At 46.4% G+C, this 72,089-nt stretch overlaps 1 long non-coding RNA gene across 1 annotated transcript; it reads right to left on the bottom strand.

The window, feature by feature from the left end:
- Positions 1-42,079: 42,079 nt before the first annotated feature.
- LOC141172847 (uncharacterized) lies at positions 42,080-53,446 on the bottom strand. Its single transcript, XR_012252543.1, has 3 exons — positions 53,325-53,446; positions 51,932-52,077; positions 42,080-42,596 (listed from the first exon to the last, which is right to left on the bottom strand). It is a non-coding gene; the product is annotated as an uncharacterized lncRNA (long non-coding RNA).
- Between the last annotated feature and the right edge of the window lie 18,643 nt (positions 53,447-72,089).

Here is a 72,089-nt window from a genome sequence, read left to right as displayed (position 1 = left end):
CTTACATCTCTACAGAAGTCGTTGGGCCTGCCACTTCACCGGCTAAAATGCGATGTGCCTACCCGGTGGAATTCAACTCTGCACATGTTGCAGCGACTGTGGCAGCACTGACAAGCCCTGGTGCAATACGTTCTGACGTATAGCCTGGGCCAACGAGATCCAGAGGTGGGGCAAATCACGCTGGAGGAGTGGTCTCAGATCAGGGACCTATGCACCCTTCTGCACAGTTTTGAAATGGCGACGAAGATGTTTAGTGCTGACGATGCCATTATCAGCATGACTATTCCGGTGATTTACATGCTGGAGCACATGTTAAACAGAATTCGGAGTCAGGTGGTGGCACAAGAGGAGGTGGAGGAAGTAGAGGAGGAGGAGTTGTATGCGGAAGGGCTAACATCTGCAAGGTCCAGACGGTCGGCAGCACCAAGGCGGCAGGCATGTGAGGGTGGGGGAGATGGTTTTACCAGGGCGCATGGTAGCAGCCAAACTAGTGAGGAAGGTGCAGGAGCCCAGGAAGAAGTGGAGGACGAACTGATGGAAGACTCATCAGATGAGGGAGACCTTGATCACATTTCTGTTGTGCGAGGTTGGGGGGAGAGGACAGAGGAAGGAAGCATGATTGTTACCTCGCCACCAACACAACAGGGACTTGGTGCTCCTGGATGCGCAACACACATGAGTGCCTTCTTGCTGCACTACCTGCAACATGACCCTCGAATTGTGAGAATTAGAAATAATCCTGACTACTGGGTTGCCACACTGTTAGATCCCCGGTACAAAAGTAAATTTGCAGGAATTATTCCTGCCATAGAAAGGGATGCACGCATGCAGGAGTATCAGCAGAGACTGTTGCAGAATCTTACATGTGCTTTTCCACAAAACACCAGTGGTGCACGTAGTGAATCTCACAGTTCCAACTTGCCAACCGTGGGACCGTCAAGTGTTCAGCACTCAAACCGTAACAGAACCACAGTATCTGCTGGTAACATCAATTTTGCAGAATCATTTCACCACTTTTTTAGCCCATCCTTTGCAAGGCCACAGGAGACAAGAAGTCTGACACATAGTCAACGCCTAGAGACGATGGTACAGGAGTATCTCCAAGTAAACATTGAAGCCATGACTGTGTCACTGGACCCTTGCTCTTTTTGGGCTTCCAATCTGGATAAATGGCCGGAGCTAGCCACTTACGCCTTGGAGATCTTGTCATGCCCCGCAGCCAGCGTTCTGTCTGAACGTGTGTTCAGCGCTGCTGGTGGTGTGCTGACAGATAAGCGCACGCGGCTCTCCACTGATAATGTAGACAGACTCACGTTCATAAAGATGAACAAATCATTGATCCGAAACGACTTTTCTACCCCTGTGTCATCCTGGGGAGAGTAAAAGCTTGATGATTGGTTAAAATCACCCTACCAACCGTTTTAAGCTTTCAAATTACTAATCATGTTTATCTGTATCTTGGCTGGAAAATAATTTGGGCTTTGTAGCAGTGTGCAGCACTGATTCTATTAGGCCATCTATAATAAACTCCACAAGATTTAAAATTACTAATCATGTTTATCTGTATCTTGACTGGAAAATAATTTGGGCTTTGTAGCAGTGTGCAGCACTGATCCTATTAGGCCATCTATACTAAGCTCCACCAGATTTAAAATTAATAATAATTTTTAGCTGCATCTAGCCCGGAAAATAATTTTGGGGCTCCGAGATGCGCAAGACACATAAGTGCCTTCTTGCTGCACTACCTGCAACCCTCATATTGTCAGAATTCGAAGTAATCATGACTACTGGGTTGCCACACTCTTAGATCCCCCAAACTTTTCGATCAACCTTTTCATTTTAATAAAGACCAAAAAAATGGTCATTTTTGAAATTATAAGCATTAGCAGGTTATTAGAAACTGAAATCAAACAGTTTTCAACTCAAAACTTTATTCTAGGTGATGTTACATTTTCACATAGGACCTCTTGTTCGAAAGGAGCTTCTGAACTCTCTCGTCCATTGAATTTGTCAGGTTTTGGATGGTTTCTGCTTCAATTGTTTTGCATGAGGTCAGAATACCCTCCCAGAGCTGTTGCTTAGATGTGCACTGCCTCCCGCCATCATAGACACTCCTTTTGATGATGCTCCAGAGGTTCTGAATGGGGTAGAGGTCAGGGGAGCATGGGGGTCACACCATAAGTTTGTCCCCTTTTATGCCCATATCAGCCAGAGATGCAGATGTTTTATGTGCAGCATGAGATGGTGCATTATCATGCAAAAAAATGATCTTGCTGTGAAATACACGGTTCTTCTTCTTGAACCATGGCAGGAAGTGCTGTTTGAGAAAATCCACATACATTATGGAGTTCATCTTTAGCGCCTTCAGGGATCCAAAAGGGGCCGACAATCTCTCTCCCCATGATTCCAGCCCAAAACATTACTCCACCTCCTCCTTGTTGGCGCTGTAGCCGTGTTTGCGTGGGGTGTCCATCAACCAGCCATCCTCCACTCCATCCATCTGGACCATCGAGCGCTGCACGGCACTCATCCATGAACACAACAGTTTTGAAATCAGTCTTCATGTAATGTTTGGCCCACTGGAGCCGTTTCTGCTTGTGTGTAGTGGATAGAGGAGGTCGACAGGATGGCGTATGCACAGCTGCAAACCTCTGAAGGACCCTGCATCTTGTTGTTCGGGGGACGTTGGAGGCACCAGCAGCTTCAAAAACTTGTCTGCTGCTATGACAAGGCTTTTTTGACGCTGCTCTTTTAACCTGACGTAATTGCCTGTAGGAAAGTCCTCAATTTGCCCTTATCAGCACGCACACGTGTGTACTGTGAATCAGCTACATACTTCTTGATTGCCAAGACACTTCATCCTGATCATCGCACAATGTTGATTGTAGTCATGCCTTGACCTAAACACTCCACAATTTGTTGCTTCTCAGCAGCCGACACATCCTTTTTCTTTCCCATTTTGGCAGAAAATGTAGGCTGCTTAATAATGTGAGACAGCCTTCTTAAGTAGTCTTGCCTTTCATTGGACACACCTGCCAAACTAATTAGCACAGGTGTCTGCAATTGCTTACAGTGATATAAAGAGCCCTGACACACATCACCATCAATGAGTTTAACTGACAAACAAACAAATTCTTCCCTTATCACTCCTAAACACTTTTTGCATAATAATTTGGAACACAGTGTACATGTGCTTTTCCACAAAACACCAGTGGTTCACGTAGTGAATCTTACAGTTCTAACTTGCCAACCGTGGTCTGTATGGAGTTGTTCAATAAAGGGCCCAAAATTAAGATAACATAGATGGGAGAGGTCTCTATGAATAGGAATTCCTAAGTATTTGATACCCTGTGAGGGCCAGGCAAAGGGAAAGTTGGACTGGATGGAATCCTATATGGATTTGGGGAGGGAGACATCGAGGGCCTCAGACTTCGCTGCATTGATTTTAAAATTTGACCATGTAACAAAGTGATCTATTTCAGCCATAACAGCATGGATGGATATATGTGATTGAGTGATATATACTAGGACATCATCAGCAAATAGAGAGCACTTGTACTCGGTGCCTCCCACCTCAATCCACCTAATATTGGGGTTATGGCGAATTGATGAGAGCAGGTGCTCCGTCACTAGGATGTATAAGAGAGGGGACAGAGAACATCCCTGCCTTGTCCCATTGGTGATTGTGAAAGGTGATGAAAATGTTCTGATGCACCCCCTGGGCCTTGGGACACCCGGAGCCGGACCCTTTTTGGTGGATGCTGGTGGTTGTAGTCTTCGTGGCGGCGACCCGGTTCCGTGGCTCAGGGTGGTCAAACCAGTGGCGGAACTATTTATGTGGTTTTGATGTTTAAATGTCCGACTACGCCACCCGTGGATTGCGGTCAGAGTGAACCGCCGCTGCAGGGCAGACCGCTGAGGCTGGTGTTGTGGGTGCAGCAGAGCGTAGCATAACTCCCCACGGGAGGAGTATAGCCTCAGGGCAGTGTATGCGGAGGATGGGGGTGATGGTGCAGGGCAGCAGCAGTAACGACACGGAGTCAGTGATGCAGTCCAGGGCCTTTACTCACAGTTCTTATTATCCAGACCACGTCTGCAGGTAACGGCTGCCCACGTCGTACTGTGCTCACCAGGTGAGGGGCTCAGACAACTCCCAGATAACTTTGGAGCGCTTCACAGGACCCCCTTTGTGCGTCCTTTGTCTGGCCTTTCTTACCAACCCTTCTGTCCGGCTGCCTCGGGCCTCCTCTTGGTAAACTTGGCGCCAGTTTCCCTGACCCTATGTGGTGCCTTCCTAGCGGGTGTAGCGAGGGGCTGCGCCACATAAAATGTCACAGCCTCCGGTTTCTAGCTGAGGGTCGTTTCCTGCCTCCACTAGTTTCGGTGACCGGTCTCCCCCTTTGGCCTGACCCCTCCACGCAGGTGGATTCGGGCGTGCGGTGGCGACTCGCCCGTCCGCACCCCTGGGATCCCTTCGTTCCTCGTTCCTGGAGCCTTCTCCGCTCCTCTTCCTTCCTTCTCCCTCTTCCAGGCCTGGGCCTCTGTTACTAGGCCCGCCTCCGGAGCAGAGCTCATGCAGAGCCCCTGCCCCCTGCCACTTCTGCTCAGACTTCTCTGGACTGAACTGAGATGGTGCCCACCTTTTATACTCCCTTCTCAATGCACCCAGGAACTGCTTCCTCCCTGCTCCTGCACTACAGGGTTCCCCTTCCTCAGTGTTCCCTCCCCCCACTCCAGCCAGGGACAGGGACTGTCGTGCCCATCTCAGAGGCATATTGGTCGCCCTGCCCCACGGCAATGTGGTGTAATGCATGCAGGTGTCGGGTCCTGATCCACACTCCATCCTTACCTGAGAGTGAGATATCACACCTCTGGGTGAGGTGCAATACCTCTGTAGCAACCGAGCCCTCAGGGTGCTACAGTTCCATTTATCTTCAGCCTAGGTGACGTATTGTGATACAGGGCCGTGATTTTGGCTATAAAAGGGTCCCCTAGACCCCTACCCCAAGCTTTTTAAGAGAATCATATATGGCGTGCCAGGAGACTCTATGGAATGCTTTCTCAGCATCCAACGAGAGTATCTAATTACAAATTTTAAACTGCATCTAGCCCAGGAAATACTTTGTGCCTAGTAGCAGTGTCTGCTAGTCAGCGGATTATCCCGGCTGTTAAGCAAGCTACACCACCTGTAGTTTGGACACTTAATTTTTTCAAAGGAAATGCTTCGGGACCACGGGATACTCAGTGAAGAGCATCAGGAGGCACCCCAAGGCATAGGGGCTGGGACTGGCAGTAGGATGCCTTGCGGTGGACAGCCGAGCTCGATCCTTATAAAAGCTTTTTAACTGCAGCAGCTTTAGTGGACGCTACTGGAGCTGGAATTACGCGGCTGCTGGCATGAGACTTGCCCTCCAATAGATCCTTGTAAATGGATTTAAAGTGTATTCATTCAAATTAGAGAGACAATTTAAATTAAAAAGCTTAGAGCTGCTTCCACCACAGGGGGGCTCGCTCGACCCACCAGCGGACAGGCACCAGTATTGGGAGAGGGGGGCTGGCCGTCAGGGTTCACCGCGGCTCTGGCACAAACCCGGCGACACGGAGGTGGCACGGGCAGGAGCGGACTGAACGTGTCGGCTTCTCACTTTTTGGATTTTAGAAGGGCATGACATGCCTATATCTGTGTCTCCCCCTCCTTTTACTCCTCCACCTCTTTTCTTTTCGCATGACTATATGTACTTGTCACTTTTCCATGTGTTAGTTGTGTCTTCTGAGCAGTTTGTCAGCTTTTGGACACCTTTGAAGGTGTTTTCTATGTGTTTCTATGTGTTTTTGTTTGCCTGCCATTGGTTTTAACGGTGTTCGAAGGTGTTCGACGAACAGTTCGACGAACAGTTCGGCGAACACACGGGTGTTCGTTGAACCGAACCGAACTCGAACACTACGGGGGTGGCTCAACACTATTAGCCAGTCCTGTTGGAACACAGGCTGGATAGCATCCAGTTCACCGGCTCAGTCAGGAGAACACAACACACATGAGACCTTCTCCCTCCAAACACACAGACCATGTGCCAAACAACGGCTTCCATTTTATATCTTAACCACACCGAGAGGTGAGGTATGTGGGTAGCTAGAACCACCCATCTTTCCAGCAACCCGTAACTCAGCCCCAGGTGCATCAAACAGTCCTCTTAGAGCAACATTCCGGGTTACATCACAGAGGACAGCCATCTCTGGGATACATACCTCCCATCAACTATGTGTCCATTAGCCACCTTACAGTATGTACAATGTTTATAGTATTTTTCTTATTTATCCTGTAGATTTTTTCTTTTAGTTTCTAGAATTTTACAAGTATAAACCTCTCTCACCCACCAGATGGGGCTGTGAATTCATTTTGAAGGAGATTAAAGCTATAGGACTTGGTAAAGTAACTGTTCATAGACAGATACTGGCTGATGACTGGATCATTCAGCTTATTTGAAAACCCCTATTTATTATAATGATGGCTGGATAATACATAACAAACACATTTTACTTATTGTGTCCCCCTATTTCTTCATAGATCGTGAGCAGGGCTTTCACTCCTCCTGTAACTGTTGAACTATGTTTTACTTTGTGATGTCTTTATTGTCTGTACATGTTGCCACTTAATTGTAAAGTTCTGTGCAATATGTTGGTGCTATATGAATACAATTATTATTATTATATAGGCAGATGGGAACTAAATTCATGAACATTCCTCGAAAACTATGTTCAATGTCCACAGTAAAATCTCAGCCTAAAACATGTAGTAGTCAATGCCAGGTTTCTCAGGTTACCCGGTAAACTCCTCTGACATCATCAACCTTAGGCCCTTTAAGGCCGGCTCTGGCAAAGGTCAGATGCTTTGTTATTCTGTAGCATTTCAAGTTTGTCAGGAGTTTGCTGCTGCTTCATTTGGTCCAGCTCCAGACAGATGTCTGTTATCTTCACAGCTTCTACTGACTTCTAAGCTGCAACAACAGATCTATCCAAGCTCAGTTCAATTTGCTTAGGTATTGTCCACAACTAACTCTCAGCAAGTTATGAATTGTTCACACCAAGCCTCTGCAATCAAGTTAACATATCTCTGCAAGTAAATCTCCAGTTTTCTTATACTTCACTGAATTCTTTAGAATAATCATTCCATTGCTGGAAGATACCAGAATGCATTTACTTCTCAGTTTTTTTTACTGTTATTAACCATTGGCTTGCTGGAAGATACCAGACTGCTTTTACTTCCCTATTACATTGCTGCTGTTAACCATTGTAATTGCTGAAAAATCCCAGACTGCATTTACTTTTCTTTCTCATTGCTACTATTAACTGTTGCCTTGCTTTAAAGAGACCAGCCTCTATTGCTGTGATTAACTGCTTCCCTGCCGTAAGATATCAGTTTCCTATACAGATAAATTCCTGAGTTTATCCACGCTCCTGGCTCTTTGTCACTTGTGCTAACTGCTACTCTTGTTTGTCTGCTGTCCTGCGTACCCTGCTCTTCAGGTCTTTATTGATCCACATGTCGTCTTTCAAGACACGCTATGCTATTCTGTCATCTCTGGTCTGAGCTGTTCACACTGGCTTACAACTTAGAGAGTCCACCTCACTGGGTGAAACCATAACACATGTTTTTTCTAACTATTTTTTAGATAGATGAGAATAACTCCAAGCACCATGCGCGTGTATTCTGACAAAGCCTTTACAGCTCTGTATAAAATCTCTTTGTAATAATTATAATAATAATTAGTCACCAGATCATCATGTAATAATATTAGATATTTTCTATGATGATTGCATGTTTAGGCTGACTATTTCTTAGATAATTGCTGAACACTGGAAAATTACCCTAGAAACTCTACTGCCCTGTGTGCAGCAGCATCTCTCTGTGCCAATGCCACATTGGGCAGGATGATAAAAGGAATATGTGAGGAAACGGCACCAGGGGGCGCCCGCAGAATCCTGCTATTGCCGCTTCTTGCGGTGGATCCACACCCCGCCACCTGCCTAACGTCACACTACGCCAGACGGAGCACATGATATGGATCTACCCTTTGGACCAATGTGACGTTCCGCACCCCCTTTGAGGATGCGTAAGGGCAGATTGGTACAGTTCTACACCGTCACCTCCTGTCCGCATGGGTACAGAGAGACACCAGCGAGTGAGAAAAGGTGGTCCACTCAGTCACTGATGTGGACCCACGCTCACTCACACCCATGACAGGCTGAGAGGCTCTTTCACTACTCCAATGAAGCAGAGCCTTGTCGGCCTGGATAGAGCTGCCACCAGTTCCTATTTGATATATTTGGGCTAGAAACAAGCTCGGCAGCGTGTTTGTTGGACCAAACAAAAGACATAAGGTTTGGGGGTCGAGATAAAAGAACAGCCCAAGATTAAATTATATATTTAATCGCCATAAGGGCTCACTAAACAATCTACTATATACATCAGAGTTATACATATATGGTCAGAGTTACAAATACAAAAGCATGGTACATAAAGCTAAGCAGATCTTAAAGTTAGTTACCAGTTTAGATGGACAGTCTGGCTTGTGGTGGGGGAGGGTGGCCACATGGGGAGAGCGTAGGCCCTCACTCGGCTGCTGGACTTGTCCAACACGTCTTGATGGCACGGGCTCCCCCAGGAACAAAGGCAGGTGGGAGGAGACCTGCAGGAGCTTTTAAACTCTCTGGGTTACTCCCCCCTACTGCCCCCTGCTCAAGCCCAGTCTCCACCTCTGTTCCCTCTAAGCTAAGAGACTCTAAAAACTAAAATGGGCTATACCTCCTTACTGGATGGTCCCACGGAACCGGTTCAGGTTCAACAGACCCAGCCGGGCCCCTGCTACGCGAGGAGACTAAACACACTGGTCCTAGGAGGTTCCAAAAGGCTGGGACGTGTATATCCTTGTCCCTACACGCTAGATTGGGCTGGGATGCAGTCTGGCATTCACTATCTCCCCCTGAGCTAGAAAATCCATTTTGTGAAGAGCTTGGACATATAGTTCTTCCACAACTCGGTATTGAAATATAGTACCTTAACAAAAAAGCACATGTTAGTGATCAAACAAAGGGACATCCTGTCAGCAGCTGCAGCTGCTGGGGGGGATTTCTCACCCCCTTTGCTTGCTGCAAATGTATTCAAAGGGGTCGGATTACACCATGCATGGAGATCTCACTAAGACCGGCCAAACAGGTCACAGTGATTGACATGGGTGATCTTGCATTTTCTTCACACTTCCCCCCTTTAGAGGGTGCTAGGGGGAAGCACCACTCGATGCTCCCCCACTCACCCATCCCCAACCTCCCCTTGTCAGGATAAGCCATCGGCATTGCCATGCTCGTGGCCCTTTTTGTGGTGAATGGCAAAGTGGTACTGCTGGAGCATGAGGCTCCAGTGTAGCAGCATCCCATTCGTTCCGGATACGGTGTGTAACCAGCTGGGGGGTTGTGGTCTGTTTCCACGGTGAATTGGGGTCTGTACAAGTATGGCTGCAGATGCTGCAGGGCCCATACAATTGCCAGACATTCCTTCTCCATCGTGGAATAGGCCGGTCTGCACTACAAATGGCCACGTAAAGTTGGCTGCCTGTAGTACAGGAGAGCTAGAAAGGGCGGTCTTCACCGCCCGGAAGGCCGTCTCACAGTCGTTTGTCCAATTGACTGCGGAGGGCAGCTTCTTCTTGGTGAGGTCCGTTAGGGGTTTCACCAGGCTACTATAGTGAGGGACGAACCTCTGATAGGACCCAGCGGTGCCCAGGAAGGACATCACCTGTTTAATGGTCAAGTATGCCCGTTGGATCCGCCCGATGCTCTAGGTGATCCTCCCAGATGTGACTCAAGATGGCAATGTCATCCAGGTATTTGGCTGCGTACCCTTTGAGTCCCTTGAGCAGCGTGTTGACCATCCGCTGAAAAGTGGCAGGGGCATTTTTCATGCCGAAGGGCATCACCGTGGACTCATACAGTCCGAATGGAGTGATAAAGGCAGAGCTTTCCCGTGCCTCGGGGGTCAGGGGAATCTGCGAAAATCCCCGGATCAAATCCATGATGGTCATGTACTTAGCCCAGGCCAACTGATCGAGCAGGTCATCGATGCGTGGAAATGGGTATGCATCAGTGATAGTGACAGCGTTGAGCCCCCCTGTAGTCCATGCAGAACCGGGCTGTCCGATGCTTCTTTGGCGACCACAGGCGAGGCCCATGCACTGCTGGAGGATTGGATGACCCCCAGCTTCAGCATCTCATCAATCTCCTGGCGCATGTGCTGCTGTACTTCCAGGGAGACCTGATATGATGAACGCTGGACTGGGGGGTGGTCCCCAATGTCTACATGATGGACGGCCGACTCTGTCCTTCCGGGCTTGATGATGAACAAATCCCGGAAAGGGGGCAGGGTTGCCCACAACTGGGACCGTTGGTCCAACAACAGCTGGTGGCAAACCTCCACGTCCTTGATGGTCCCACCCACCCTGGCCTGGGCGAGCATGTCCGGGAAGGTCTCCGCCTCTCCCTCCTTTGGAAGGTTGCACACGGGAAGGGCGCACGCTTCCAGTTCATGATGTGCCTTCATCTTGCTCACGTGGAAGGCCTTCTGCCTTTCCCGGGCGTGGTCCAGGGTGACCAGGTACGTCACGGCATTGACCTGCTGGTGCACGAGGTATGGGCCTTCCCAGGCTGTCTGAAGCTTTTCCTGGGGTACGGGGACCAGTACCCACACCTTTTGACCAACCTGGTAGATCCTCTCACAAGCATTTTGGTCGTACCATAGCTTCTGGTTGGCATGGGCTTTTGTCATATTGTCATGCACCAGCTGCGCCAAGGCCTGCATTTTGTCAAGGAAGTGCATGGCATATTCAATGACTGACACTCCAGGGGTGGCTAAGTCCCCTTCCCAGACCTACTTCACCAGAGCCAGAGGGCCCCGCGCTGCGACATGAACTGGGTCCCCCGGTCGGTGAGCTTTTCCTGGGGAAAACCCACTTCGGAGAAAATCTCCAGTAAGGCGGTGGCCACCTTGTCGACCCGAATGGATGACAAGGCTACCGCTTCCGGGTACCAGGTGGCATAGTCTACTACCGTCAGTATGAATTGTTTCCCGGAGCCGCTGGGAGTGGCCATCTGGCCTACCAAATCCACAGCTACTCTCCTGAAAGGCTTTTCAATGATGGGCAGAGTTACCAGTGGGGCTTTGGGGCACCGCCCCGTCTTCCCCACCCTCTGACAGGCGTCACACGAATGGCAGTAGGCAGTTACCTCGGCCCCCATTCCTAGCCAGTAGAAATGCTGGGCTAGCCTGGGCTTGGTCTTTTGGACCCCTAGATGTCCAGCCATCGGAATCTCATGTGCCATCCGCAACAACTCTGCCCAGAACGGATAGGGTACCACTAACTGTCGGTCCCTGGGCTGCACCTCCAGTGAACCTCAATGGACCGTTACTTGGTATAGCCATCCTTGGTCCCAGAAAACCCGCTAGAGGTCTGAGTCTGAGGGAGGCTGCGCCGCCTGCTCCTTAAGAGCTTTCAGGCTGACATCAGTCTATAACGCTGCCTGAAACCCCTGTCTGGATGTGGCCAGAATAGACAAAACTGCCACGACTTCTGTCAGTACCCCGGGACCTGTCTCCTGGCCTCCGTCTGAAACGGCAGCCACTTGGTCAGAAGGGGAGAAGCCGTCGGACTCCTGAGGGGCCCCTGGGGCCTGGGTGCCACCACTGTGTATCACAGTGACCATGCCTCCGGTCCAAACGGACAAATCTGTTCCTCTAACAACTCGGTTCCGGGGGAACTCTACCATGCGACATTACCTGGGAGCCCTACCTCTCCTGGGACTGCCCCGCCCTCCATGGCATGCTCCTCCTCCGCTGTTTGCCCTCTGTCTGTCAACTCTGTGACACCCCAACAGGACGAACTGTTCCAGCCGGCAGGCTTGCTGCACTCTAAGGCTTTATCACAGCCAACTTGATCAATCTCCTCCCTCCCTAGGGGAGAAGGACACAGTACATCATCTACGCCCGCATCCACATCAGGCATGTTCATAGCATTGGAATCAATAAGGGTGGACATCATGTTGTCCGTGGAGTCAGGCCTTGGGGGTTCAGTGGCCACAGTGGGACACTAGCCGCCCCAAGTTCCTCCCAACTAAAACACCCGCAGGAATGTTCGGAGTTACCCCCACCTCCCGCACTCCCCTCCCGGCGCCCCAGTCCAAATACACCTTGGCGACGGGCAGCACTGACTCGACACCTCCAATCCTGGAGACGGCGAGAGTTTTTCCAGTTATCAGATCCTGGGACACCAGTTCAGGCCGCACCAGAGTCATCTCAGCACCTGTGTCACGTAGTCACACGGCCCTGGCGTATGGTGCCAGTTTTCAGGTTGTCAAGGGACTTCCTACCACCCCTACCCACACACAAAACAGTGGCCGGTCTCTGGGACGGGCTCTTCTGGCGCTGGAGATACATAGCTTTGAAGTGGCCCGGCTGTCGGCAAAGGTGACACAGTCGGGGTTCCCCCTACCGGCGTGGAGAGGGAAGCATGGGTAGGTGCCCCCTTGTGCTTGGGAGCAGGCACTGTGTTCGACTTACTCCCTCTTCAACCGGCAAGTTTCTTGGCCTCTGGAGTCCTTTTGTTGGAGTACTAGTCTGCAAGTGTCGCTTTTGCAGAGTCCCCCTTTGGCTTCCAGTCACGGAAGTACTGTTGGAGGTCCTCTCGGCAGTTCCACAGAAACTGCTCAGTTGCGATGAGCTCCTTCAGCTGCTGGACGGTGGTGAGCTCCAGTCCTGTGGTCCATTGGTCAACGGCTCTCAGTAGGGCCTTTATGTGATCGACCCAGCTGTCTGCAAGACCCCGCTGTAGACTCTGGAGCTTCTTCCGGTACGACTCAGGGGTCAGGTTGTACTGCCGGACCAGAGCCTGCTTGATCTTCTCATAGCTCAGGGTGGTCTCACTGGGCAAGTACCCAAAGATTTCCAGGGCCTTACCCTGAGGCGAGGGTTTAAGAACCGGACCCACTGGTCCTCAGGCAGATGGTACTGGCAACAGGTTTTTTCAAATGCCAGCAAGAAAGTGTCCAAGTCCCCTCCTTTGTCCAGCAGGGGGAAGTATTCCGCCCGTAGCTTCGGGACGAGGAGCTCAGGGGACTGGGGACTGCCTGGGACCGGCCGCTGGAGCTGGAGCCAAAGCATCTTTTCCTGGTGCTCACGCTCCCGCTGGCATTCTGCTGCGGCTGCTGCCTCGAGACGTTCCTGGTGCTTGCGCGCCTCGCGACGTTCCACCATGAGGGTCTCTAAGATGGTCCTGTCCCCAGCCTGTAGACTTGCAAGGGCAACTTGCATGAGGGGGTCAGAGCCTGCCTGGCTGGGGGGATGGGCAAGTGGTGGGCGGTCCTCCCCTCCTTCTGGAGTGACATCGACTTTCACCTCCTCCCTACCATCTGGTCATTGGACATCTCATTGGTTCTGCTCCTGGTGCCACTGGCCATCCTTGCACACTACGGTTACTGACACCGGACTGCAACCTGATGCACCCACACACCTTACAGTATTTGCACTCTGACTGTCTAGTGCTGAGCTCATCTTAGGACCCCAGCAGCAAAAGCTACTACTGGCAGTCCTTAGTGTCTGTGAGTATGCGTTAAACACTCACACACACTATTATCTCGATCCCACACCACTTGCCACCAATGTGAAGAAACGGCACCAGGGGGCCCCGCAGAATCCCACTGTTGCCGCTTCGTGCGGTGGATCCACACCCCGCCATCCGCCTGTCATCACACTACGCCAGACGGAGTATGTGATATGGATCTAACCTTTGCACCAACGTGAAGTTTCGCACCCCCCTTAAGGACGTGTATGGTCAAATTGGTACAGTTCTACAATGGCACCTCCTGTCCGCATGGGTACAGAGAGGCACCAGGGAGTGAGAAAAGGTGGTCCACTCAGACACTGACGTGGCCCTCACACTCACTCACACCCCAGACAGGCTGAGAGGCTCTTTCACTACTCCAGTGAAGCAGAGCCTTGTCGGCCCGATATAGCTACCACCAGTCTCTATTTGATATAACAGACTTATATCGGACGAGAAACCAGTCCAGTAGCATGTTCGTTGGACCGAACAACAGACCTAAGGTTAAGGGGTTGAGATAAAAGAACAGCCCAAGATTAAATTATATATTTAATCGCCATAAGGGCTAACACGTCTTGAAGGCAAGAGCTCCCCCAGGAAAAGACAGGTGGGAGGAGACCTGTAATCAAGTGAGGGCCCACAACCTCCCCCATATGGCCGCCCATCCCCCAAGCCAGGCTTTCCATCTAAACTGGTGACTGCCTTTAAGATCTGCTTATACTTGTTGTCCCTGGTACCGTTTCTTCACAGAATAGACAGCTGCTTTAAGGTTATCATCTTTGATTTTAATGGTCACCCATCTATTGGATTTACCAACAGTCCCATATGCCTATGTTCTCTGTAGCTCAGGTACCGGAATCCTCAAATTTATATGCTTTGTATACCTATAACTGTGAAACTACAGGGTACAAAAAAATGCAGAACTCCTACATTAAAGTGAGAACTTTTAGCCTGTATCTACATTTAAAACTTTAGCGAACTCCACCCTCTTTGCTGCACCCAGTTCTCTAAACTGATCCGTGAAGAATGCCGCCAAGCAGTTTCATCTGGCTGAGCTGTAACATATTGGGGCTGAGCTGTAACAGATTGGTGCTGAGCTGGGCATTTAGGGACCTACCAGGACCAATGATGACAGTTTGGGGACAGCAGACCAGTACCTGAAAACTCAGACAATACTGCTGATGTGATTGCAAAAAGTCAATAAGTTGCATTGATAGTCTGCTGAAGACCCCATGGCTGTCATGTTATTTCCCCTGTGACATCCAGTCGTAGGCTGGGCATCATAAGAGACGGCGATTTTAACTATATGGAGTAAAGTTTAATATTTACTACAAGCAGTCAAGCAATTGCAAGTTCAAGTTCCCTAAATGACCTAAAAAATATAGTGAAACGTAAAAAACTGTTTTAAAAAATATATAGAAAACATAATTTGAATCACCCACCTTATTGCCCAGTTAAAATATTTTAATGTAAAAAAATAAAAACATGCATATTTGGTATCACAGCATCCATAAAAGTCTAATCTATCAAAATATAAAACTAATTAACCTGACTGGTAAATGCAAATAAAAAAAATCAATACGTCAGAATGTTGGCTTTTTTGCTTGTTTCAACACCTTAAAAAATGTAATAAGCGATTAAAACATAATATGTTCCCCAAAATGATATAAATTTAAATTCCAGACTGACACTAAAAAAAAAGCACTCACTCAGTTCTAGTGTTGATCGAGCACTAAAATGCTCGGGTGCTCGAAGCTCGGGCCGAGCTCACTGTGATACTCATTTTTGCGGTGGCTCCCCCGGCAGTCTGTAGACAGCCTAAAAAGTGCCCAAAACGATAGTGACAGTGCTCAAATGACATGGGGACAGCATGGGGATTGCCCCTGGAAGCATTTCTGACCCCCAGGTTACTGCTGTCAACAACGTGGTCAGAGGTATTAAGCCACTTTTACAGGCTCACAATAAAACGTTCAAAAACGAAAGTGAAAGTGCTTTCCTGTGAAATATGTTAACCCCTTAACGACCATGGGTCTTTCTGTTTTTGTGTTTTCCTTTATTGCTCCCCTTCTTCCCAGAGCCAGAACTTTTTAAATTTTCGTTCAATATGGCCATGTGAGGGCTTATTTTTTGCGGGACGAGTTGTACTTTTAAACATCATCACTGGTTTTACCATATCGTGTGCTGGAAAATTGGAAAAAAATTCCAAGTGCAGTGAAACTGCAAAAAAAATGCAATTCCACAGTTGTTTTTTGGGTCCTTTTTTTACCACGTTCACAGATTGCTAAAACTGACCTGCCATCATTATTTTCCAGGTCGTTACGAGTTCATAGACACCAAACATGTATAGGTTCTTTTTTATTTAAGTGGTGAAAAAAAAATCCAAAGCTTGCTAAAAAAACACAAAAAAATTACGCCATTTTCCGAGACCCTTAGCTTCTCCACTTTTCGGGATCTGGGGCCAGGTGAGGGCTTATTTTTTGCGTGCCGGGCTGACGTTTTTATTGATACCATTTTGGGGTAGATCCGATGTTTTGATCACCCGTTATTGCATTTTATTGCAAAGTTGTAGCGACCAAAAAAACTTAATTCTGGCGTTTAAAATTTTTTTCTCGTTACGCCGTTTACTGATTGTATTAATTCTTGTTTTATATTGATAGATCGGGCGATTCTGAATGCGGCGATACCAAATATGTGTATGTGTTGTTTTTTTTATATATATATATATTTTATTTTGAATGGGGTGAAAGGGGGGTGACTTAAACTTTTAAATATTTTTTATTTTTTTTATTTTTTTAAAAACTTTTTTTTACACTTTCTGCTTGCTTCTATAGTCTCCAGAGGAGACTAGAAGCAGCAGTTGTCTGATTGCTTCTACTGCATACAAGCGATGAGCAGATCGCTTGTATGCAGGAGAAATGCTCACTTGCTATGAGCGCTGACCACTAGGTGGCGCTCATAGCAATTGAGACATGACAACCACAGGCGTCTGCTGCAGACCCTGAGTTGTCATGCCCACCCATTGGTGACCCGCGATCACGTGACGGGGTCACTGATGGGCGGGGCTTAGGACTCCCGGAAGCGCGAGTTAAATGCCACTGTCAGAGATTTAACATATTAACAGCCGCGGGTGGATTGCGATTCCAATAATCAGCTGACATGTGCTCGCTTCAGTGCGGCCTCACCGCCGGAGCCCCCGCTGAACCGGCCTTCCCGACCTGGTGCGTACTATTACTGACCAGGTCGGAAAGGGGTTAAGGAACATCCTTTCCAGGGTAAAGACTTGTGTATAAGGTAAAATAAATAACCAAAAACAAAAATACTCCTCCACACCTTGGGCTATGTTCACAAGTAGCATTTTTTATGCGTTTTTGCACGTTTGTATTGCTTTCAACCGTGACAAATGCATTCACCGGGAAATGTCATTTTAACATTTTACCACCTTATCTGGCCATGTGCTGTGTGACACATGCATACAGTGCTAAAAAGACATGGGAACAGCATGGGGAAGACCCCTGGAAGCATCTCTGACACCCAGGTCACTGCCTAAAAGTGTGCCCATCAGAAGTGATGCTTGCCGCATCAGAAGATGCAGACTTGCAACTATCCCCGTGCAAGTCCTTGTCCCAGGGCAGTGTTCAATTGTACCTCCCCCATAACTTGCAATACAAGCGCAAGTATGCAGCCTGCCACCCACCCACCCCCCAGGCTGCAATACCATACTGCTAGCTTGCTTGCACTTGAAATTGGGCCTTTTAGGCATGTGGAGTTGGAATCTGGCCACCACGTCACGGCTGCGTCGGTAGCCTGGTATTCATACTCAGTCCCCAGCCGCCCGGCGGCCGGGTGTCCACGCTTGGTCCCCAGCCGCCAGGGGGCGGAAGGGTGTCCATACTCAGTCCCCAGCCGCCCCGCGGCCGGGTGCCCACACACAGTCCCCAGCCGCGTGGGGGTGGCCGGGTGTCCATAAACGGTCCTCAGCCGCCCCGATTTGTCCCGGTGCGCCTTATACACAAGCGCGCATACCAAAACATTACCTGTGCCCTCCCCAGTGCATTTAGTGGGAAGGACAGCCTAACCACAAACACGTGGACAAGTGAATGTGGCCAGGAATGGTCCATCTCACTGACGCCTTCACACTGGGTTAATATTGTGGAAGCCGGGACACAGTTGGACACTGGGATGCAACACGTCCTCCAGACATAGAGGATTGCGGGTCCTGGGTCAATCAGGCTTCAACACAAAGTTCAGAAAGTAGACAGCAGCAGTGGTCGGCCTCCTACACAATGAGTAAATTATTCATGATCATGAGGCCATCCACCTCCTTAGCTTTCTGTTCCTTGGAATGCAAGCGCATGTATGTAGTAGCAGCTAGGCCTGAGGTGGTCAGCGTTTTGGCGCATATTCTACCTCCTTCGAGGATTGCTGGATGTTTTCCTGCTACTATCCCAGTTCTATGACTCCCGTTAAAACAAAGCTTCAGGTGATGAATGATGGATGAGGTGGTGGCAAAGGAGAAAGAGCAGGAGGAACAGGGACCATTCACATCAATATCAGGCCAGCCAACCACACATGTCTTGTAGGATATGTTTCCGTACCAAAAGGAGCAGTTCAGCTACACAGTTATAAGGCATACAGTGAATGCAATGCCTACCAAAAATTTCGAGGCACTCCAATGCCCCTTGGAAGTGACATGGAGGTCAGAGGGCCTTAACTAAACCGTTTTTTCCATTTATAGCAACTGGGTCTCCTGTACACTGTTGGCCTAAGCAGGGAATGGAAGGCTTTCCAAAAATTATTAGGCACTCCAATGCCCCTTGAAACAGACGTGGATTACAGCGTATTAAAAACCTTCTACCCATTATTGGGGAGTGGGTCTCCCTTAGTGTTCGCCTATGCATTGAAAAGCAAAAGCTGACAAAAATTAGGAGGAAATGCAATGCCCGTTGCAATAGTCGTGGAGGTTAGAGGTAATTAAAAACAACATGTCAATGCCCCTTGGAAGAGCTGTGGAGTTCAGAGTGGTTTAACAAGACGGTTTTAATGCCCCTTAGAAGAGACGTGGAGTTCAGAGTGGTTTAACAAGACAGTTTTAATGCCCCTTGGAAGAGATGTGGAGGTCACAGTAGCTTAACAAGATGGTTTTATTGCCCCTTGGAAGAGACATGGAGTTCAGAGTGGTTTAACAAGACAGTTTTAATGCCCCTTGGAAGAGTGGTGGAGGTTACAGTGGAATAAAAAGACAATATCAATGCCCCGTGGAAGAGACGTGGAGGTTACAGTAGCTTAACAAGACGGTTTTAATGCCCCTTGGAAGAGTGGTAGAGGTCGCAGTGGAATAAAAAGACAATATCAATGCCCCTTGGAAGAGTGGTGGAGGTTACAATGGAATAAAAAGACAATATCAACGCCCTGTGGAAGAGACGTGGAGGTCACAGTAGCTTAACAAGACGCTTTTAATGCCCCTTGGAAGAGTGGTGGATGTCGCAGTCGAATAAAAACACAATATTAACGACCCTTGGAAGAGACGTGGAGGTCACAGTAACTTAACAAGACGATTTTAATGCCCCTTACAAGAGACATGCAGTACAGCATATTAAAAACATTATTCCCAATTATTGGAGAGTGGGTCTCCCTTAGTCGTTGCCTATGCCTTCCAAGCAAAAGCTGCCAAAAATTAGGAAGGGGGAACTTGCAATGTCCCTTACAAGAGCCATGCAGTACAGCATATTAAAAACATTATTCCCATTATTGGGGAGTGGGTCTCCCATAGTCTTTGCCTATGCCTTCCAAGCAAAAGCTGCCAAAAATTAGGACAGAGGAACTTGCAATGCTGGCAACATGGACCACGGTCACCCTGGTGGTATAGTGGTCGTGGAGGCTGAGGATAAGGAGAAGAGCAAAAAACAGCCGAAATGAGGAAGCGTATACCCATGTGTGGGTGTGAAGCGATGCATGGGAATACACCTCCCGAAATAACACAGTGGATTTGACTTTATGTTACTCTGCTATCATTTGGTGGTGATGAGAAGTCTGGCCCAATCCAGCCCTTGTTTATTTTGATAAGGGTCAGCTTGTCAGCATTGTCAGTTGACAGGCGAGTGCGCTTATCAGTTATAATTCCCCCAGCGGCACTAAAAACACGCTCCGATAACACGCTAGCGGCAGGGCAGGCCAGGACCTCCAAGGCATACAGAGTGAGTCCATTCCAAGTGTCCAGCTTGGATACCCAATAATTAAAAGGCACAGAGGAATCACGGAGGACGCTGGTACTCCCTCACCATCTTTTGAAACTTTCCACTCCTTGTGAGAGTACCCTGTGCCTCAGGGCCTGTAAGCTGGGCAGGTCTCAGAAAACTGTCCTAGAACATTGACAGTGTTCCCCTGCCTCTGCTGGATTGGAGTTGCGTCTCTCTCGCCTGTATGCCTTAATTGGGCAGCGAACTGTGACCTCTGCCGCTACCGTGTTCAGATGGGAATTTTTTTAATAGTTCTGCAGCAAGGGCCTTCTGGTACTGCCCCATTTTTGTAGACCTCTCCAACTCAGGAGGAATAAGAGAGTGAAAGTTCTCCTTGTAGAGGGGGTCTAAAAGTGTCATCAACCAGTAATGACTGTCACCCAACATTTTGACAATGCGAGGGTCACGGTTAAGGCAGCGTAACATAAAGTCAGCCATGGGTGCCAGACTGGTAACGGGCAAGATTTCCGTGTCCTCACCAAGATGACGACTGACCATGCTCTCCTCCTCCTCTTCCGCCTCCCCCCTGTCCTCAAGCCACCCACGCTGAACCGACGGTATGACACTTGTACAGGTACTACCGTCTACAACGCATGATAGCAGCTCCTCTTCTTCCTCCTCCTCCTCCTCTCCCTCATTGTCCCCCAATGCACGTTGGGATGAGATGAGGCTGGGCTGTGTGTAATCGCCCGCTACGGCTTCTTGATCCGTCTCATCATACTCTGGCTGCAATGCCTCCTCTTTAATTCTCTGCAGAGAGCGTTGCAAAAGACAGACAAGTGGGATGCTGACACTAATGATGGCGTCATCGCCACTCACCATCTTGGTGGCCTCCTCAAAGTTTGTCAGGATGGTACATATGTCAGACATCCAGGTCCACTCCTGAGTTCTTATGTGTGGAGTCTGACCTGAATATCGACGGCCTTGTTGCAGCTGGTACTCCACAACTGCTCTCTTCTGCTCACAAATCCTTTGCAACATGTGGAGGGTAGAGTTCCAACGTGTGGGGACATCACACACCAGTCGGTGTGCCGGAAGCTGCAAACGCTGCTGCAACACAGCAAGGGCGGCGGAAGCTGTAGCCGACTTGCGAAAATGAGCTGACAGGCGGCGTACTTTCACTAGCAGATATGGCAACTCGGGGTACGATTTAAGAAACCACTGAACCACGAGGTTAAGCACATGAGCCAGGCATGATATGTGTGTGATCTCACCTCGCCTCAGAGCCGCCACCAGGTTACGGCCATTGTCACACACGACCATGCCGGGATGTAGGTTCAGCGGTCTCAGCCACAGATCTGCTTGCTCTTTCACAGCTGTCCACAACTCACAAGCAGTGTGAGGTTTATCACCTAAGCTTATGAGTTTCTGCACAGCCTGTTGCCGCTTGGCGGAGGCAGTACTGCAATGTTTCCAGCTTGTAACTGATGTGGTGATATCTGAGATGGAGGCTGAACATGAGGAGGAGGAGGAGGAGGAGGATGCGCAGGAGCTGTACACTGTGGGGGCAACTCTGACTGACATAGGGCCCGCAATCCTCGGTGTGGGGAGGATGTGTTCCGTCCCAAGGTCCGACTGGGTCCCGGCTTCCACTATGTTTACCCAGTGTGCTGTCAGAGAGATGTACCGTCCCTGGCCACAAGCACTTGTCCACGTGTCTGTTGTCAGGTGGACTCTCCCAGTAACTGCGTTGTTGAGGGCACGGCAGATGCTTTGGGACACGTGCTTGTGTAGTGCGGGGATGGCACACCGGGCAAAATAGTGTCGGCTGGGGACCGAGTACCAAGGGACGGCCACCGCCATAAGATTGCGGAAGGATTCCTTCTCCACCAGCCTAAAAGGCAGCATTTCTAATGCAAGCAGTCGTGAAATGTGCAAATTTAGGACTGTGGCCTGTGGGGCGTTAGCTGCGAATTTCCGCTTTCGTTCAAAGGTCTGGGATATGGACAATTGAACACTGCGGTGGGACGTGGACGTGGACGTTGATGCTGTTTCTTGAGAAACTGCCATAACAAGTGAAGACTGAGAGGAGGGGGCATCTTTACATGCAGTATGGACAGGGGATTGCCTTGCACACACAACAGGGGGTTCTATTGCACGCACAACAGTGGAAGAAGCAGTGGTGACACCCACTGACACTGGTCGTGGACCCTGGGTTTCGCCCCACAAAGTCGGGTGCTTTGCTGCCATGTGCCTGATCATGCTGGTGGTGGTCAGGCTGGTAGTTTTGTCACCCCTGCTGATGCTGGCAGGGCAGGTGGAACATATGGCCTTTTTGGGGTTATCAGCAGAGTCTTTAAAAAAATTCCAGACTCTGGAAGACCTACCGCTTGTACTGGCAACGTCCCTCGTGTTGGTGTTACGGGGAACGGTTGCCTGCCTTCTGTCTGCGGCCACCACACTGCTTCTTCCTGCCTGTTGGGGTACTCTGCCTCCCTCCCCCTGTGTGCTGCTGGCCTCACTCTGCATGTCCTCCTTCCACGTTCGGTCAGTTACTAGATCATCCACCACCTCCTCCTCTTCCACTTGCGCACCAAGATCCTCCTCCTCACTTCCTGGCAATTGTGTCTCGTCATCGTCCACCTCTTGTGACAGATTGCCAACGTCGACTTCCTGTGGCCATGGCTGTTCAAATATTTGGGCATCGCAACATGGGATCTCCTCTTCCACCACTTCAAGCGTATCAGGCGAGAAGCCCAAATATGGAAATGGACCAGTGAACAGCTCTTCAGAGTGTCCAAGTGTGGGATCACTTGCTGTCTGACGACACTCAGCATGGTGGGAGGAAGGAGCATCAGGGTGAGGAGGAGTATGCGGTCGAGACTCACGGCTACTAAGAGTTGACCGTGTGGAAGACAGACCGGAGGTGGTGGTGCCCAGGTAACTGGAAGTATTGTCTGCTATCCAATTAATAACCTGTTCACACTGATCAGTTCTCAATACTGGTGTTGTTCTGTGCTTCCCTAGTAATTCGGTCAAGAAGTCGGAGCGAGAAGATGTGGCTGTTGGTTGTGGCACATTTTCACCTTGGCCACGGCCCCGTCCTCTGCACGAACCATCACCAAAACGTCCACTTCCACGTCCCTTGCCACGCGCCTTGCCCATTGTAAATGAAGTAAAATAGCTTACACTTGCACTATCAATGGAAAAAGGGTAATAAAGAGTAGATTAGAACCGTGGAAGAGGAAAACCACAGTTATTGTTTACTGGGGTATACCACACTTTTTTAAATAGAGATATTTGCGGCTGAACAGTGAGTGACACACTCAAACTGCTTTTTTTTTAGATACCAAAGGCCCAAAACTGGATAGTACAGCGATTTGACCCGTGGAACTGCGAAACCACACTGGGATGTCGGGCCTACACAAGACTATTTTCAACAGATATATTTTTGTGTCACAACAGTCAGGAGACACTACTGTTTTTCTTTACGGAAAAAACTACCAAAACCTGAATAATAGAGATTTTTTATCGTGGAACAGCAAAACCACAGTTATAATTTACTGGTGTATACCAGGCTTTTAAAATATATATATATTTGCGGCTGAACAGTGAGCGACACACTCAAACTGTTTTTTTTAGATACAAATGGCCCAAAAGTGGATAATACAGAGGTTTGTACCGTGGAACTGCAAAACCACACTTGTATTTCTCGGGCCTACACCAGACTATTTTCAACAGATATATTTGTGTCTGAAAAATCAGGGAGACACTATTTTTATTTTTTTTTACAGCAAAAAATGCAAAAAGCAGGATAATAGAGATTTTTTACCGTGGAACAGCAAAAGCACACTTCTGTCTCTCTTGCCTACACCAGACTATTTTCAACATATATATTTGTGTCTGAAAAATCAGGGAGACACTATTATTATTTTTATACAGCAAAAACTGCCAAAAACAGGATAACAGAGATGTTTTACCGTGGAACATCAAAACCACAGTAATAATTTACTGGTGTATACCAGGCTTTTTAAAATATATATATATTTGCGGCTGAACAGTGAGCGACACACTCAAACTGTTTTTTTTAGATACAAATGGCCCAAAAGTGGAAAATACAGAGGTTTGTTCCGCGGAACTGCAAAACCACACTTGTATTTCTCGGGCCTACACCAGACTATTTTCAACAGATATATTTGTGTCTGAAAAATCAGGGAGACACTATTTTTTTTTTTTTTTTACAGCAAAAAATGCAAAAAGCAGGATAATAGAGATTTTTTACCGTGGAACAGCAAAAGCACACTTCTGTCTCTCTGGCCTACACCAGACTATTTTCAACAGATATATTTGTGTCTGAAAAATCAGGGAGACACTATTATTATTTTTATACAGCAAAAAATGCCAAAAACAGGATAATAGAGATGTTTTACCGTGGAACATCAAAACCACAGTAATAATTTACTGGTGTATACCAGGCTTTTTAAAATATATATATATTTGCGGCTGAACAGTGAGCGACACACTCAAACTGTTTTTTTTAGATACAAATGGCCCAAAAGTGGATAATACAGAGGTTTGTACCGTGGAACTGCAAAACCACACTTGTATTTCTCGGGCCTACACCAGACTATTTTCAACAGACATATTTGTGTCTGAAAAATCAGGGAGACACTATTATTTTTTTTTTTACAGCAAAAAATGCAAAAAGCAGGATAATAGAGATTTTTTACTGTGGAACAGCAAAAGCACACTTCTGTCTCTCTGGCCTACACCAGACTATTTTCAACAGATATATTTGTGTCTGAAAAATCAGGGAGATACTATTATTATTTTTATACAGCAAAAAATGCCAAAAACAGGATAATAGAGATGTTTTACCGTGGAGCATCAAAACAACAGTAATAATTTACTGGTGTATACCAGGCTTTTTAAAATATATATATATCTGCGGCTGAACAGTGAGCGACACACTCAAACTGTTTTTTTTAGATACAAATGGCCCATAGAACTGCAAAACCACACTTCTATTTCTCTGGCCCACACCAGACTATTTTCAACAGATATATTTGTGTCTGAAAAATCAGAGGCACACTTTTTTTTGGGGGGGGGGGGCACCAAAAGGTTAATAAGATGGGTATTTGTACATTATGAAGGAGGAAAAAAAAAAGAGGATTTAGATAAAAAAAAAGGATTTTTCCTGGCCCCCGGGACCTGGAGCTAAGTCCAGCAATTTCAGCAACAGGAGCAGCACACAGGACTGTAATGCAGCGTTTGCTGGTATAACCACTGCGTCTCCTATACAGCCTGCCTGCCTGATATACCTGGGATGGATATTAGTCCTGAGAAGGACTGTTTGTTTGATCTGGCAGCCTTTACAGACCCTACACTAACTATTTTGCAGGATATATCTGACTCGCCCCCTGGGCCGTGGGGCACGCGGAACCGGGCAATAGGGAGACGCTGGGAGTAGTAGTGGCAGCCCGGTCCCGCGGCTCAGGGTGGTCAGACCAATGGTAGTCTGCTACTGTACTTTAGATAATGTCCGACTACGCCACCCGTGGATTGCGGTTGTTAGGAACCGCCGCTGCAGGGCAGACCGCTGGGGCTGATGATGTTTGCAGCTGGGATGATGTGACTCCCCACGGGAAGAGTGCGGCCCCAGGGCAGTGTAGTGGATGGTGGGAGTGATGGTGGTGAGAGTCCCAGTACCGGTAATGCCGGAGGAGCGAAAAAGCACACAGACAACGTACTGCAGTCCAGGGTCTTTACTCACGGTTAATATCCAAGTCACTTCTGCAGGGAATGACTGCCCGAGCCGTGCTGCGTCCACCAGGTGAGGGGCTCGGTCAACTCCCAGGCAGTTCAGGAGCATGGCACAGGACCCCCTTTAATCCTTTCTCTGGCCTGCCTCACCAGTGACCCACTTTTGTCCAGCTGCCGCGGACTTGTGCGGGTAAATGTGGGCCCCGTCCTCCGCTGTCCTATATGGTGCCTTCCTAGCAGGTTTGATGAGGTGTCGCACCAATAAATGATCACGACAACCGGTCTTTGGCTGAGGGTAGTTTCTCCTCCACCAACTTGGGATCCGGTACCCTTAATCTGCCTGACCCTTCATCCTGGATTCTCGTGGGTTCTTAGGGTCCCTTCCACCTTCTTGTTCCTGAGCCCTTCTGTTTCTCTCTCTCTTCTTCTTTCCTGTTCTGTCTTCTCCTCCTTCCCTTGGCCTCTTCTCCAGGCCCACTTCTCCTTCTCCTCTCAGGCTCCGGCCTCTTCTCTAGGCCTGCCTCTGGAGCAGCACTCAGCCTGAGCTGCTGCTCCCTGTCAGCTCTTCTCTCCTCACAGACTGAGCACTGTTCTAAGATGGTGCCCACCTTTTATACCTCCCTCTGACCATGAGCCCAGGTGACCAGCAACCAATGAGCTCCTATCTACGCTCAGGAACCAACCCCTATCTGCCCCTACAGCACTGGGTGTTCCACCCCCTCCCCACTCCAGACAAGGACATAGTCGGTCGTGCCTGCACTTCTGTCTAGTGGGAGCACCGTTGAGCTGTCCCTCGGAAATGGGGTGTGTGTGCTGTATGCAGCTAACTGAGCCCTGGTCCATACTCCATCCTTACCCGGGAGTGGAATATCACACCTCTGGACTGAGGTGCAATACCCCTGTAGCGGCCGAACCCTCAGGGCGCTACATATCTCTCCCTAAATCAGCAGCGCTGTCCCTACACTGTCTGATCCAGAGCGACTGTGTCCAAGATGGCGGCGCCCGGTTTTAAATACTCGAGGTGACGCTGTGTGGCCAGCCAATCACTGTAATGCCCACAAACAACATGGCTGCGGCATTACAGTGACTGGCTGGCAATCCCTGCATGTTCATTGGCTCTGTAAAGAGCGCCAAACATGCAGGGCGGAGACCCGAGCTCCCGCCCGAGTAACCCGGAAATGCTCGGTGCTCGCCGAACATCCCGAGTAGCGTGATGCTCGGGTGAGTACCGAGCAGTGTCAAGCATGTACGCTCAACACTACTCAGCTCTATTGATGGAAAAAAAATAAAGTTATGGGTCTAGGCGACACAAACCAATTTTTTTCTTTAAGAAAGTCCGGAATTTTTTTAAGCCACTAAAATAGTGAAAAAAAATGAAATTTGATATCAGTGCAATTGTACTGACCTGGAGAATAATAGAGAATAATATTGTCAGGTCATTTTTACTGTATTTTAACTCTGTAAAAATAAAATAAAAATAACCCATGGCTTACTTCCGATTTTTTTTAAACATTTCTGTCTGGAATTTCTTTTGCTATTTTCACTTACTATGTATGGTAAAATGAATGGTGTCATTCAAAACTAGAACTTGTCCTGATACGACTAAGTTGGCGGAAAAATAAAAAAAAGTTATGGCTATCTGCAAAAGAAGAGGATGAAAATGAAGATGCAAAAATGAAAATTGGCAGCTTCCCTATTGAGATAAAGCCTCTAAGATGGTCACCTGAAAGGTCCTTCAGGGGAGATATGTATCATCGAGGTTGGTAGCTTTGGTGATGTAAGCCCGGGAAAGTGCTGAGTAAGTTAATAGGGCGGATCAGGGCTGGGTTTTATGAGCAGTCAAAAAGATGGGTGGGAGTGGCTGTTCACATATCCCTACCCCGGGGCCTGGTTTGGCAGCTAAAACGGAGACCAAGTGTTTCATTCAGTGTCTGTGACTGGAGGTGTAGAGACCTCCAGGGCATTTTGTTAAAGGACACTGACCTGAGCGGGGCGAACCCGCTATACTATACGGACTGTTTATTTTCTGTTTTTCCACTCTGTGCCAGAAAAGGCTGTCGTTTTGTTTACTTCTGATCTGCGGTTTTTGCAATCTTAGTAAACTTGCATGGACATTTTAATGAAACCGTTTTCCTGTGCCTATCTTAACGACAGCTGAGTGAGTAAAAATCCCTACAATCCTCACAACCCTCAGTGTGTCCGTATAGTTATTCCATACATTGAGAGGCTTGTACAGACCTGTAATATGGCCACGTGTATGAGCCCTGACGGTGACCTTTGCTCCTCGAGAACAGAAGCATTACTATCTCAATTCTGTAATGACATGAGCCGTTAATAATTTATAAAGGAGTGGAGTTACAGCTTTTATAGTTTTAATTCTGATATTCATTCTATTTGCTGATGATCAAAGAGAAACCTGGTTCTTTCTCTGGACAGTAATTCATTAACGTGGAATAAACAGTTGATGGCACACAGTTTTGTCTGCAGTCTGAAAAGGCACGGGGTTCATTAAATCTTCTAGTCATTTGCTGAAATGACTCTCCAAGTCAGTTACATATAACAGAAACATTTAGAGCTGGGACCATTGACTTCTGATCTTTGAAGTAAAAACAAATCCTCAGCTATGAGCAGAAAGTTGTGGATTTGCTTTATTTTCTGGTCTTTGCTTATGAAAAACTTATCAGGTTTAAAAAGGTTGGCCTGGCTGCTACTTTCTATGTCCTTCTCGTGCGCTAACTGCCACAGATAAGCATCTCACTAAATACTTTTCTGTGCCAAATTCTGTTGTGACCTGAGCTGTAACCTGAGCTGTGGCCTGAGCTGTAACCTTAGCTGTGACCTGAGCTGTGACCTGAGCTGTAACCTTAGCTGTGACCTGAGCTGTGACCTGAGCTGTGACCTGAGCTGTGACCTGAGCTGTAACCTGAGCTGTGACCTGAGCTGTAACCTTAGCTGTGACCTGAGCTGTGACCTGAGCTGTAACCTTAGCTGTGACCTGAGCTGTGACCTGAGCTGTGACCTGAGCTGTGACCTGAGCTGTAACCTTAGCTGTGACCTAAGCTGTGACCTGAGCTGTAACCTGAGCTGTAACCTGAGCTCTAACCTGAGCTGTGACCTGAGCTGTAACCTTAGCTGTGACCTGAGTTGTGACCTGAGCTGTAACCTGTGCTGTGACCTGAGCTCTAACCTGAGCTGTGACCTGAGCTGTAACCTTAGCTGTGACCTGAGCTGTGACCTGAGCTGTAACCTGTGCTGTGACCTGAGCTGTGCCAAATCCTGCTGTGACCTGAGCTGTGACCTGAACTGTAACCTGAGCTGTGACCTGAGCTGTAACCTTACCTGTGACCTTAGCTGTGCCAAATCCTGCTGGGACCTGAGCTGTGACCTGAGCTGTGACCTGAGCTGTAACCTGTGCTGTGACCTGAGCTGTGACCTGAGCTGTGCCAAATCCTGCTGTGACCTGAACTGTAACCTGAGCTGTGACCTGAGCTGTAACCTTACCTGTGACCTGAGCTGTGCCAAATCCTGCTGGGACCTGAGCTGTGACCTGAGCAGTAACCTGAGCAGTAACCCGAGCTGTCATTAGTCCTGCTAGGACCTGAGCTGTAACCTGAGCTGTAACCTGAGCTGTGAACTGAACTGTATCCTGAGCTGTAACCTGAGCAGTAATCTGAGCGGTGCCAAATCCTGATGGAACCTGAGCTGTGACTGGAGCTGTGACCGGAGCTGTAGCCTGAGCTGTGACCTGAGCTGTAACCTGAGCTGGGACCTGAGGTGGAACCTGAGATGGGATCTGAGATGTAACCTGAGATGTGACATGAGCTGTAACCTGAGTTGTAACCTGAGCTGTGACCTGAGATGTGACCTGAGATGTGACCTGAGCTGTAACCTGAGCTGTGAGCTGAGCTGTGACCTGAATTGTGACCTGAGCTGTGACCTGAGCTATAACCTGAGCTGTAACCTGAGCTATGAGCTGAGCTGTGACCTGAATTGTGACCTGAGCTGTGACCTGAGCTGTGACCTGAATTGTGACCTGAGCTGTGACCTGAGCTATAACCTGAGCTGTAACCTGAGCTGTGAGCTGAGCTGTGACCTGAATTGTGACCTGAGCTGTGACCTGAATTGTGACCTGAGCTGTGACCTAAGCTATAACCTGAGCTGTAACCTGAGCTGTGAGCTGAGCTGTGACCTGAATTGTGACCTGAGCTGTGACCTGAGATATAACCTGAGCTGGGACCTGAGCTGTGACCTGAGTTGTAACATGAGCTGTAACCTGAGCTGCTCCCCTGGTAACATGACCTCTGGCTGAATCTCCTGCTTTCTATGAAGTCACGTAAGATTCTCCCTCACTTCTGGGCTCTGAAAGTTGACGGGTGGAGGTGCAAGAGGGTGGGACTTAACGAGTGGGTTAAGCTTATATCATATGTGGGTGTGTCTTAGCAAAGGGGTGGATAGGTCTTAGCGAGAGTGTGGGCGGAGCTGCACTCAGCAGAACAAACTGTTTCGGTGAATGCTGCACAACACAGACACCCGCTTAAAGGCAATGTCACACAGCACAAATGCCTGCCTCGAGGCAATGTTATACAGCAAACATACCCACTTAAAGGCAATGTCGTACACTAAAGATGCCCTCTTAAAGGCAATGTCGTACACCAGATATACCCACTTAAGGGCAATGTCACAGACCACAGCCACCTGCCTAAGGCAATGTCACACACCACAGGCACCCACTTAAAGGCAATGTCATACAGCAAAGACACCCAATTAAAGGCAATGTTGTACATTACAGGCGCCCAACTAAAGGCAATGCCATACAGTAAACACACCTACTTAAAGCAATGCCATTTTCCACAGACACCTGCTTAAAGGCAATCTCTTACAGCATAGATACTCGCTTAAAGGCAAAGCCATACACCAGACACCCGCCTTAAGGCATTGTTACATACCACACACACCCCCTTAAAGGCAATGTTGTACACCACAGACACCCACTTAAAGGCAATGTCGCACAGCACAGACACCCACTTAAATGCAATGCCATACACCAAAGACCTGCCTTAAGGCAATGTAGTACAGCATAGAAACTCGCTTAAAGGAAATGTCATACAACACAGGCTCCCACTTAAGCATGGCATTTTTATTATTTAATCTGTGATACAGCCATCATTTTCCTATAAGGGCCTTTTTTACATTTTCAGTTAATGGTAGGAATTTCATCAGGTTGCTGCTTTTAAGCAATTGTCTTTGGTGTATGGCTTTGCCTGTTTAAGCAGTTTTCTTAGGTGTGTGGCATTGCTGGTTAAGCAGTGGTCTTTGGTGTGTGGCACTGCCTGCTAAAGGGAACCTGTCAGCAGGATTTTGCTAAGTAAACTACAGGCAGTGTCATGTTGGGGCTGTTACACTGATTAAAATGATACCTAAGGTGAAGAAATCCATCTTGTGGTTCTTGTGTTCTAGGTTCTCTAGGCCAGACCACCAAGAAAAGACCTGCCCACAGGCCCGCCCTGAAGCACGAACATTTTCCTCATTATAGAGACAGACAGAGACAGCTAGATAACCAGCCAGTGAGATAGCCAGAGAGGGAGAGAGACAGCCAGAATCGGAGAGACAGCCAGAGACAGAGAGACAGCCAGAGACAGAATTAGAGTTTCAAAGGTGTACTCCTGCATGGAGCACTAAATGAGCACAACAGAGTTCTATGCTGAAATTTGCCTGGTATCTCTGTCTGCACCACACTATTATCAAAAACTATTGATCTGCTGGAAGGTCGATTTCCTAGCCACACATCTAAACTATGTGAATTACAAGCAAGCACCTAGCTAACTATCTCACTCTCTCAGTATTCAGGAGTAGCCGCAGGAGCATCCTTTCTGTGCTGTTACACTGTCAAAATGGCGCCAAAATAACATTTCCACTCTTTATATGGAGAGGGACATGTGACTTCGGCAGCCAATGACACAAGCCCTTATGTCTGGACGTTGTGGATGGTTTCTGCACCCTGATTGCCTTGCCGGAATTTCCATACATTAAGTTAAGAAAAAAAAATATGAATAACAGTCCGGTGCTCCTCTGACCTCTCCCCTCCCCCTGCCCTCATCAAATATGTCCCCCCAGCTCATCGTACATCACCACTATCTTAGCCAAAGTCTTAAAAAATATACTAGTGAAAACACAATCATTTACTGCACTTTGGCCAAACTTTGCCGATTTTGAGTAAAAACACTCGGGTGTCCAATCACGAATCCAAATGTGCAATGTTCATGCCAAATTTGAAACTACCGAATGTTTTCCAAACATGTTAATCTCTAGTCCCCATCTATTCCCAACCTACACAAACGACTCATCCTGCTGTGTGGCACAATAACTGCGCTCCTCTTAGTGCCCCACATAATAATGCTCCCCACTGTGCCCCTTACAAAACACAATGCCTCCTTTTGTGTATTTTAGATGGCAGAATAGACTGCTAAAATATTAATGCCCTCTGTAAGTGTCCTAGAAATTAATAATGCACATATTTTGTCTTTTTGTCAAAAAAATAAAGAAAATAAACATTCTTTGTGAATTTGCAATATGGTGCCCATATCTATCTGTTGGACCTTGAGCTATATCTACCATGTAATATTTGTGTACAATATTTTCCCATATCCCTTCTAAGGTGGATGTTAGACACCTAGTAGTTGGAAGATAAACTTGAAGTAATGCTTTAGTGCATATAGGACTAAAAGGGGTTAATCAGCCATGACAGGTTGATTAGGAGCAGTTGAACGGCTGCTCACCATATATCCACCCCTAGGTGGGATTTAATGGGTAAATTAAAGCTGTTTGTTTTACACATGCTGGAGGTATGGAGGTGTGCAGATCTCCTGGATTAAGTGCCTTTGCTAAAGGAAATGGAAGATGGACTCTAAGCCAGGTGGGCTAACTAACACTATTATATGGACTTGTTACTTTATATTTTACCTTGTGCCTGACAAAGGTTGTATTTAAGTTTTCTGGTGACGTGGTTTATGAGGATTGCAATAAACCCGTCGGACTTTAAATAGAAACAGTTCCTGTGTCTACCTCTTTAAGAAGCCGAGTGAGTCGACATACCACACACTCTATGGGCGTTGTATTGCGGCTCTGTAAAGCTCTGTAACAGAGAAGAGCAATGTAGCTGCTTAATCGTATATTTTATACAATTGCACAGTAAATGAACCATTAGACTATTTTGTGCAGGTACTTTTACATTATTCAATCTTTAAATCTAATTAAAGCAGTCTATAATCTATGTAATTAACCTTTCTCTCCATTAGCTACACAACCGCACCTATAACAGTCATTAAATTTATAAAGCCCAAACCACCTTAGATGATTTTTATTACAGATGTTCAGCGCAACAGAAGTTTTACTTGAACAGCAGATTTCACAAGGGCCTCATGTGTCTGTTAATGAGTTTGTTTTACGGCAGCATCATTTTGGTATAATGTGAATAGCTGAACCTTGCACTTTATGTACTAGTCACTTTTACATTTATAGCTGCTTGATCTGCAGTCATTCAACAGTATAGTGTAGATCTCCATTCTCAACAGCACCTCCAGTCAACAAAACCTTCCTATTTGTACAATTCCGTTGTAACATACCTGGCGGCGTCCTTGCATGGTGGTCCATCTCCCACTGTGCAAGAGGGCGCACTTGATCTCCTGTCCAGAATGTCTCTCTGGCTTCCCTCCATGCTGTCTGTTTGTGTCTGTTTCTGCTGCTTAAGGGCGGCGCCCGATCACTTCCTGCCTTTTGTACCTGCTGTGGGTCACACCCCTTGTGCGTCCTCAGCCTATTGCTGTCTGTCACTTGGTATATAGCTCAGCAGCTCCCTTCTATCCCTGCCTGAGCATAGTGTTTCCTTCAGTGTGTGCTTGCACTCTGAAGGTGCCAGGTCCCGTCTCTTGTCTCCTGCTTTTTGTATCAGTTCCCGTGTCTGAACTGAGTCCTGTATGTCTCCTGCTTTGCGGTATCAGCTCCCGTGTCTGAACTGAGTCCTGTATGTCTCCTGCTTTGCGGTATCAGCTCCCGTGTCTGAACTGAGTCCTGTATGTCTCCTGCTTTGCGGTATCAGCTCCCGTGTCTGAACTGACTCCTTTCTGTGTTCTCTTGTCTGTCCTGTCTGAACACGCTCCTAGCCTGTTCCTCTCGCCTTCTAGTGGCCGATTTCCTAGACCCGCTCCTGTGTCTGGTCTGTCCTGTCTGAACACGCTCCTTGCCTGTTCGTTCCGCCTCTCTGGGGGCCGTATTCCCAGACCCGCTCCTGTATCCCTCTGCAGTGTCGGTCTCCTCCGTACACTCAGTTCCAGTCTGAACTCTCTCCTGTCCTTTACCTGTTTTGCCTCTATGTCCGTTCCCTTCCTTTTTCTGCAGAGTCTGAACTCGTACCTAACTCCTGCTTGTTGTCTCTGCAAGTACTGTGTGAGTATCTGGCTCTGTCTTTCCCTTCCTGTCTGTTCCGTGTGAACAGAGCCCTGTCCTCCCTGCTCAGCCTTGTCTGCACTCTAGCTGTGCTTGCCTGTAACCCTCTGCCTGTATTGTTCCTGAGTCCCGGTGTGTACTGGGTCCTATCCCGCCTGTGTTCCTACCTGCTAGTGCCTCCCTGTCTGCACTCTAGCTGTGCTTGCCTTTACCCCCCTGCCTGCATACCCGCCTGCCTGCATACCAGTCGTGCCTGCCTATACCCTCCAGTCTGTGTGCCAGCCTACCAGCCTGTTCCTGTATTTCCCTGTGTGGGTCAACAGCCGTGTCCGGGGTCTGTCCTGGAGTAGCACCTGGTCCCTCTGCTCGGTTCCTCCTTGGTGCACTGGCGTCGTATGCCGTCGTGCGACCCTGGTCGGATCGGGTGAATACTTAGTCACGCCCCTCCAGGCATTCACTCTCCGGCACGGTCCAGTGGAATCACTACCAATCACACGCACACACCGCTTAGCCCGGGCGTGTGCATAACAGCATGCTCAGGCCATGGTTCCCGTTGAGCCCCACGGCCTTCGCTCTTTGAGAAGTTTTTCCAGCGAATACATGCATTAAAATAAAATAAATAATTTTTTTTTTCCCCCTTTAGCTGAGTTCCAGGCGAATTACGCACCCGTCCAGATGGATCTATCAGCCCTCGTTCCTGCGGATCCGCCACGTTACTATGGGGATCCAAGACAGTGTCGTGCATTTGTGGAGCAATGCATGCTACACTTTAAGGCCTACCCTCTCTATTTTCCTTCCGATTGGGCTAAAGTGGCCTTTATGATTGACTACCTAGCGGGTGATGCCTTGAAATGGGTCACCCCCCTATGGGAAGCATGGGATCCTGTCATCCTTGACCTGCAGGCCTTCCTGGTGGCCTTTCGTATGGTCTTCGAGGACCCTAACTCTGAAGCCCCTGCTGAAGCTTCACTTCCCAATATCCCGGAGCAGCCCCGACGGGTAATGTGTGTGGGTAGCGCAATAGTCCTCCAGCCCAATGAGACTACTGCCCACCCAGAATCCTCACAGGGTGACTACGCTTTCCGGAATACTTCTCTCAACCTCAAGAGGCAGTCCAGACGTGCTAGACTTAGAGGCAAGCCGTCACGCCAGGGTCTGTCCTCCCTGAGACCTCCTGACCCCAGCCTTGGAGTCCCTACTGAAGCTTCATCTCCCTGTATCCCGGAGAAACCCCAATGGGTAATGTGCGTGGGTAGTGCACCAGTTCTCCTGGCCGAAGAGACTTCTGCCCATCCAGACTCCACACAGGAGAACTTCCTGCACCCGGCATCAGATGCTTCTTTCTCTTTAACCGGTGTGCATGTCCAAGGATGCTCCAAAGCTGTGGTTACCTCAGAGTCTGTGCACCTCTACTACCTGGCGGAGGATCCCCTGTTGCCTCCTGAACCCTCCGGGATACCACTCGATGACAAATGGAGAGAGACTTCTCTACACCCGGTACTCAATACTTTGTCCGCTTCGTCCTGTGAGCCTGACAATGGGTACCCCAAAGTGGTAGTTACCTCCGAGTCTCTACACCCCTCCGACCAGGCGGAGGATCTCCAGTTGTCTCCTGAACCCTTCGGGGTGCTACCTGGTAGCGAAAGGACAGAGACTCTCCTATACTCTGTACCTGATACCTCGCTCGCTTCGTCCAGTGAGTCCAACTTAGTGTACTCCGAAGCAGAGGTTACTCCTGAGTCTCTACACCCCTCCGACCAGGCGGAGGACCTCCAGTTGTGTTCAGAATCCTTCGGGGTGCCACCTGGTGGTGAATGGACAGAGACTTTCCTATATCCTGGATCTTATACCTCGCCTGCTTCCTCCAGTGAGTCCGACCTAGTGTACTCTGAAGCAGAGGTTACCCGTGAGTCTCTTCACCCCTCTGACCAGGCGGAGGACCGCTAGCTGTCTCCAGAACCCTTCGGGGTGCCACCTGGTGGTGAATGGACAGAGACTTTCCTATACTCGGTACCCGATACCTCGCCTGCTTCCTCCAGTGAGTCCGACCTAGTGTACTCTGAAGCAGTTGTTTTCTCTGAGCCTCTGCACTCTTCTGACCCGGCGGAGGACCTCCAGTTGTTTCCTGAATCCTCCGGGATACCACCAGATAACAAAGAGACAGTGACTTTTCCTCATTATGTACGTGATAACCCGTCTATTTCTTCCTGTGAGCTTGACAAGATGTACCTCGAAGCAGAGATTACCCTTAAGTCTCTGTCCCCCTCCAACCCAGTGAACGACTGGCCCTCGAATTCCCTGCGGAAGATTCTGGCAGGCCTGAAGAAGAGGGGGCGTAAGGGGGGAGGTACTGTAACATACCTGGCGGCGTCCTTGCATGGTGGTCCATCTCCCACTGTGCAAGAGGGCGCACTTGATCTCCTGTCCAGAATGTCTCTCTGGCTTCCCTCCATGCTGTCTGTTTGTGTCTGTTTCTGCTGCTTAAGGGCGGCGCCCGATCACTTCCTGCCTTTTGTACCTGCTGTGGGTCACACCCCTTGTGCGTCCTCAGCCTATTGCTGTCTGTCACTTGGTATATAGCTCAGCAGCTCCCTTCTATCCCTGCCTGAGCATAGTGTTTCCTTCAGTGTGTGCTTGCACTCTGAAGGTGCCAGGTCCCGTCTCTTGTCTCCTGCTTTTTGTATCAGTTCCCGTGTCTGAACTGAGTCCTGTATGTCTCCTGCTTTGCGGTATCAGCTCCCGTGTCTGAACTGAGTCCTGTATGTCTCCTGCTTTGCGGTATCAGCTCCCGTGTCTGAACTGAGTCCTGTATGTCTCCTGCTTTGCGGTATCAGCTCCCGTGTCTGAACTGACTCCTTTCTGTGTTCTCTTGTCTGTCCTGTCTGAACACGCTCCTAGCCTGTTCCTCTCGCCTTCTAGTGGCCGATTTCCTAGACCCGCTCCTGTGTCTGGTCTGTCCTGTCTGAACACGCTCCTTGCCTGTTCGTTCCGCCTCTCTGGGGGCCGTATTCCCAGACCCGCTCCTGTATCCCTCTGCAGTGTCGGTCTCCTCCGTACACTCAGTTCCAGTCTGAACTCTCTCCTGTCCTTTACCTGTTTTGCCTCTATGTCCGTTCCCTTCCTTTTTCTGCAGAGTCTGAACTCGTACCTAACTCCTGCTTGTTGTCTCTGCAAGTACTGTGTGAGTATCTGGCTCTGTCTTTCCCTTCCTGTCTGTTCCGTGTGAACAGAGCCCTGTCCTCCCTGCTCAGCCTTGTCTGCACTCTAGCTGTGCTTGCCTGTAACCCTCTGCCTGTATTGTTCCTGAGTCCCGGTGTGTACTGGGTCCTATCCCGCCTGTGTTCCTACCTGCTAGTGCCTCCCTGTCTGCACTCTAGCTGTGCTTGCCTTTACCCCCCTGCCTGCATACCCGCCTGCCTGCATACCAGTCGTGCCTGCCTATACCCTCCAGTCTGTGTGCCAGCCTACCAGCCTGTTCCTGTATTTCCCTGTGTGGGTCAACAGCCGTGTCCGGGGTCTGTCCTGGAGTAGCACCTGGTCCCTCTGCTCGGTTCCTCCTTGGTGCACTGGCGTCGTATGCCGTCGTGCGACCCTGGTCGGATCGGGTGAATACTTAGTCACGCCCCTCCAGGCATTCACTCTCCGGCACGGTCCAGTGGAATCACTACCAATCACACGCACACGCCGCTTAGCCCGGGCGTGTGCATAACATCCGTGCTTCAAAACAAAACATCAGTAAAATAAAGTGCCGTTATATCACATTACTTAAACTTCTAGATACCCAGATAAGTTGAAACATACCTGAGGCTTTTAGTTTGGCATTACGTGAAGACTGGCATCTACATTGCAGCCTCTTGTCAAGCAGGCCACAATGGCCACAATGGCAATAACTCACCTGTAACTGGCATAGAAAATTACTTTCTGACTAAGCTCCAAGTTCCTAGCAATTTCCCAGTCACCCTGTCTTCTCAGAAGTATTCTGACTCCATAGGTAGGCAGCAAGTGTGAGGCTCTTGAGACAGCATGTCTGTATTGAACCAGTGCAGAAACCAAGAAACTTCATCAGATAGCTTGACTCGATTGCATCTTCTTGATTCCAGAAGAAGTTTTATTCTCAGGCTGAATTCTTGTATTATGTACAATATAAAAGTAAAAAACATCTACTGCGCTGGTAAACTTACTCTAAAATGACACAAGAGGGTTAATGATAAAACGAAGAATTTATTTATACAAAGAATTGTTTAAAATATATAGTTAAAATGCAGGGTTAAAATTCACAGAAGAAGTAGGGGTTCCTTGGAGAAATATGATCGGGATACCAGGTTTTCCTAGTTGGTTATTCTCGGTAGATCCGGGACGTACGAGTACCTGTGAGGGGTATATATATACTATGGTAAGCTTAGGATAAGTTGGCGGATTACCTTTTTAGTATATGAAGGTTCTAATTACCTGGAGGGCAGTTAGGTGGTGGAAGAGTAATCACAGGAGTATGGACGCCTCTGGTTAGCTCTGCTGAAACGGTCAGCTGTGAGTAAAGAAGGGACTAATTATTAAGAGACAGGATGTTACCACGTTTAGAGATTAATTGGGTATATACCTGTTATAGTTCGGATCTTAGATAGGTGGTAAAGCCTGTTTACATCTGTTTTGGACTGGAGAGTCCCTGTCCTGGGTTTGCTTGGAGGACTATAGGGTATTATAAACTGGGAGCTCAAGAAGATAAAACGTGTATAGATATATAGTACACACTTTTACACAGTTGAGTATCTTACCCGTAAGGAGGTAGTTGTGTGGTAGTTGTATCCAATGGTGGTGGATGTAGTCACAATTTAGTCATCCAGGTCATCAAGATTATTTTTTCAACCTAGGAAAGCTATGTGTCAATAATAGTTAGTATAAAAACGACTACTTAACGATACCCGTACATATGAACTTTTAAAAGAGGATCCCACTAGAGAGCATCTAAGAGAAATGAAAGTTCTCCTTGAGAAAGACCTCAACGAAGGTTTCCTAAACAAAAATGAGTTTGAATATATACAGACCCTTCACCCCAAAACATCAATCTTTTACCACCTCTCAAAAATTCATAAATCCCTAGTGGACCCCCCGGGTAGACCCATTATATCAGGGATCCAAAGCCTCACCTCTAACCTTTCCAGATATGTGGACCGTCATATCCAATCCCTAGTACCACAATTACCTGCTCATTTAAAGGATACAAAACACGCTCTTCAACTGCTTAGCCAAATTCAATGGCAACCACATTATATTCTAGGGACACTGGATATTACATCCCTTTATACAGTGATTCAGCACCACAAAGGCTGTGAAGCCACTACGTTCTTTTTAAAGAAAGCTAAGTAACACACCAGACACACAAATCGACTTCATAAAGGAGTGTATGTACTTCATCTTGAACCATAACTCCTTTAAATATGGAAAGAACTACTATACCCAGAGGTGGGGCACCGCCATGGGCACGAGATTCGCGCCCAGCTATGCAAATTTATATGTGGGCATGTGGGAACACTTTAACATTTACCCAGAAGGACATCTACGTACCAACCTAGTCTTATGGCGTCGCTTTATAGACGACATCCTCTTCATCTGGTCAGGCAGTCAATCAGCCCTAGATGAATTCTTAGAGGATGTTAACCAAAATGAGTACTTCTTGAAATTCACCGCCTGCACTAGCCAAGAATGAGTTAACTTTTTGGATCTAAATATCTTTATTGACAATGACCAACTGTGTACCAACACCTTTTTTAAACCTACGGACACAAATGGATATATCCATCTAGACAGTTGCCATCTACCCAGATGGCTCCTAAACGTACCAAAGAGTCAATACCTAAGACTATGTAGGAATTGCTCCAAAATGTCAGATTTTAACAAAGAGGCAAATCTCCTCACAGATAAATTTATTGTCAAAGGGTACCAGCAAGATTCTCTCCAAGCTACCAAAAATCAAATTAAAGCAATTCCATGATGCCAATTACTAACAACCAATAACTCCAGTGATACGAACCTTCCCATATTTGCTAAACCCACACTTGAAGTGCCCATCATTACGACCTATAACTCCAATTCTAATATACTCAAAACTATTATCCAGAAACACTGGGACATTTTAAAGGATGATAAGATAATTGGGGATCTGATACCTCCACACCCCAAATTCATCTTTAGGAAAGCAAAAAATATTGGCATGAAGGTAGCACCTACAATCAAAAATCCACAGCCCCCCCACCCCTCAGATACCGTGGGCTTTTTTCCGTGTAGAGACTGTAAAATGTGTAAGACTTTACATACTAAAAAAAAAAGCCACATTTCTCATGGACATACAGAATTCCCCATAAAAGACCATATTACGTGCACCACTAAAGGAGTGATATATGGGTTAAAATGTCCATGCAAAAAATTATATGTTGGTCGGACTATACGGGCCTTTAATAAAAGGATAAGTGAACACGTTAGAAATATCAAAAATAAATATGAGGGACATCCCTTATCCAAGCATTTCAAAGATAAGCAGAAAGGAGCCATAAAAGGCATAGAAATCACAGGGATACAGACTGTCCAAAGAAACTGGAGGAATGGCAACTACATCAAACAGATGTCCAAGACAGAAACGGAATGGATATTCAAGATGGACTCATTAAGGCCAAGAGGCCTTAACAACGGAATTGAACTTTTTGCTTTCAATGATAATTAATTACAAACACCTCCCACCAGCTATGACAGGTATATAATGAGAGCAGTGAGAATCATGACCATCTCTGACGAAGGATACCGCAGTATCCGAAATGCGTAGTAAGTTTGGCCTCTCCTGCTCTCCGTCTCTAAGTCACGTGACTACCAGGACCTTACGCTACGCAGGTCCTAGTGTGATAAACGTCTTCTATCTCCGGGCGCTGTACGCAGGTGCTGGAGTCTCCGGCCGGGACTCCGACATCCCTCAGCCCCGACACCCACCCGGCCCGTCTCCACGAAGCAAGTCTTCTATCACAGGACGCCGACCAAGGTAAATACCTCAGCAGCACGCAACTCCCGGGACTACAAGGCTTTTGCACGATCTACTCTCTCTTTCCAAAGAAGCTGGGCTACTTACAGCAACATATGCTTGCTACCATCACTGCCTAAAGAAACAGCCACAAAGCGCTATAAGCGCTTTTAACTCCTGTTACAGATAAGGATATTTACCAATAACCTGACCTTCCCTACAGCAGAACTTTATCCATCATACAGAGCCAACAGTGGTAAGACCTCTCACCCTACTGTAGTACTACGAAACTTTACCATATAATAATAGAAAATCTTACCCTCCTTTTTTACCCTATGTATACCGATTTTTTATACTAACTATTATTGACACATAGCTTCCCTAGGTTGAAAAAATAATCTTGATGACCTGGATGACTAAATTGTGACTACATCCACCACCATTGGATACAACTACCATACAACTACCTCCTTACGGGTAAGATACTCAACTGTGTAAAAGTGTGTACTATATATCTATACACGTTTTATCTTCTTGAGCTCCCACTTTATAATACCCTATAGTCCTCCAAGCAAACCCAGGACAGGGACTCTCCAGTCCAAAACAGATGTAAACAGGCTTTACCACCTATCTAAGATCCGAACTATAACAGGTATATACCCAACTTAATCTCTAAACGTGGTAACATCCTGTCTCTTAATAATTAGTCCCTTCTTTACTCACAGCTGACCGTTTCAGCAGAGCTAACCAGAGGCGTCCATACTCCTGTGATTACTCTTCCACCACCTAACTGCCCTCCAGGTAATTAGAACCTTCATATACTAAAAAGGTAATCCGTCAACTTATCCTAAGCTTACCATAGTATATATATACCCCTCACAGGTACTCGTACGTCCCGGATCTACCGAGAATAACCAACTAGGAAAACCTGGTATCCCAATCATATTTCTCCAAGGAACCCCTACTTCTTCTGTGAATTTTAACCCTGCATTTTAACTATATATTTTAAACAATTCTTTGTATAAATAAATTCTTCGTTTTATCATTAACCCTCTCGTGTCATTTTAGAGTAAGTTTACCAGCGCAGTAGATGTTTTTTACATTTAGGTTTTATTCTTATGTGGTATATGGTGCCCCTTACTACTTGCTGCAGGTAAACTAAACTATACCCACCAGCGCCCTTAATAACCCCCATGTACTATTATGTACAATAGTAACAACAACAGCCGCAGCCGCAGCAGCTCAACGACTGCAGTAGGTAAAAAGACAATTCTGAACCAGAGATGTAAAAGAGATGAACATCAGATGAAGATGGATGACAAATACTTACCCAGGAGGAAGAATGGAAGGGTTACTTACATCAGAGCTGGGCTACAGGGAAATAGACAAGACAAACCTCTAAAAGGCGCAAACCTGATTGCATAGCAGTATAACAACAACAATACAGTACAATACTGTACGATTCCAAAGTCGTGGGACATGACCCTCCCCATCTGAAATCTTTAGATTTCACAATAATCCAATCTTGATGTGATATCCTCCAAAGATGTCCATCGCCGATCTTGAAACCTGAAAGACAAAAAAGAAAAAACAAACATGCAACAATAAAACTAAAACAGCTGTAAAGTCCAAATTTGTGTTTGGTGGCCTGTAGTCCACAATAATAGGATCATTGGAAACTCATCTTTGGATTTTCAACTTGCAAACACTTCCACCAACCCAATAATCCAAATGGTCAATGTTACAAGTTCTAACACAGCTGGTAGAATGTGGAGGTATGCTCCCCGCCGTGAGCGGTGTCCAGCAGCAGTGTCCTTCTTTGTGTTGGCTTCCCTCATGAAGCACTGAGCAATGTGAATCAGATGAGCAACAGCCTGCACGACAGAAGAGATGTTCTACAAACTTCAGAGACTTCTTTCATGTCTCCCACCTTTGTTGTTTCTGGGATGGTAATGGAATGTGCCAATCTGTGCTCGCAGTGGTAAACTGTCTCAGCATTTTACCACTGAGAACACAGTGTCCATAGAATGGTGAAGGGTTGCTATACACCCAAGAGGATCATAAATGCTGTTCATTAGAGAAGGTTTGGACTGTGAACATGTCCAATTTAATCTCCCACAGCAAACCAAAGCTGCATTGCATAGGAGGGACATCAGAAAACAAATAGAGATCCTTTAAGCTCATTGCATGGTCCTCAGAGGGAAATGCTATCATTATCTTCTGGCTGTGGGAGATAATCTTATGAAGTCTGAGCTTTGATGCAGACAGGACATGTCATGGGTGTGTCAGGTATAATAGACAGTCGCTCTGGATCTGGCTGTAGAAGGTCACTGCGCTTGGCAATTCAGACACCTTCTTAATCCTTCTTCCTCTAAAACCCAGCGGCGGCCTCCCTCCTGCTGCTGATTGACACACTTGCATGGGAGTTAAAAACCCTCAGTTTACTCCATACTTCTATGTACCTTTGTGCATGCTTGGAGCACTAGCTGTTGGCTGGCTTCTTCTCTGGTGCCCTTGGAAGCCTGTTGACGTTACTCCTCTGGTGTCTGCTCAAGCTAAGTTAATCCCCTTTGTTTGTCTACCTTGTTGTCTTTAGTTCATACTGGGGAATGACCAGTGGTCACCCCTCCCCCTCCCTATCTAGGGCCAAGCTGTAGGGACATACAGGGTTTAGGATCCTGCTCGGCAATAGGTGTGGAACATATATAGGGACGGTAGGGTGCTATTAGATCTGCCTAGGGGTCTCCACTCCCCCTTTCCCTAGTGTTTGGGCTTCCTTCCCCTTTCCCTTCGTGTTGCAATTAGTCTTTCCCACACCTTGCATGACAGGATTTCCTTTGTTTTAGGGAGCAGATCAATTGCATCTTCAATTGTGGGCAAAGACTTAAGTCCATCATAAAAACATCACAGAAAAAGAAACAGCCTAATGAACACCAGTTTAGATTACCAATGCACTAGCAAGATGGAGTAGACCGCCATGACGAAGGAGGGGAGCAACCACTCACAAACCTACCAATTCTTGGGGAGGTGTTGCCTAGTTTTAAAAATGCACACAGATGAATCTTGCATAGGGTAAGAGTCACACAGGTACATGTGGTGCATAGTGTCTGGCTTACTGCCTATTGATGGCACCCATATTGTTAGATCAGGTGGGCTGCTCAGCATTATGTAAGTGCACTTCACAAGGACAGACATCCCATCATGTACGTAGAAGTTCTTCACAAATGATGATGAACTTACAAATTTACCTACAGAGACACGGCCTTTGCCCATTGATGACCCTTCACTTGAGTATCCCAGCATGCACTGGGATTCTTAAATGAAGGATCATCAAAAAGGAAGTTGTAACAAAAATAAATTGAATAGCATTTAGATAATGTAATTAGGGAAGGATAGGGAACTTTTAATTACAATATATTAGAAAATAGCTTAGATTATGGAATTAAATAGATAGAGATTCAGAAGGAACATTTTTATTTTGAAACACCCCTTTAACCCCTTCCCGACCCGTGTCACACCGTTTGTGACATGGAAAACAGTTCCTTCCCGACCCATGTCACAGCGTCTGTGACATGGAGGGAAAGAGCCCCTGCAGCGCCTGCGAGCGGGGTCGCTCAGGTTTCACAGTTGCTACTGCAACTGGACATCCTGAAGTCGACCCCCCGGGGGGTGGATTAACACCCCCGTGCCTGGGACCCCTCCGATTGGCTGTTTCATTTTCACTTTTAATGAAACTGCCAATCGGTATGAATTAAATATTTCACCAATGAAAATTGGTGTAATATTTAAATCTGGGCATGGCCTGATGCTTACAGTATCAGCCATTGGCTGGGGGGAGTGTCACCTCTGCCCCCCCCCTCCCCCCAGATCTGATTGGGGGGCTAGCGTCACATGGATACTAGCCCCAATCAGATGTGGAGGGAGTTTTTAATGATGCCGGCCATTGTGGACCCTCTGCTGCTGCCCCCTGTGGACCCTCTGCTGCTGCCCCCCCGTGGACCCTCTGCAGCTGCTCCCCCCATGGACCCTCTGCAGCTGCCCCCCCGTGGACCCTCTGCTGCTGAGCTCGTGGATCGCTTCTGCCGCCGCTGATCTGCATCAGGTAGTATTGCCCCCGCTCCCCCTTGACCCCCCCTCCACTCCACCCTGCCCCCCCCTCCACCCCCGACCCCCCTCCACCCCCCCTTTACTTTCATACCTGCACCCCGACCTCCGCCTCTGCTCCCTCTCCCACGTCTTCATCCACCGGCTGCTGCTCTCCTTCTGACAGCCGGTGGACTGTAATCACAGCAGCAGCAGGCTCAGTGTAAATGCCCTGCTCCTGTGATCAAGCCCACCATCCCCCAGTCCCAGTGATATCACCCCCCATCTCCCAATAATCACCCCTCCCCCAGTGTTCACCCCCCCTGTCCCCAGTGTTCACCCCCCCAGTGTTCACCCCCCTGTCCCCAATGTTCACCCCCCCTGTACCCAGTGTTCACCCCCCCTTGTCCCCAGTGTTCACCCCCCCCGTCCCCAGTGTTCACCCCCCCTGTCCCCAGTGTTCACCCCCCCTGTCCCCAGTGTTCACCCCCACCTGTCTCCAGTGTTCACTCCCCATCCCCAGTGTGCACCCCCCCATCCCAGTGATCACCCCCCTGCTGCTGGCTCCTGCTCCGCTTTCTGCCCCAGTAATCACCCCCCTGATGCTGCCGGCCTCCTACCCCCCTTGCTGCTGCCGGCTCCTGCCCCAGTGATCACCCCCCTTGCTGCTGCCGGCTCCTGCCCCAGTGATCACCCCCCTTGCTGCTGCCGGCTCCTGCCCCAGTGATCACCCCCCTTGCTGCAGCTGCTGGCTCCTCCATCTCTTCAGCCCTCCCCCTACGCCTGACAGCCCCCTACGCCTGACAGCCCCCACACGTGACTGCAGAAGGTTACACCAAGCACACACACACACGTACACTCACACTATAATAAAGTTTCGATTTTTTTTTTTTTTTTTTTTTACACACGCACACAGCACACAAAATGTCCCGCCCGTCCCACTCATCCCAGTCTAGGGCGTACTCAGCTTAGGAGGCTATGTCAGGTTGGTGTGTGTGTTGTAGTGTGTGTGTGTGTGTGTGTGGTGTATACACTACAATATACCACACCGCACACCAACCTGACATACACTACACAATGGTGTCCACTAACAAATTGGAACCATGTTGCGTTTGGAGAGTCCCTGTGTGCCCAAACATTGGAGCTCCCCAACAAGTGACCCCATTTTGGAAACTAGACCCCCCAAGGCACCTATCTAGATGCATAGTGAGCACTTGAAACCCCCAGGTGCTTCACAAATTGATTCATAAAAATGAAAAAGTGGAAAAAAAAAACACTTTTTTATTTTTACGGATTAATTTGTGAAGGACCTGGGGGTTCCAAGTGCTCACTATGCATCTAGATAGGTGCCTTGGGGGGTCTAGTTTCCAAAATGGGGTCACTTGTGGGGGAGCTCCAATGTTTGGGCACACAGCGGCTCTCCAAACGCAACATGGTGTCTTCTAACAATTTGAGCCGACAATTTGTTAGCGGACACCATGTTGCGTTTGGAGAGCCGCTGTGTGGCCAAACATTGGAGCTCCCCCACAAGTGACCCCATTTTGGAAACTAGAACCCCCAAGGCACCTATCTAGATGCACAGTGAGCACTTGGAACCCCCAGGTGCTTCACAAATTGATTCATAAAAATGAAAAAGTGGAAAAAAAAAACACTTTTTTATTTTTACGGATTAATTTGTGAAGGACCTGGGGGTTCCAAGTGCTCACTATGCATCTAGATAGGTGTCTTGGGGGGTCTAGTTTCCAAAATGGGGTCACTTGTGGGGGAGCTCCAATGTTTGGCCACACAGCGGCTCTCCAAACGCGACATGGTGTCCGCTAACAAATTGAATGGAAAATCGGCTCAAATTGTTAGCGGACACCATGTTGCGTTTGGAGAGCCCCTAATGTGCCTAAACAGTGGAGCTCCCCCACAAGTGACCCCATTTTGGAAACTAGACCCCCCAAGGCACCTATCTAGATGCATAGTGAGCACTTGGAACCCCCAGGTGCTTCACAAAATGATCTGTGAAAACAAAAAAGTACTTTTTTTTTCACAAAAATTTTCTTTTAGCCTAATTTTTTTAATTTTCACATGGGTAACAGGATAAAATGCATCCTAAAATGTATTGGTCAATTTCTCCTGAGTACACTGATACCTCATATGTGGTCATAAACCACTGTTTGGGCGCATGGCAGGGCTCAGAAGAGAAGGAGCGCAATTTGACTTTTGGAGCTAATTTTCCATTCAAAAAGTAAAATGGCGCTCCTTCCCTTCTGAGCCCTGCCGTGTGCCCAAACAGTGGTTTATGACCACATATGAGGTATCAGTGTACTAAGGAGAAATTGACCAACACATTTTAGGATGCATTTTATCCTGTTACCCATGTGAAAATTAAAAAATTTAGGCTAAAAGAAAATTTTTGTTAGAAAAATAAAAATGTTCATTTTTTTCTTCCATGTGGCTTTAGTTCCTGTGATGCACCTGAAGGGTTAATAATCTTCTTGAATGTAGTTTTGAGTAGCTTGAGGGGTGCAGTTTTTGGAATGGTGTCACTTTTGGGTATTTTCTGTCATAAAGACCCCTCAAAGGGACTTCAAATGTGATGTGGTCACTAAAAAAATGGTTTTGTACATTTTGCTGGAAAAAAGATAAATTGCTGATGAACTTTGAACCCTTCAAACTTCCTACCATAATTTTTTTTTTTTCCAAAATTGTGCTGATGTAAAGTAGACATGTGGAAAATGTTATTTATTAACTATTTTGTGTCACATCACTCTCTGGTTTAGTAGAATAAAAATTCAAAATTTGAAAATTGCAAAATATTTTTGATTTTTTCACAAATAAACGCAAATATTATCGACCTAAATTTAATACTAACATGAAGCCCAATATGTCACGAAAAAACAATCTCAGAATCGCTAGGATCCGTTGAAGTGTTCCAGAGTTTTTACTTCGTAAAGGGACACTGGTCAGAATTGACAAAAATGCCAAGGTCTTTAGGGTCAAAATAGGCTGGGTCCTGAAGGGGTTAAAAACTAATAAAGAACTCCATTAGTGAAAGTAAGTAATGGTGTCCTGTATCCACACTATCCAAAGATAAGAGTTGAGGGACAAAAATATATTTGAGTCCTCCCTTATGCAGGCCCATGCAAGATATAAGACAAAACAGCAATAATGAGATATACCATGAATTTTTTTTAATCAAACATTTCTATGAAGTACTACTATAGGAATAACCACCTCAAATCTCAAAGGTCTCACTGACCTTCATCAGATATAAACTATAAAAACAAGGTATACATAAGAAAATTAATATGCAATAACAAGAAAAAAAAAATGCAATACAGCATAAGATGAATAATTGTGCGGCTCTTTCAATTCATGTAATTCGCAAGCTTAGTACTTTGCATCTAAACCTGTTTGATTGACATAGAGAAAATGTAAAAGATTACAATGCGAAAAAATTTCAGCTATACCTGAGTGCCTTATTTCTGTTTATATATTTTAAAGGGTCAGTACCCTTTCACTTATAAATTGACGGAGTGCCGTACTTCCTTTATTATATCTATGCTTTGGATAGTTCATCAGTACCAGATCGGTGATCGACTGCTGATTCTTCAAATTTTTCCAGAGAATGAAATATTTCTCCCCAAAATTTTTTGTTATACACATGTTTATTTCCTTTGTGTGTATTGAAGCAACACAAAAAAACAGAAAAAAAGACAAATTGGACAAAATTTTACACAAAACCCCAAAAATTGGCCAGACAAAATTGCTGGCACCCTCAGTTTAATATTTGGTTGCACAACCTTTGGCCTAAATAACTGCAATCAATCGCTTCCTATAACCATCAACAAGCTTCTTACACCTCTCAGCTGGAATTTGGAGCACTCTTCTTTTGGAAACTGCTCCAGGTCTCTCATATTTGAAGGGTTCCATTGTTTGCCTATCTGCATGGCCTCTACTTATCCTTCACCTTGATATAGTCAGGTTTTACTGTGGTTTCTGGGAATTGGTGCTCTTTTCCCCAGTACACTCCTTTTAGTGCTCTTTTCACCAGTACACTCCTTTGTATGTGATCACTATTGTCCATATACTGAATTTTCTATTTTGGGAGGTTCAGACTATTTTGGTGCAGCCAGGTTTGACTGCAGTTTGAGGGAAATGGTGTTTTTTTGGCATCAGTACGTTCCTCTGTATTTGACTACCATTGCTAATGTATTCTATATTCTATTTTAGGAAGGTGTCTAATACCAATCCTTTTATAGAGCATTTTTGCAGGTATCCGTAACTCTCATTATGTGATTGTACTAATTCTCTTTTAGTATTATTTGCCGACATTTTCTCTGCATTATTAGTATTTATTGGTGCTGCGTAGAATTTTTAAATAGTTTTTAATCTGCATGTGTTTCTGTTTGCTTTTTGTTTTATATTCTTTTAGGCTATGTTCACATGTTGCATTTTTGCTGCAGGCAAGACCTGCTCTCCTGGCTGTAAAGAAGCAGCTTACAAAAAGCAGGTTTTGCTGCGTGTTTCAGGATCCCAAAGTTCAGCTTTGCTTCCATCATAGAAGTATGAACACAGGTCAGCAATGCAAGACACATATTCATGAAAAAATACACATTACAAATGTAACAGTGGGGGGGAGGTGAATTGGTCAGGAATAGTTTACCTAACACACTGGCAGAGCATTGAGTTTGCAGGACACTGTTTACTTTCTCACTTTGGCCAGCCCTTGAGTTGCTCAGGTATTGTTCAATCACACACCTTGGTGGACCACAGGTATTGTTCAATCTGACACCTTGGTCAGCCAATGTTTACTTTTTACACGCATCACTAATTTAATTAAACTATAAACTATACTAATCCTAACTGCCATCTCAGGTGATCAAGACGTTATGGTTTAAACTTGGGAAAATTACAAAAAATAAATGTGTTTCACATACTGCTGTACCGGCTTTTTCACTAAAAAAGCAGCAAACCTGTGTTTTTGCTGCGTTTTTGCACTTACTCATTGCTTTCTATAGATAAAAAAAGACTGAAAGAAGTGACATGCTGCAGTTTTTAAAAACGCACCAGTTTTGCAATTCGGTGAAGAATAAAACCACAGCATGTGTATGAAATTTCTGAAATCTCATAGCTTCTGCTGGTATTGTAAATACAGCTTTTAATTTACATGAATTTGTATAAAAAAGCAACAAAAAACGCAGCAAAAATGCAACGTGTGAACATAGCCTTAATAAACTGATATTGTTATATTGGTGATCCTTTGTTTGGCATGCTTCTTTCTCTTCCTCTTAAAAGCTCCCTGCCTAGTTATGGAGTCAGGATACTTATACTCCATTTCCTTTTTCCTTTCTCATCCCTTGGTTAAACTTGATGGATCGATCTGTGTCTTTTTTTCAACCGTACTATGCAACTATGCAACTACTGTGGTAAGCAGTAAGGATCAATGAAACATTTTCAGGATGCAAATGTTTTTTGTTTAATAATTATCCAATAACAGATTTTTAAAAGGAAAATGTATTCTAGGTTATTAAGCAGAGATAATGCCCCTCAGACCCTGCAGCAGGTATAATACAACGTATCAGTTTTGTCTGGAGGGATATTTTAATGGCAAACATTCTAAAAACCGCTGAAGCATTGATATGTCAGACACATCTCGTACCCTGGAGTTACAGTCTCCATTTCCATTACTAGCAGCTAAAATCCATTTACTCTGCATGTACAATCTGCATAAAATTGAAAATTAATAAAAGTTATTTAAAAAATATAGATTTCCTATTACCACAATGACTAGAAACCTGTTATTGAAACCTGAACTTTCTTGTGGTTATAGGAAATCTTCAATATATTTATAGGGAATTGTCTAGTCGTAGCTTTCAGAGCAGTGTCTTATGTATAATTTATAGTAATGTTATTATTATTCATACTATCATTAATAAATCTGTATTGCACCCATAAGTACTGTATATGTGCTAATATACAATTTTGTCAAGGGAAAATATTTTGTTTGCTGCAACAACCCTGTATCTAAATACCTTGAAGAGGGCAGAAATGATTTTCGGTACACCCCCCCATCCCTGTTATCTAGAATTTGGAACATAAAGTGTCCATAGGGAAGTGTAAATATATGCACATACTATCAGAGGTGTATCTAGGTCTTCTGGCACCCGTGGCAAGAATTCAGTTTGCCCCCCCGCACATATGCGATTTGCACACTTAATCACGTGCCGATGAGCTGCCCTCCCTAATTCTCTCAATGTTCAGTAAAAAACAGAGAAGCAGGAAGAGAAGCTCGTTGTCACGTGACTATGAATATGAGTGAAGTGGCCATGTGATGACTGCTGGAACCAGCAAGCAGAGCTGAATCCTGACAGTGAGGATATTGCACGCTGTTAGGATTGGCTACAGGGCTTCATTTTATAATTAAAGGGCTCGTCCAGGTTGGAGATGAAAGTCTGCAGTCACTCTAGGTGACTGCAGGCTTCTGAATTCTCACAACGCATGCACTGCACACTTTTAGGATTCTCCCCTGCCCCAATATGTGATTTGTACACTTCTGGCCACATTCCGACTAGACGTGTCCGGTCCCACTCAATTCATTTTCATAGAGTGAGGCCACACATGTCTAGTCAGCATGTGACCGCATGTATGCAAATCGCCGGCACCAGAAAATCCTGGCTGCTTGCAGTGTGCACTGTGAGAATTTAGAAGTCTGCAGTCATTTAGAATGACTGCAGACTCAGCACAAATTTGAACAACCCCTTTAATGTTCCTACCATAAATAAAAATATGACAATTATTCAGTATCACAAAATACATTTACATCCAGGTACCTTATAGATGATGTTGTCTCTTGAGTTTTTCTCTTTCTTTTCTTCTTCATCTTCTCCAGACTCCATGATGAGTTTTCTCATCCACAGCTCATCTCTGAAGACTTCCATCTTCTCCGTTCTTCTGTAGCACATCCCGACACGATGCCCTTAAAGTTAGCAGAGTTATTATAATGCCCCTGAATAAATAATTGCCCCTCACTATATTCCCTGCACAAAATATGATCCCTAAACTGTCCCTCTTATGGTATTTGCCCCCCTATAGGGCCCAGTCTATACTGTGCCCCCTCATCACACTTCCCCTCCTTAGCATACTATCCCTTCCTAGCTGTGCCCTTACATTGCTACCCCATTCTACCCCCTAACACACACACACACACACACACACTACTCAGTCTTCATTCTGTGCCCACTCATACTTTTCTTTCCTCATACTGTTTCCTCACGCTATTCCCTTCAATAGTCTTCTCACACATTTTCCCCTCCCTCCTAGTACATTTACCCTCTCACTTTCCAAACTGCCTCCTCACACATCCCATCATCCTCGCTCCTCATACTGTGTCCGCACCCATCCCCTTACTCACCATACTGTGTCAGCACCTACTGTGTCTCCTTGCTCCCCAAACTTGTATCCTCAAATCTTCCCCCCCGTTACACTAAATCTCCCCTACACAGTAAATCTCCCTCAGCCCTGTTACACTAAATACCCCCACCACACACACAGTAAATACCCCACACACATTAAATACTCCAACACACAGTAAATACTCCCTACACACACAGTGAATACCCCCACACAGTTAATACCCCCCACCACACACACAGTAAATGCCCCCCCACACAGTAAATACCTCGCCGCACACACAGTAAATGCACCCCCACACAAAGTAAATACCACCCACACACAGTAAATACCCCAAAAACAGAATAACTACCCCCCCACAAACACAGTAAATACTCCCACGCACAGTAAATATCCCCCACACACAGTAAATACCCCCCACACGCAGTAAATACCCCCACACACAGTAAATACACCCACACACAGTAAATACCCCCACACAGAGTATATACCCTTCACAAACACAGTTAACACCCCCACACAGAGTATATACCCCAACACACACAGTAAATACCCCCCATACACAGAGTATATACACCCCAGTAAATACCCCCCACGCACAGAATATATACCCCCCACAGTAAATACTCCTACAAACGCAGAGTATATACCCCCCAGTAAATACCCCCAACACAGAGTATATACCCCCCACAGTAAGTACTCCCCCACACACAGAGTACATACCTCCCCACAGTAAATACCCGACCACACACAAAATCTCCCCACCGTTACATGTAATCTTCGGTGTTTTTAGCTTTAGTGTGGAGCACTTACCACTGATGCTCTTGGCGCTTCTGGGCGCTGATGAATGACGTCAGCAGCGTGATCACATGACCTGATCAAGCTGCTGGCGTCGCTCTAACCCAAAGGTCAGAGCTTCAATTGTACTCGCGTCTGAAAGATGCGAGTACAATCACTGGGAGCCAGTGCGCTACACGTTCTGTGAACTGCCTGTCAGATTGACAGCTGGCTCACAGAAGTGCCAACTCCCAGTCAGGGGGGGGGGCGGCAGAATGCAGCTGCCGGGAGAGACACTTCGGATCGCTGCATTAGGCGGCCCGACTGAGCCCCCCTGCCGGCTGCGCCCGCTCTGATTACTATTGTCCATAACTATAGCCGTAGCAGCCATAGATGTGGAGATGGAAGCCGCTATGGGGACCAGAGGATAAGGGCACCACTTTTGTCCAAAAATATTGTATCTTTTTGAAGGGAATAATACGTTTTTGGGTTTCTGCCACGTAGTGTTATGTGGGTTTTGTAACATAGGGCACTTTTATAGAAATCTGCGGGAACCTCCATGATCTTGCCACTCCATTAGTACTTTTTTGGCAGCCATCATCCTTCCTTCTCCAAAGCAAAAACAACTTTTCATCCCATGTAACAGCAGCTTTACTATTCATCCAGCTAAATCAACGACCCCCCCCCTTCCTTATCCGTAAAAAAAAAATTGACCCTGTTTGCAAACTATAAGCACTTAGAAGACAAAAAGCACTCGAGTTTTCAAAAGATCTGGTCCCCTTGGTGTTGAAATCTCCTAAGGTAACTAAAAAATATAGTAAAAAATGTAAAAAAAAAGTTTTTTTAGCACTTAAATAGAAAAACAATGCAAGGTAGGATTTTCTTTAATTGTTCTTTTCTGTAGTGTCATGATTTTTAGCATACAGTAAATGCTGTAAAAACAACACCCATAAAGCAAACCCCAAAATAGATTGTGGAATTGCACTTTTTTTACCATGTCATCTCACTTGGAAATGTTTCTATTTTATGTATTTTATACAATGTATGGTAAAATGAATGGTTTAATTTAAGACTAAAAGAAAATGGGATATTTTATTCATAATAAAATTAGCTTTTCAAGTGCACAGTTGGGTGTATTCGTGCACTTGCAGTCTTCGGCTCCTTTTTACTTCTCCCTACTAGCGCTGCTTCCACTTAGTGAAGACAGTGGCTCCGGTATATAATGGTCACAATGCCACAATCTACAATGTCAGAAGTGAATTGTGTCATTGGCATCTAGAAGAGGAGTGGAACCAAGGACTGCAAGTGCAGTTACAATTCCACAAGTAAACTTGCAAAGCTAATTTTCTTAGGCATAAAACAGGAATTTTAGAGCAACAGAGCACCATATTTAGACATAACAGGTATTATTGGAAATGTTTTACACTGCCTTATCCTGCAGTACCTCTGGGAGTCTAGAGCAAATATTACTGACCGACTCACAATAAATGGTTGAACAGCAGTGAATGGAGCTAGTTCCAGTTGCTTTTACCCGCAGAAGGTCTCTGTGTAATATAATTGCCATCTACTTGCTATGGTGCAGGCTCAGCACCTAAGCCTGCTCCATACACAGGAACCCAATACTTCACATACATTACCTGATGATGATTATGATGATGATAAGGAGGATATTCTCTATTTAAAGAATCTGGACATAAGAAGTAGAAGAGTTTTTGGATCACATGAACCCTTTATTTTTATCCTCGTTACAAATTTTGCGCTGATTATTTTCTTAATATGACTTTATATTGGTTGCAGCTCTGTTTTTATTATACTGTGCACTAAATTCCCTACAGAGACAAAAATTTTAGTGTGTTGTACAGCAAAAGTACATTTTTTTAAAGGGACTTTTCACACCTGGTGAAATCTTTGGCAAATGCTGTAGCTTGTCGAATTCTAACTGTGTGTAATGCACACACTGTTAGGATTCAGCTTTGCTTGCCGGTTTCAGCAGTTGCCGCACGACTGGCACATGCCAACTAGAAACTATTCTAACCTATGTTTGTTCTGTCCTGTAAATAGCCATGTAAATAGCATTGAGTGTCACTGTATGTGCCTATAAAAAAAAGAAACTTAATTGACGATGGGCACATCCTTGAACAATGGCAGTTATTTACAGCATACAGTAAAAGCACGTTTTTACATGTATACTTTATTGTATTGTTGTTTTGTTTAATTAATTTTTTTAATGACCAGCTAGAGAAAAGGATGGGTAACCAATGTGGGTTATGTCCTAGTAATATCTTTGGTTTGATTGGAGACAATTTCTTTCCCAGAACATTTTTCTTCTCCCCAGAATTCTGGTATCATATGTTATAGAACATGGTGTTTGAAGATAAAAAAAAGTTTTGGTCTTTCAATTCCTGGCTACTGGAGATAATTAGGTAATTGATTTGTCTTTAACAATGGTCTTAATCAGTTCAGATAGTTTGTTCGGGTCATGTCTACAGTAGAACATGCAAATGTTATAAGAACAATTGTACTGGGCAGGATGCCCGCCTGTGGACAGCAGCATGGGCTAGAACAAGTTTTATTTCAGAATATTAATGATAAGGATTGTACGGATAATGTCACCTGTCAATTAATATTTAACAGAAAATTACATTTTAAATGTCTAATATTAATCCAAAAAAAATCCAAATTGCCTCCCAGTGAGGCTTTATTATGAGCAGCTAATCTGCATTTGTAAAGTTCTGATTAAGGTATTATAAGGGATTGTATCCATTTGCCATTTATGTGTGCTTTCATGCCGTGTTGATATACTCATTAACAGTACAAGGATTGAATGTAATCAGCATTAAAAACATTGTCAGCCATATTACTGCGGTGAACTAAGGCAGACTGCTGGGTATATTAAACCTTGGCTGAGGGGAGCGCTAAAATATATCAAACATGGAGCTATGGTCTATCAATAGGTCACCACAAGAAACTTACAACTTCTAAAACTTTAATTTTAATGTAAAATATGAACTTGGCCTAAAACCAGGGATATACAGACTTCATCCCACCTTTTCAACCTGTCACTAACAACTGGTGTCTTCCCCTCATGCTTCAAACTCGCCTCGATCATACCCATCCTCAAAAAGCCATCCCTTGACCCTTCCTCTCAGACTAGCCCCATATCTCTCCTCTCCTACGCCTCAAAACTTCTGGAACAACATGTCCACTTTGAACTGTCCTCCCACCTATCTTCCTGCTTTCTCTTTGACTGCTTATAATCTGGCTTCCGACCACACCATCTTACTGAAACTGCCCTGACTAAAGTCACCAATGACCAAATCGAAGCGAGACTACTCTGTCGTCCTCCTCCTAGACATGTCACCTGCCTTTGACACAGTGGACCATTCCCTCTTACTACAGATTCTCTCATCTCTTGTCATCAAAGACTTGGGCCTATCTTGGATCTCCTCATATTTAACAGACCGGACATTCACTGTCTTCCACTCACACACCACCTCCTCATCTCGCCCCCTATATGTCGGTGTCCCCCAAGCTTCAGTCCTAGGACTCCTGCTCTTCTCCATCTACACCTTTGGCCTGGGACAACTCATAGAGTCTCACGTCTTTCAGTACCACCTCTATGCTGACGACACACAGATCTACCTCTCTGGACCCGATATCTCCTCCGTACTAACCAAAATCCCATAATGTCTGTCCGCTATCTCATCCTTCTTCTCTGACAGATTTCTAAAACTTAACATGGATACAACAGAACTCATTTTCTTTCCACCATCTCATTCACCCCCCCCCCCCCACCACCTATCTATCAACGTCAACGGCTGTTCACGCTCCCCAGTCCCACAAGCTCGCTGCCTTGGGGTAACCCTGGACTCTGATCTCTTCTTCAAACCACATATCCAAACCCTTTCTACTTCCTGCCGACTCCAACTCAAAAATATCTCCAGGATGCGCACATTCCTCAACCACGAATCATCTCCCGCCTCAACTACTGCAACCTCCTGCTCTGTGGTCTCCCCTCTAACACTCTCGCACCCCTCCAATCTATTCTAAACTCTGCTGCCTGACTAATCAACCTGTCCCCCCACTATTCCCCGGCCTCTCCTCTTTGTCAATCCCTTCACTGGCTCCCCATTGCCCAGAGACTCCAGTACAAAACCCTAACCATGGCATACAAAGCCATTCACAACCTGTCTCCTCCAGATATCTCTGACCTAGTCTCCTGGTACATACCTGCAAGCTACCTCCGATCCTCACAAGATCTCCTGCTCTACTCCCCTGTTATCTACTCTTCCTACAATGGCATACAAGATTTCTCCCGTGCGTCCCCCCTATTCTGGTACTCTCTACCCCAGCATATCAGACTTACGCCTACCATGGAAACCTTCAAAAGGAACGTGAAGACTCACCTCTTCCGACAAGCCTATAACCTCCAGTAACCATTGTTCCACCATACCGTTGCACGACCAGCTCTACCCCCACCTACTGTATTCTCACCCATCTCTTGTAGTCTGTGAGCCCTCGCTGGCAGGGTCCTCGCTCCTCCTGTACCAGTCGCCGTCACGTTTTGTTAAAGATCGTTGTAATTGTTCATGTATGTATACCCCTTTTTTCACATAATTAGCAAAATAGCCCAAATATTAGAAATTGAGTGTGGGCGAGGGAACAAAATCACCCCCAACACCCTCAAATACCGACTCAAAAGTAACATTTTTTAACAAGAGGAAAACAGAGTCATCATGGTTTAAAAAGAGACACATATTTTATTGACACAATTGATTAAAACAAGTATATAATCAGAATAGAGAAAAATATGAATAATAAGCAAGTGAAGAGCAAGGTGGACAATGAAATATCCGAATTAGCCAAAACGGACCTGCCTCAGTACTAGATGCTCAATCAAATAAACGCAACTCTATAGCTGGAAAAAGGTTTTTCCATCAAAGTAGAAAAACGCTGCACCTAAAATTCTTGACCAGTAGAGTATAAGTAATAGGCATAAAAATTTGTTTAAATAGGGTACAATATCATGTCAAGATTGATAAGCTATTATAAAACCGAACACATGGTGGCGCACTCTACAGTGCACTGCAGAGAAAAGAAAAAAGAAAAGCAGCAAAGCCAAGCTTATCAATTAAAGTGCAGCATGCATATTTGTATTAATACAGAGTTGGGTAAATAGGAGAGCACCTCCACACATTCCCTTCCCTCCCCCTACCCCCCACTCCTACCAAAAGAGAGGAGAGGGAAGTGACCTCTTAAGCATATTTGAGCAGAGTGCCAAAGGAGATGTGTCACTATAAATGGGCATGAGGGAGATATATCTCTTACCAGGAGTGGTGGTGGGCGGTCAGTGGGTAATTCAGAAAAACCACGTGCGTCCCCGACGCGCGTTTCGCAGCAGCTAGGGCCGCTTTCTCAAGGGGTGGTGACAGTAGTGGGGAGAAGAGACCCTTTTGAACCGTTGGCGCCGGTCACGTGAACGCTCACGTGACCAATCGCACGTGTGATGGGGGCGTGTGCGGGTGTCCCAGCGACACGAAACTAGCGCATGCGCCCGCCGAGACCCACGTCAGACAACGCCCCCAAGCCGTCAAGAAACCACCGCGCACGCGCGGGCACGCCGCTCAAAGGGCGGGGGTGCCCGACCGTGCGCGGACGTCATGCAGACAGCTGGGGGCGTGTCCAACGGCAGGGAGGCCGGCGCATGCGCACCACGTCACAGGGCAGCAGCACTCGCCTAAAGATTATATGTGCACAAGAAAGAAAAGACAGAACAGGAATAAAACAGGAGATTTCATATTATAGCATATTATCCATGACAGTTTGTCCATCAGTGGCCCTTTTCTTTGTCTTTTTCCCCTCATTCTGTCATCCCATCCTTCATTTCCTATGGAGCATCTGCATCACACAGTCATTTTGAATAGGTAAAGATCGGTCCAATAAGGTGCAAAGAAGAAGAGTTATGCACTATCTGAAAAAAAGCTGAAAGAATATATAAACCAATTAAAAATGAAAATTAAATTAAAAACAAAAGCAAAAAACAAAAAATAGACCCCAACCTAAACATGTATATCCCTCGGGCACAGTGAGGGTAGAGAGGAGGGGATCATTGTATGAAATAGGATCAACTATAAATAATTTAATGTCATAAAAAGGAGGAGAAAGAAAGGGACTCATTTAGTCCACGGGGTGACAATGTCCCAAGTGTCACTATCCATTTAGCTTCAACCTGCGCCAAAATCTTTTTGACATTGCCACCCCGCGCACCCAAATGTATCATGTCTATCCCCCGCACTTTGAAACAGCGAGGGTCGCAATTATGGACAGCCCTAAAGTGCCTGGGAATGCTTTTGAGTTCATTGACATCAGTCGCTGTCCTGGCCGCACCAATGTCGCGCACATGCTCACGCACACGTATTCTCAGTTCCCTGGATGTAAGTCCAATATAGATTAAGGGGCAATCACACGTGGCATAATATATGACATTACTAGTGCCACATGAAATGTAGTGTCTTATTTTGAAATGTCTGTTGCCATCTGAGAACGTGAACGTGTTGCTGCGCGCGACATTGGTGCACGCAAGACAACGACCGCAGGGAAAAGTTCCAAGGGTCGGTCCACGAGAACCAAAAGGATTTGGTTGTATCGGAACATAGTGGCTCGAGACTAGGAGGTCTTTAAGATTTTTGGCCCGTCTCGGGGTCATAAGGGGACGATCCCCAAGAATTGGTCCCAGGGAGGGGTCGGTTGCCAAGATGTCCCAGTGCTTGGTCATGATCTTCCTCATATTTTCCCACTCATGGTTATAATTAGAAATGTACCGAATTTTTGCTTGTCCGGTCTCCAACCCCTTAATGGCGTTCGAGTATAATAAATTGTTACGTGGGGTTCGCCTAGCCCTATCATATCCATGCTTAATACATCTGTTGCTGTATCCTCGTTGTTTAAATCTGAGCTTCAAGTCCACGGCCTGATGCTCAAATTTAAGGTCAGAGGAGCAGATCCGCCTTGCCCTCAGTAACTGCCCAACGGGGACGGCCCTTATAGTAGTTGGATGGTGTGCCGTGTCAGCGTTTATTAGGGCATTAACTGACGTAGACTTCCTAAAAATGTCGGTCTGGGGGCACCTCCCATCATCAACCTCCAGCTCGACATCCAGGAAGTCAATTTTGGTGGTGTGAAATTTATATGTCAGCCTAATGCCCCATGTGTTCTGATTCAATTGGACTATGAATTCGTCTAGCTTTTTTCACATGTAAAGCGCTGTGGAATAAATGGCGCTATAATAATAAATAATAATAATAATATATAAGAAAGGCTAAACTGTGTGCGTCCACATGCCTAGCTAAAGGTTTACTAATGAGAATCATGTATTCATGTCATGCTCCTCTTCTATCTCCCCACCTAAAGTCTAGGACACCGTGACGTGGTTAGACATCATGACATGGGTACACCTACTCAACATCCAGGTATGTTCGAAAGGCTATGAATAAGAAGTATCACTTCGAAACGCGTCAACCAACACCTTGAATGCATCTCCTTTGGGACTTTTTCCTCATATGATACACTTTTTCATATGTTTCTGTGGATTTCTTAAGGAATTATATATTTTTTATGGATGAAATTTTTTTAATGAAAATATACGTTTTATTGGAAGTGCTGGATCAACTGCCTTTGTTATATGGACTATTTCCTTTGGAACTTGGATCCGTGCACACCTGCATCTGTGAATAGGTGAGCTGATCACTTATAATTTTTCATGTCCGAAAGAAGGTACACTCTCCACAGGTCTGCAGGATCTGTCCCATTATTTTGATTTGTGCTGGCATTTTGGATGACTGTGTTTGTGCTCCTGTGCTTTCATCTTGATCTAGGACACTTCTAGGTTTAAGCAAAGTTAGAGATTGTCCTTGTTCTTTTGGCATGCAAAGAATAGTACAATGGGTTCAGTGGAACCTGGTGGTAAGGTTACCTCTCCTTTCATGCAGACCTTTTTCTGCATCCAGGTCTCTGCCTATGGCTAAACATCATCCTGTGTCCAACCATCTGTTTGTGTCCATACCAAGTCTCCAGACCTCGACCAGCATCCAAACCTTTTCCTGAATCCATATCTTTCCTGGCATCCAAACCTTGGCAGGTGTCCAGACCTCTGACTGCATCCAGGCCTATTCGTATGTCCAGACTCCAGACCTAATCCTCCACATACATCTTCCCTGGTGACCAGACATCTCTAGGTGTTCAAAACTCTACCTGTATCTAATCATTTGAAGTGTATTTCACGATTCACTCAGCCTCATCAGTTTGAAGGCTAATTCCATACTATATGCCAGATACTATGGATAAGTTTAACCTCTCCATAATTACTTCTACATCTCTTGTACTGTCCTGGTATTTGCAAGCTGAGGGTTGGCGGTTTTGGATATTGCTAGTTATCTGATTCTTTCATGCATTGCATTACAGTTGTACAACGTACTATTTTTTGTGAATTCATCTATATATATAATCGTCTTATCCCGTCTCTGTCTGTCTGTCTGTCTGTGTGTGTGTCTGTGTGTCTGTCTGTCCAGGAAATCCCGCGTCGCTCATTGGTCCGGCAGTGGCCAATCAGCGCCGGGGGATTTCTAAAAAAAGATGGCGGCCGTTAGCGGCTCATCTGCGGGACGGAGCTGAGCGGCGATGCAGCCGGGAGATGACCGGCGCGAGGCGCTCATCTCCTGGCCGGCAACAGCAGAAGGAACCCGACCGCCGGACCCATCTGCGGGACGGAGATGCAGCTGGGAGATGAGCGGCGCGAGGCGCTCATCTCCCGGCCGGTAGCAGCGGAAGGACCGCTGGCGCTGCTGACCTCCATGCGGAAGGGAGGACCGGGGAGCGGCGCTGCGGGTCGGGATACTTCTGCTGCGAGCGCCCGCTATGTCCCGGGTTCTCGCAGCGGAAGTATCCACACAGGCAGCGCAGCTCCCCGGTCCTCACCAAGACGATTCGATGATTGGTCGCGGTCTTCGGACCCGACCAATCACTGATCTTAGCGCAAAACTTAAACACTATTGTGCTGATTGGTCGCCGACGCTGCCCGCGACCAATCCCCGATTTGGGCGCCAAATTTAAATATCGGCCGCGACCAATCACCACTGCGGTGTTTAAATGTGGAGCCAAAATCGGTGATTGGTCCCGGCCGATATTTAAATTTGGCGCCCAAATCGGTGATTGGTCACGGCCGATATTTAAATTTGGCGTCCAAATCGGTGATTGGTCGCGGTCAGCGTCCGCCACCAATCAGCACAATAGTGTTTAACTTTGGCGCCAAGATCACTCATTGGTCGCGGGCCAAGACACCGACCAATCACCGATTTGTGCGGCAATTTTAAATAGCATCCGCGACCAATTGGATGTCAGCGCCGCTGCCTGTCCGGATACTTCCGCTGCAAGAACCAGGGACATGAGCGGGCGCTCGCAGCAGAAGTATCCCGACCCGCAGCTCCGCTCCCCGGTCCTCCCTTCACACCCTAGCCGCTGATGTCCCCACTGTATCCGCATGGTGTTACAAAGGTCCGGAAATTTGTGTTAAAAATCGCTGATTGGTCGCTGGCGCTGCCCGCGACCTATCACCTATTTGGGCGCCAAATTTAAATATCGGCCGCGACCAATCAGCACAGCGGTGTTTAAATGTTGAGCCAAGATCGGTGATTGGTCGCGGCCGATATTTAAATTTGGCGCCGAAATCAGTGATTGGTCGCGGGCAGCGACCAGTCAGCACAGTAGTGTTTAACTTTGGTCGCGGGCCAAGTCCGCGACCAATCAACGATTTGTGCGGCACATTTAAATAGCGGCCGCGACCAATTGGACCCGCAGCGCCGCTCCCCGGTCCTCCCTTCATGCCCTAGCCGCATGGATGTCAGCGCCGCTGCCTGTGCGGATACTTCCGCTCCGAGAACCCGGGACATGAGCGGGCGCTCGGAGCAGAAGTATCCGGAACCGCAGCGCCGCTCCCCGGTCCTCCCTTCACACCCTAGCCGCTGATGTCCCCACAGTATCTGCATGGTGTTACAAAGGTCCGGACATTTGTGTTAAAAAACGTTGATTGGTCGCTGGCGCTGCCCGCGACCAATCACCGATTTCGGCGCCAAATTTAAATATCGGCCGCGATCAATCACCGATCTTGGCTCCACATTTAAACACCGCTGTACTGATTGGTCGCGGACGCTATTTAAATGTGCCGCCCAAATCGGTGATTGGTCGCGCACAGCATCGTCGACCAATCAGCACAGCGGTGTTTAACTTTAGCGCCAAGATCACTGATTTGTCGCGTGCGGAGAGCGCGACCAATCAGCGAATCGTATTGGTGAGCGGGGAGCGGAATCGTATTAGTGAGGATCGGGGAGCGCCGCTGCCTGTGCGGATACTTCCACTCCGAGAAGCCGGGAGATGAGCGACTGCTCGCAGCAGAAGTATCCCGACCCGCAGCTCCGCTCCCCGGTTCTCCCTTCACACCCTAGCCGCTGATGTCCCCACAGTATCCGCATGGTGTTACAAAGGTCCGGACATTTGTGTTAAAAATCGCTGATTGGTCACTGGCGCTGCCCGCGACCAATCACCTATTTGGGCGCCAAATTTAAATATCGGCCGCGACCAATCAGCACAGCGGTGTTTAAATGTGGAGCCAAGATCGGTGATTGGTTGCGGCCCATATTTAAATTTGGCGCCCAAATCGGTGATTGGTCGCGGGCAGCGCCAGCGACCAATCAGCGATTTTTCACACTATGCGAATACTGTGGGGACATCAGCGGCTAGGGTGTGAAGGGAGGACCGGGGAGCGGCGCTGCGGGTCGGGATACTTCTGCTGCGAGCAGTCGCTCATCTCCTGGCTTCTCGGAGTGGAAGTATCCGCACAGGCAGCGGCTCTCCCCGTTCCTCACTAATACGATTCCGCTCCCCGCTCCTCACCAATACGATTCGCTGATTGGTCGTGCTCTCTGCACGAGACCAATCAGTGATCTTGGCGCTAAAGTTAAACACCGCTCTGCTGATTGGTCGCGGCCGCTGCCCGCGACCAATCACCGATTTGGGCGCCACATTTAAATAGCGGCCGCGACCAATCACAGATCTTAGCGCCATATTTAAACACTGCTGTGCTGATTGGTCACGGATCCTGACCGTGACCAATCACCGATTTGGGCGCCACATTTAAATAGCGGCCGCGACCAATCACCGATCTTGCCGCGACATTTAAACACTGCTGTGCTAATTGGTCGCGGACGCCAGCCGCGACCAATCAGCGAGCTTGGCGCCAAATTTAAACAACGCTCTGCTCATTGGTCGCGGACACCAGACGCGTCCAAACAGCGAGATTGGCGCCAAATTTAAACAACGCTCTGCTGATTGATCGCGGTCGCTGGCCGAGATCAATCAGCAGTATTGGCGCAAAATTTAAACCCCACTCTGCTGATTGGTCGCGGTCGCCGGCCGCGACCAATCAGCAGTATGGGCGCCAAATTTAAACCTCACTCTGCTGATTGGTCGCGGCCGTCAGCCGCGAACAATCAGCAAGATTGGCGCCAAATTTAAACAACGCTCTGCTGATTGGTCGCCGGCCGCGACTAATCAGCGATTTTGGTGCCAAATTTAAACATGCTCTCCATTCCTCACTAACACGGTTTGCTGATTGGTCGCGGCCGCCGCCCGTGACCAATCAGCGATTTTGGCGCCAAATTTAAACACCGCTCTGCTGATTGGTCGAGGCCGGCGACCGCGACCAATCAGCAGAGCGATGCAGAGCGGGGTTTAAATTTGGCCCCAAAGTCGCTGATTAGTCGCGGCTGACGGCCGCGACCAATCAGCAGAGCGTTGTTTAAATTTTGCGGCAAAATCGCTGATTGGTCGCGGCCGGCGGCCTCGACCAATCAGCAGTATTGGCGCCAAATTTAAACACCGCTCTGCTGATTGGTCGTGACTAATCAGCGATTTTGGTGTCAAATTTAAACACGCTCTCCAGTCCTCACTAACATGGTTCGCTGATTGGTCGCGGCCGCCGCCCGCGACCAATCATCAATATTGCCGCCAAATTTAAACACCGCTTTGCTGATTGGTCGAGGTTGCCGAACGCGACCAATCAGCGATTTTGGCGCAAAATTTAAACACCGCTCTGCTAATTGCACCCCGTCGGCCGCATACCTATTCTAGAATACCCGATGCATTAGAATCGAGCCACCATCTAGTGTCTCTATAAAGATTTATTATAGTTTAATTTTGTAAATGCATTTGATAAATTTCAGTTTTTTTTTTTATAGTGTACGTAGGCTGATATAATACTGAATTGTTAATTTTTCATCACTTGCCTATTAAATTCTTAAGTCTTTATTAAGGACATTTCACCAGTTTTGGCATGTTAAAATAATAATAAAGATAATAATAATAATAATAATAAAAAAAAATGTAGTTGTTATTGTGTAGTTCCTTGTCTCCTTTGTGGAGAAATCATCTTGCACAGTTTAGGTTCTATTTTATGATAAGCCCACTGAAGCATTACCACAAACTTAAATGCATTTTATTGGGATTTTATGCGCTATACCAACAGAAAGTAGCAAGTATTTGTCAAGTGTAAAGGAAATGATACATGATTTTCTAATTATTTTAAAAATATAAATCTGAAAATTGTGATGTGCATTTTGCATTCAGCCCCCTTTAGTCTAGAATGGGCAAAAATTTCAGCCTCTAGATAAGTAAAGCTGGTAGAAACATACCTCAAAAGACTAGCGGCAGTAATTGCAGCGAAAGGTGGTCCTACAAAATATTGACTATGGGGGGGCTGAATACAAATGCATGCAAAATTTTCAGATTTATATTTTTAAAATATTTATAAAACCTTGTATCATTTCCTTTACACTTCAGAAATACTTCAAGTTGGACTTTACTAATAAGGATATTGGGGGTGTTACTTCATTCATGTTGTTTCCTACTTCACTTATGTGGAGTCCACGAAATGGCTGGACAAGAAAAAGTTTCATTTTTTTTTTGTAGTATTTTCTAAAAAATGACCAAGTATGAAAATAAATGTGTTAACTTGGAATATTGAAGATATGGGAGATGAAAGTCTAGAGATCTGTTTGATTTAGTCACCCAACATCTCTAAGGAATTGTGTGTGTGTAGAAAACTCATCTTGCTAAAGACAAATTATATTATTTAAAAAAATGGATAGGATAGGAGTATTACTCTTACCATTCTTCTATTCACAAGGGGGGGCAGTGTATTGATCCAGAAAAATGTTTCTGCACTGTTAATTTTGAATAAATTAGATAACATGAGAGATATTGAAGAGTCTGCATTGCTTGCTTGCCTTTGTGTATATAACTCATTAAAATTGGTAATTGAAAAGGGAAATTGCCCTCTTATGATTTCGGGGAACTTTAATTGTGTAATGGTTTAGATAGGTTAAAATCTCAGGAGGGCCCTCAGAAACGTTGGCTATTATTTCCATGGATTATTAGGAAAAAAAAGCTGTGGGCAAGGCACTACTATACTTTAATTTTAATTGGTTGCCTAGAATAAATAATCAAACTAAAAATTCAACTCTTATCATTTATTGACTTTGTCATTCTACAAGACTAATCGCAGTTTGGGATTCATTAAATTTCTTTGTTAAGCGTTTAATATTTAGAGAAATATCTTTGTTATGTGAATTATTCACTGGAAAAGAAACTAAGTAAAAGGAAAGTGTTGCCTATTTTAAGGAAACACAATTTAATCACCCACCTTTGGAAAAACAAATGAATGTAGATATTTTTTTTTTCAGGAAAAGATCTATGTTAAGTTTTTTTTGGAGCCTGGAAAGTTTCTTGCAAAACACGAAGTGTAAAAAGGGATAAGTGACAATGAATCACGGCTTTACTGAAACACAGACACAGATAGAAAAGAGGGGAATGGAAGAGGGGTAACAATTAGTGATGAGCGAGCGTGCTCGTGTAGCGCCCCGAGGGCTCGGTCGCTGCAGAGGTATTGCACCTCTGCCAGAGGTGTGATATTCCACTCCGGGGTAAGGATGGAGTATGGACCAGGGCTCAGTTAGCTGCATGCATCACACACACCCCATTTCCGAGGGACAGCTCAACGGTCCTCCCATTAGACAGTAATGCAGGCACTACAGAATCTGTCCCTGGCTGGAGTGGGGAGGGGGGAGGAAAACCCGGTGATGTAGGAGCAGAAGGGGACGGTTCCTGAGCGTAGGTAGGAGCCCATTGGTTGCTGGTCACCTGGGCTCATGTTCTAGAGGGAGGTATAAAAGGTGGGCACCATCTTAGATCAGGGCCAGTTCTGTCAGGGAAGTACAGAGAGAAGAGAAGACAGGGAGCAGAGGCTCTGTAGGAGCTCTGCTCAGAGGCAGGCCTAGAGAAAAGGCCGGGGCCTGGGAGGAGAAGGAACGGAGGAGAAGAGAAGGAACAGGAGAAGGGAAAGAAGTGGCCAAGAAACAGAAGGGCTCAGGAACAAGAAGGTGGAAGGGTCAGGCAAGAAGAGGGTACCGGATCCCAATTTGGTGGAAGCTAATAATCTTCAGCCAAGAACCGGAAGTCGCGACCATCACTTGGTGCGACCCCTTGCTAAACCTTGCTAGGAAGGCATACCATATAGGGCAGCGGGAAACGGGGCCCACGTTTGCGCGCATAGACCTGCGGGAGCTGGACAAAAGCTTGGTCACTGGCGGGGCATGAGCCGAAGGAAGGATAGGAAGGAGCTCTGAACCATACTCCTGAAGTGCCTGGGGATTGACCGAGTCCCTCACCTGGTGGACACCGCACGGCTTGGGTGGTCACTGCTTGCGCTGAAGTGACCCGGAGCATATGAACTGTGAGTAAAAGCCATTGGACTGCAGTACGTTGTCTGTGTACTCCTTGCTCCTCCAGCACTAACGGCACTGGGACTCTCTGCACCATCAACCCCACCATCCTCTACACTGCCCTGGGGCTGCACTCTTCCCGTGGGGAGTTACACTACCTCAGCTGCACACACCATCAGCCTCAGTGGACTGCCTTGCAGCGGCGGTTCATAATAGCCGCAATCCACGGGTGGCGTAGTCGGACATTACCTACAGCTCATCACAGACTACCACTGGTCTGACCACCCTGAGCCACGGGACCGGGTCGCCACTACTACTCCCAGCATTGCCCTGAAGTCCGGTCTCGAGTGCCCCACGGCCCAGGGGGCGAGTCACTCGTTTAACCCTTTCACTGGCGTGCTTGTATATTATGTTCAAGTCCCTGCGTCTGCATGATTTATTGCTGTAAGACAGCCTCAACATATGTGAGGATTCCCTAACAAACAGGCAATCCCTGCATGTGTTGAGGCTGTCCAACAGCTGTAAATCATGCAGACGCAGGGACTCCAGCATAATATACGAGCATGCCGAAGCTACTTGGTAAGCATCCGAGCGTACTCGGTGAAAGGGTTAAACAAGCATGCTCGCTCATCACTAGTAACAATATTTTTGCCTTTCCAAGTCCAACAAAAGTCCTAGATGATTCCTCTTCCAGTTCATGACTGGTTCTTTTCTGGCAAGCCACAGAGTCTTTAAAAAAATTCATAAGTGGACAGGTTTCCTAGAATACCTCAACCATATAAAACCAAGAAAAAGACCATGAAGTATCACCTGTTATGCTAGGCTGCTAGGTGTCTGAGTAAAAGGGGTTCTCCAGATATGGGATATTGATGATGTACTTTTTTGGATAGGTCTTGACATATTAGATCAGTAGGCATCTGACACCTGGCTCCGCACCAATCAGCTGTGATAAGCTCCGGTGGCACCGGATGCAAACATTGAATGGAGCTGCCCTGCACAGTAGTAGCTGCTGCCGAGAACTGCACATTAAATTCTATTCAAAAGGAGCAGATACTTAGTACCTAGAAGTGGCTGCTACACATTGAACAGAGCTGCAAAGTGCAGCTACGATCAATGCTTACATCCAGTTCCACCAGATTTTGATGACCTGCCCTAAGAATAAAACATCAATATTTTATGCTTGGAAAACGCCTTTATTTTTCATGACATCAGTTAGGGCTTGGGCAAACAAACACTGCCAGAAGAGATGCAAGGGTGTTTCCTCAGAGAATAGATCTCTCAAGTAAAAAGTCACATTGCATTGTTGCAAAGATAGATAGATGGATACTAGATGATATCTAGATAAATAGATAGATAGATAGATAGATTATAGATAGATAGATAGATAGATAATAGATAGATAGATAGATAGATAGATAGATAGATAGATAGATAGATAGATAGATAGATAGATAGATAGATAAGAAGAAAAAATCCAAAAATAGCACAAAATATATATTCAGTTGCACATGGCCCCCCCAGGAATATACCAAACCTCATAATATCCGAAAAAATTGGAGGCAGCACTCAAGCATAAAGTGAAAAATCGTTGTTTTAATAACCCATGTGGCTGTGGCGATGTTTGAGAAAGGTCGCCAGTTTGGGACCGAAACCTCGCCACAGCCACATGGGCTATTAAAAAAACGATTTTTCACTTTATGCTTGAGTGCTGCCTCCAATTTTTTCGGATAGATAGATAGAGAGATAGCACCTAGAGTTCTGCAAACACCTTCCCCAAGTCTATAGGAGCACATCAAACAGCACCTGCATAGCAGAGCTGGGCAGACTACCGCTACACCTTGCAATCCAGAAGAAGGCTGAAACACTCACAAATGGAGGGCACCATCCTATTCTGAGGATCTACATGCAGTATACCAAATTAGCAGTATATGAAAAACAAAGAAAAAGCCCTGATGAAGCCACCGCGTGTGGTGACACACATTGGGCACTGAAAGCCCACCCATTCTATTTTTAATACCCGGCTTTGTACATGGGCACCTATATGTTTCTATATACTATGTCCAGGTTTGATGCTGGGATGACATTAGGTTTACTTTCCTATGACATACCGAGATTATCTTCCTTCTGTTCATAACTTAAGTTTAGGTTAATTACTTATGATATGGGGCTTGCCCTTCTTTGACATGCTGGGGGCATTCTCTGATGCATTTTATGCAGTGGTCTTTCCTTAGGTCTTAGGTTTGGATTGATAGTCCCAACTTAGTGTATTGTCATATTTTTTCTCTATCACTACAGTCTCATTGGCCATTATTCATATTTTGTTTTTCCTCGGGTGGCTATCCTGACAGATAACCACTTGATGGGAGCTCCATAGGCCATAGTGTTCATTTATGCACATCAGTGTATTTTTTGACCTTATGATATTGGTCTATGATTCATGTCGGGTATTGATCATCAGAGACATCTGTTTATCAGCAATGTTCATATATATTACTTGTATTGTATTGGAGGATTTGTATAGTGGGTGGTTTCTCCTTCAGTGTGTTTTTTTTTGTAACTAAGCTTTAACTTATGTTTTCATGTTTTTTTTTTGGAGTTGCTATTGTATTGTTGAATATTTAATAAAATTTATATACATTCTTTATATTATTTATTTCTCGGGTGATCACTGCTGGTATAGTATACCTCTTTTTCTTTGTTTTTCATATAATGCAGAAGATGGCGCTATCATTCAAGGCTCATCTACAAAGTAGTAGTCCCAGCTCTTACCATCACAAACTCTTGCTACACCAGGAAGCCCCAGGAGAAGGAAGCCCCCCAACACAAATTACCCCAAACCAGTCTGACCAAGCCACAAACCTGCATGGCCTTACAAAAGGCCAGATCGGAAGATGGTTCACTAAGGCAGAGAGGAGTATCTCAGCATCTGAAGGAATGACATTAACAAATCACAGAAACTGACGGTATACCAGAACCTACAGAGGGAATACAAACTGGCCCCATATCTAGAGAAACTCGCAAACTCCAAAGAGCGACAAATCCTGAGCTGGTACAGACTGAGCGCCAACAGTCTACTCATCGAATCCGGGCGGCACCGACAGAACTACATACCCCGAGAGAGCAGACTCCGCCAGCAGTGTCCCCAGAAGGCTGTGCTGGATGAGACCCACTTCTTGCTGAGGTGCCCCAAATACTCCACAGTGAGAGACACTCACTTCATGAGACTGTCCGATCTCCTCCCAGACTCCAACACCATCGAGGAGGAAGACAAACTGACTATATTACTGCGGGAAGAGGAAAATGCAGCCGCCATAGCAGTGCAATATGTCAGCGCCTGCCACAGACTAGGAGGAGCCTCATATTTCATGGACCCAGATACCCCAACGTGGATGTGTCCCTATCCCTATACCCACTCCACCCCCATAGATAAGATTTTCTTACTGCAAAAATTTATACTCATTTATTAAAAAGTGCCTCACAGAAACTCATAAATGCAAATGCATTCTACATAGGATGCTCAATGACCCCAATTACTAGTCCGATCCAAATCCTTTATTAATATTAGTAACAATAAAGGCAACCCAATAAAACCAAGAAAGCAATTAACCTGCTCTACTCAAGCCCATGTAGAACCTCATAAATCACTGGTCTACGAGCAGAAAGGCTTTTCTTTAAGTCTTATGTTTCTGTATTTTTTCCTTGGGCAGCAGAAAGACTCTCCTGTGTATCGTAAAGGAGCCATGCTCCAAATTACTGTACGCAGGCGGTATTGTTCCCCATCGCAAGAGGTGAAGCTTCCTTTTGGCAGAAATGTGTTTTGCATTATCTCATTCATAGTTATTATTTGGAGCACAATGGGACGGTTCTTCATAATCACCTATCACTTGAGAAGGAAGAGGAAAGTTAATTGCATTGCACCAGGCAATAATTTTACTGGGTTATCTCCCTTCACAGTGGTTCCACTTCTCATGCA

This window comes from Phyllobates terribilis, unplaced genomic scaffold (genome assembly GCF_046119375.1).
Source record: "Phyllobates terribilis strain yellow unplaced genomic scaffold, ASM4611937v1 Scaffold_1__5_contigs__length_1240528914, whole genome shotgun sequence".
NCBI lineage: Eukaryota > Metazoa > Chordata > Amphibia > Anura > Dendrobatidae > Phyllobates > Phyllobates terribilis.
Note: the sequence above shows the minus strand (reverse complement) of the source record. Positions and strands in the feature narration are given on the sequence as shown.